General features: G+C 29.6%; 3 protein-coding genes across 6 annotated transcripts in view; all 3 read left to right on the plus strand.

Annotated features, from left to right (window-relative positions):
* The first annotated feature begins 3,965 nt into the window (after positions 1-3,965).
* LOC8275962 lies at positions 3,966-8,518 on the plus strand. The gene is made up of 4 exons (XM_002531967.4): positions 3,966-5,492; positions 5,605-6,921; positions 7,756-7,870; positions 8,037-8,518. The coding sequence occupies exons 1-4, from the start codon at positions 4,815-4,817 to the stop codon at positions 8,270-8,272; spliced, it is 2,346 nt and encodes a 781-aa protein (XP_002532013.1). The 5' UTR covers positions 3,966-4,814; the 3' UTR covers positions 8,273-8,518.
* An 18,933-nt stretch (positions 8,519-27,451) lies between these two features.
* Positions 27,452-32,189, plus strand: LOC8275965 (neutral/alkaline invertase 3, chloroplastic). Of its 4 annotated transcripts, none has more exons than XM_002531965.4 (7): positions 27,456-27,749; positions 28,414-29,166; positions 29,305-29,470; positions 29,564-29,775; positions 30,502-30,995; positions 31,085-31,133; positions 31,514-32,189. In XM_002531965.4, exons 2-7 carry the CDS (start codon positions 28,423-28,425, stop codon positions 31,838-31,840), a joined length of 1,992 nt encoding a protein of 663 aa, XP_002532011.1. In that variant the 5' UTR covers positions 27,456-27,749; positions 28,414-28,422; the 3' UTR covers positions 31,841-32,189. The 4 variants fall into 4 exon arrangements, with proteins under 4 accessions (XP_025015359.1, XP_002532011.1, XP_015582602.1 ...); XM_015727116.3 differs by having other exon boundaries at positions 27,457-27,749; positions 28,311-29,166; XM_015727117.3 differs by having other exon boundaries at positions 27,457-27,749; positions 28,327-29,166.
* Positions 32,190-69,440: 37,251 nt separating this feature from the next.
* The window catches only part of LOC8284788 (serine/threonine-protein kinase D6PK), a 3,834-nt gene continuing 1,185 nt past the window's right edge, over positions 69,441-72,089 (plus strand). Inside the window, exon 1 of the mRNA XM_002533825.4 lies at positions 69,441-70,368. Coding sequence (XP_002533871.3) covers positions 69,614-70,368 — 755 coding nt within the window. The 5' untranslated portion in view covers positions 69,441-69,613. The remainder of the gene's footprint in view (positions 70,369-72,089) is intronic.

Consider the following 72,089-nt stretch of genomic DNA (forward strand, 5'->3'; position numbering starts at 1 on the left):
TCTAAAAAGACTGGCTGATGACATAAGTTATATCATAAGAAATCAAAATGTATCCATATGGGCTTTTGCTAAATGAATGAAATTGTCTTGAATTATTATGAAACATGTGTATGTATGTTTGTCATTTTACACACTAACCGAAAGAAAAACAAAACTAAAAGTTCCAAGCAAAATAAATAAAATCTGAAAAGAAGCATAATTTTATTACTTCTTCACATAATGTGCATCTGCATCTTTAGATAGAGCATCTAGTCCTTAAATCGAGCAAGGCTAAGGGAAATCAATACCTGAAGCATCCAAATTTGTAAAAAGAGGTAAATAAAAGAAAAATAATAAAAAGAAAAAGAACAAAAAAACTAAGTTGAAAATCCGAAAGGGCGACTTACGAAAAATAAAGTATGCTAAGTTGAAAATCCAAAAAGGCTACTTAGATAAAAGTTAAGATAAAAGCATGCTAAGTTGAAAATCCAAAAGGGCGGCTTAGGCAAAAATTAAGGCAAAAGAAAAGTTAAAAGAAAAGTGATTTGGCTGCATGGTCTCGTGATGTAATTTTTAGCGCACAAGCTCATGTAAAGACAGAAATACAAGAAATGAGAAATAAGGGCAATCCAACCTTCAGGTTTTAGAATAAAAAGTCTGTACAAAGGTGATAAGCATAGTTTTACACATATTTGCTTGCATATTATTGCGTATGTTCTTAGCAATTATTGTGCTTTTATTCCCAGATCACCTGTATTTTATGTTCTTTTGCATTTCAGGAACATTTATAAGACCATCATCGGTGTTTAAGCAATTATAGATCAATACGTGCGGAAACGGACGAGAATTCATCAAGATCGGACAAGAACCCGCATTGCACACATTGAGCACGGCCTGAGTCAAGGCCGTGCTGACCATCACGGCCTGGACTCTAGCCGTGACCAACCATCGAAACTTGGTCTTCAAAACAATGGTTTGAGCACGGTTTCCGTAGCCACCACGGCCTCCAGCACGGCCCGTGGTGGCCAGCACGGGGAGCAACACGGTCATGGTGAAACCCTAGTTGGTGAGATCCACAGTTTCAGCACGGCATGGACTCCGGCCGTGCTGAGTTAAATATATAAGAAAAATGATTTTTTCTTAGAAAAGGGGGGAAGAGAGGAAAAGAGTGACATAGAGCCCTGGAGGCTGGTTCGGTTTCTGTACAGTATTGAGTGCAAGAGAGAGTTGCAGTGAGTAAGAATCCCGGAATTGCAAGGTTCCGAGTGCAAAACAGTAGTGGAGCAATTCAAGAGGCAGTTTGGGAGATTAATCAAAGTGTAGATCCAGATTTGAAGCTGTTCATCCAATTCGAGAGAAAATGGTGTACATATTTTATTTTCATTATTCTTTCATTGTAATTGATTTCCTAGATTGTTTTAAACATGAACATGTTTAGCTAGACTGATTTAATCCATTGGGATTTCTTTACTATGTTGTCTTGATATTATATTGTTGGATTGTTTGAGTTGGTTTTGTATTCTTCTTGTTTTCAGTATTAATAAGATTATGCATTATTCATGAGACGTTGTGAATTGTGATGTTTAGATTGCTTTATGAGATTGAGAAATCCGTTTGGCAATTGGAATTTTGAGTAACAAGAACTGGTTAATAATCGCTTAGAGATAAGGATAATTAACTAGCCGGATTAAGAATTAATAAAGCTTAATAGAGGCGGATTAAAGCTTAATGCTAATTTAAGAATCAATCGTTAGGAAGAGATTCCAACTTTAGGTTATTAGGTTTAGGAATTCGGTTATCTCGAGAGAGAAACCGAATTCGGTTAAGAATTCGTCCACGGGTAGCATAATTAGACTCACCGATCCTTTATCTTTTGTTCGGTTGTCAATTAGTTTAGATTCCTTTTGGGTTTGTCTTCTTGTCTTGATTATTTCATTTATCAATTACTCCTGCATCTCCCTCAGAACTTAGCTTGTAGTTAATAGTTAGTTTAGAATTTATTCATCATCCATTTTAGGTTAATATAACAAAGAACAAAGGAGTAACTCTGGGCTTTCACTTTTCCGAGGAATACGACCTTGATACTCGCCATTAGTGCTAGACTGCATCGATAGGTACACTGCCTTAGATGTAGATTGCATAAAGAGCCCATCAAAAGGTTTCAGATTTGACATTCAATCAGAAAAAAGAAAAAGTACAAGCAAAAGGAATTTAGAAACTGGAGTTCCCTCCCGAACTATCCATCTCATCATCTGATTCAACATCCATTCCTTGGGTCTATAAGACTAATAGCTGGAGGGTCAGGGTATCAATCTATCATTGTTGAGCATCAAGTTGACGTTGTTGGTCGTTTAGCTGCCCCTGCAGTTTCTCATGGTCCCTCTAATGAAAATTCAAAAGGAGAATTAGTTTAGCATATTTTACGCATTTCATGCATACATTACGCATTTTATAATTTATAATTTGTTTTGGTTCTTACCCACCAATCCTTGCCAAAGACAAAGAACTGTCTCTTTGCAGCCTTAACCAGTCGATGTATGTGCTCAAACTAGTCTCTCTGAACCTGTATTTATATATATATTACTAACCTTTTTCAAGAAAGCTAAAAGATCAAAACACAGAAGGAAAAAAATAATTTATACTCCTTTGAGTAATATTTATGAGAAAGATAAATAGCTTTAAAATTTATTAATTCATTTATTATTAATTTTAAAAACTAATTTTCTATATCTTAAAAAATAATGATTCCCATTTCCTCATCCAAGGAGTAATTTAAGCCAAGAAATAAATTCCAAATTATATTAGCCTAAAAAATATTAAAAACTGACAAAATTGAGCTAATATAATAAGTTTAGGGGCTGAATTGATATTATTTTCTTAAAATTATTTCAAATTGTTATTAAGTATAGGGATAAGGTACAAATTAGATCCTCAACTATAGGCTAAGGACTACATGAAACCTTATTGTCTTTTTTGTTCCCATGGGAAACTTCTTTCAAAAATGAAACATATAAGCCCTTATATCTAACACCGTTAGTTTTGCCATCAAGTCAATATATTGTAAGCATATGTGGCATGTGGGCTATTTTTCTTGACAAAATATTTCTATATTATTTAAATAATCAAAATATATAAAAATTATATAAAAGGTAAATCCAGTCTAATATAATTTGTTTCTCTATCATTCCATTCTTCATTTTCTTCATATCAATTTTTTCATCATTTTTTTATATATTCTTACACACCATAATCACTTATTATTTTCTCACTAATTCTATTAAAAAATATATTTTTTTCTAATTTTTTTATTCTTTTAATCTTTTTTCTTTATATGTGCTTCTATTTTGGATGAAAGGATGTAACCTCTTTTTTCTTTTTTAATTTGTTTATTTTTAAAGGAAATGAAAAAAGAAAAAAAAAAGAGATGAAATGGATAGAAGTTGTTTACTAAAATATTCAGTAGTATAATTGCTGCCCAATTATTATTTTTATAAATAAAACAGAAAGTGGGTCCCACTCATCCAAATTAGTGTCAATATTAGCATAAAAAATGTAGGCCCAATCACTCATGTCAGCCAAACTAACATCGGTTTGTGGTGGACGTGACGGAAGGGTTTAAATGTATTGTTTTTGAAAATAAAGCTCCTATTGGGGACAAAAAGAACATCAAGGGCTCAGTTGGCCCACTAGTTATAGTTCAGGGGTCTGGCTAGCCCTTTTCCCTTAACTATATTACCCCATTAATTTCCTTTTTTACCCCTCTTCACGATGTACAACTGCAGAAGAAAGAATTACCCTTTCTCAGTTTAGTCGCAGTTTTACCGGAGAAATTCTTGCCGATTTTTACCTACAATTCCCAAAAGATCCCTAAATATCAAAACTTTTTTCCAATTTCCCGTCACATCAAGAAGCCCATTTTAGTAATTTGGTTAAACCGCGAAACCAAAAATATCGCCTCACATTAAAGAAAAGATCATTCCTCTTTCCCTCTTACACACACATCGAGAAACAAAAAGGAAAGAAAATAAGAGAGCGCCAAAACATTTTCTTGGTCTTTGGAGCCATATTATAAAAAAACCCGAACCGAATAGAACCACCCATGTTATTCGGATCGTACGAATCAATCAACACCATCCATTTCACAGTTCAACGGCTGTGATGAGTCGGCGTAGTGGTTACCTTATTTTCTTCTTCAGAGTGGTTTTAATCATAAACCCTAGCCCCCATGATAAAGATAGATAGATGATAGCTTCACTCTCTTTCTCTCTCAGTCACTCTCTGCAACAAAAACAACAACAGCAAGATTTACGTGAATCGCCTTTAACTCTCTCACTCGGGTCTTCTCTCTTTCTCTCTCTTATCTCCTTGAGAGAGAAAAAAGAAAAACAAACAAACAAAAAGGATATGAACCCTTTCTTTCTCTCTTCGTAAAGAGTTAGTTTTATATATCCAGATCTTAGTTTTCTAGATTTCTCTCTCTTTATGGTTTTTGGTTTCTGGGTTTTTATGGGCTTTATCGTAAGCTTGACTGTTTCTTTTTATTGTTGTATGGGTCTGAATCATCCGAGTCGTGTAACGGTTCTTTCTCTATAACTCGGTGAGTCTCTGTTTTAGATCTAAACACATGGCGTGTTCTTGAGCGATTCTTCTGTTTCCTGAACGATTCTTGTGTATTAAACGCGGGGTTATCGGTATTAAACTCGTTGACCCGGTGTTATTATTGAGTGATACATATTGTTGAGTTCACTCGGAGTGTAACTCGGAGACTCAGTGAGTCGAGGAGCGGTAAGAAGATCGAGTCAAGAATCGGTTTGAGCAGTAACCGAACGGCAATAATGCCGTCGGTGGGGATGCGTCGTAGCACTAGGGTGTTTGGGGTGGTAAAAGGGGTTGATGGGGCCCGGGTTTTGCGGTCCGGGCGAAGACTCTTGATAGGAGCAGGTGAGAACAAGTTCAAGAGAGCTAATGATGGAGATGAGTGGTTACACACTATGATCAAGAATCATCATCATAACCATAACAATAGCCCTATAATGAAGTGCAACAAGGAAAATGGATGGACCCAAACGCAAACCCATGTTTCCAAATTAAAGAAAGAAAGGCCTAGTCCCGTTGCTCTTGGTGTTGGTGCTGGTGCTGGGAATGAAGTGGCAAAGAAAGTGAATGATAGTGGAAACAAGATGTGGGGTATTGTGTATAGTAGAAAAAGGAGGAGAATGTCTGGTATCGACAAGCTAGAAATTTTGGGCCGCAATAAGAAGTTTGGGATTCAGTTTTCACGCAGGCAGAGGAGGAGGGTGTTGAAGGATAATGAAGTCGAATCTTTTGAGCCTGCACTTCTTGGTATCATTGTTGATGGTTCTTGTAGTAGTAGTGGATTAGCTGCTTCTTTTTTGCATTTGGTTTTGGGTTATATTAGGAGGACTAATTTAAGTATTGCTGAGCTTGTGCCTTTCTTGTTGTCCGAGTCTGTTAAATGTGCCTTCGCTTCCGATGGGCTTCGTTTTTTGCAGGTACTTGCTGATATTTTTCTTGTACTTTTTGTGCTTTTTGTGTAGCATGTATAAATTCAACTTTTGCTAAGATGATTACTTTTGTTTTATTCCCTTTTTTCCCCACTTTCAGGACACCACTGCTAATAGAAATGGAATTTGCAAGATTTTTGGGGGCATGAGTACTGTGCCTATATTTTCTTTGGATTTTTCTGCAGTTCCTTTCTGTTTTCTGTGTATGCATCTTAGGTTGGCTTTTAGAGTTAAGTGTCTGTCTTTTGAACCTGTAAATAACTCACTGGATGAGGACTCATCTCAAGAAGTAATTAGTGAAAGTGAAGAAGACCATTCGTGTGGCCTTGTGAGGACTGACACTTTTTTATTAACTGATAATTCTGGGGGTAAGGTTTCCTTGCATCCGTCTCTGATAGCCTCCAAATTAGCTGGTCGGCACAGTCAGTACAGAAATGTCTTAAACTCCCGTGGTATCCAAAAGAGGAGGAGTGCGTTTAGGAGGAGAAGAGCTAGAAATCCTTCGGGTGTTGGCATACACAAAGCAAATGGGGCTTTAGTTTCTGATTTAATTAGCAGTAGGAAAAATGGCATCCCTTTTTCTACTGTAGTGTCCAAGGACAAGCTTAGGAGATCACTCCGGCTTACCCCTGCTGCAAACCTCAAGGAGGTAAATCCTACTGCAGTTCAAACCAGTCGTGTCATGGACTCATCAAGCTGCTCTGCAAATCTCCTAGTTATTGAATCAGATAGATGTTACAGGATGGTAGGAGCCACTGTCGCATTAGAAATCTCTGATCTAAAGGAGTGGGTTCTTGTAGTCAAGAAGGATGGGTTGACCAGATGCACACACTTGGCACAAAAGAGCATGCGACCCTGTTCTTCCAATCGAATCACTCATGATGTAATATGGACTGGGGATGATAGTTGGAAACTAGAGTTTCCTAATCGACAGGACTGGCTAATTTTCAAGGATCTTTACAAGGAATGTTACGATCGCAATGTGCCTGCTCCTATTTCTAAAGCTATCCCTGTTCCTGGGGTGCGTGAAGTTTTAGGATATGAAGATAGCAGCAGTTTGCCCTTTTCTAGACAGGACGCATACATTTCTTTTAACAATGATGAGGTAGTTAGAGCTTTAACAAAAAGAACTGCAAATTATGATATGGATTGTGAAGATGAGGAATGGCTGAAGAAGTTCAATAGTGAATTCTTTGTTGAATCTGAAGAACAAGAACATCTTTCAGAGGAGAAGTTTGAGTTAATGATTGATACTTTGGAGAGGGCTTTTTATAGCAGTCCAGATGATTTTGTTGATGGGAGAGCAGCTGTAAATTTTTGTATAGACTTGGGTAGGAGGGAAGTAGTTGAAGCTGTCTATGGTTATTGGATGAAAAAACAGAAGCAGAGACGATCGGCGCTGCTTAGGGTTTTTCAGGTAAAAGTTTCTTTATGTCTCAAATATCTGATGTATTGGCTACATTTCCATATCTTTCTTGGTTACTATAATGTGCTGGAGCTTTTTACAATCTCTCTATGTTGATATTCAGTTGTATCAAGGCGTTTTTCCAATTATATTATTGTAGATGATCATAGAGTGCAGATTTTGTCTTCATTTGAGTTGAGCAAAAAAAAAATCATGTAGATCTCAATAATTGTATGTAGAAATCACACGCATGTGTTTTAGTTCATTATTCTCCAACTTCTCCCTTTTCTGTCACTGTTTCCTTCTTGATTTTTGTTGTTGGTTAATCATATTTTAGCCACTTGCAGCAATTGCCTATTTTATGCTATGGGTTCTCTTTGTGATTACCTGAATTTTTCTGCACTATTTTTGTTTCTAGCAGGAGTATAATATTTGGTGAAATTTTGTCAATCCATTGGATTATTATGGGGAAACAGGATCAATCAAACATTGAAAAACAGAAAGAAATATAGAATCATGCTAACATTTTGATGCCCTCTTACCATGTTTTTCACGAATCCCACTTGCTAGTTGGGATAAAAGCTTAAAATCATCTGGTTACCATTAAAATTCAGTTGGATGATGCAAGATATATTTGTGCGAGTCAAAATTGTTTCACCCAGTGTCTCCTGCATTTCGTTTTACTTATACACCAGTGGTATGTGGACCACAAACTGTTCATTTTACTTGTATGCTGTGTAGCAATATTGTCTCTGAGATTCTGGGATATAGAATTTCTATGCATCATGCTATCCAGATTGTGCACTTCATGTGAAGCTTTACATTATCCCTCATTCTTTCTAACAGTTGCATCAAGGAAAGAAAGCTTCACTAATTCCGAAACCTGGTCTACGTAAGAGAAGGTCATTTAAGCGACAGGCCAGCCAATTTGGAAGAGGCAAGAAACCTAGCCTTCTGCAAGGTAACTTCTTTTAAATGCTTTTAGAATTCTCAGATTCTTTTCTCGTTAGTCTTGTCTAGTCCGAGTCTTGATTCTCCTGAGCCTTGTTTGCTGATTTTGTCTGCTTTGTGGTTATTCATCCTATTTTACTTTTCTAGACTGTATCTCATGTTCTATCACTCTACAGCAATGGCTGCAGAACACGATGCTTTGGAAGAACAGAATGCCATGCGTAATTTAGAAGCTGCTAAAGCTTCAGCAAAGAGTTCGGTGGAATCAGCTATTCTGAAACGGCGTCGAGCGCAGATGCTTATGGAGAATGCTGATTTGGCAGTTTACAAAGCTGCAATGGCACTAAGAATTGCTGAAGCTGCACGGACACCCAATTCAACAGTGACTGCTGAGATACAGTTCTTGGATTGAAGGGTGCAGGAATATGTGATGGTTCTGTAAAAAGCCAATCAATATTAGCAGAAGCATTACCAGAAAATTTTTTGGCTCTCTTTTGAAGCTCTGGAGAAGAACCTTTTACAGAAAGTATTGTAATTTTGTATAGATTTTTGATTGAATGTAAATTCTGTATTATTATAACCTCACACCAAATGGCTGATTTCCTTGCTGGAAAAAAAAAGTGAAAATTATAGTAAACTTTTTTTGCCTTGCCTGGTACATGCTGATTTCTTTGAGATGTGTTGATTATTGGGCATTTGCGGCAAACCCAAAGCGATGTATGTTTGTAACTTCCAGCTGGTATATTATATCGTACATCATCTTCAGGTTGATTGTGAGACTTCAGTTGGCAATATTCAAAGCAGATACCAGAGATTGAGTGTGAGGAGGATGTTAGCTCGTAAAAATCACTGTCTTCGTGACTCCCGAGATAATTATTTTTCATTTTTATGTTTTCTTTTACTTTTTAATTTTAAAAAATAAATTACTTTTATAGAAGATTTTAGAATTTGTAACATATATTCACTTTATAAAAAATATAAATAGTGAATTTATATTATTATTATATTTTTTATTGAAGATTTTTATGAAAATGTTTAATTTTAATTTCTTAATTTTTTTTATTGTGATATTATTACATATGAAGATGTACACAATTATTTTTATGAATGAAAAATATGAAAAATATTATTTAAAAAGAAATTTCTTACAATAAATTTCTTTTATTTTTATATTTTTAGTTATTATTAAATTAAAATTTGATAAATTTCATTAAACTATTTAACTACTCATCTTCTTTATAAATTATATTGTATTACTTTTTCCATTATAAAATAAATATCATTTTAATTAAATTTTTTTTATTTCAAATTCTGTGTTATTTTAAGCAACTAATGGAGTATTAATTACTTTTTTTTTAATTTTATCTTTCTTTATTGTGAGAAAATGTATTAATGAAGTAGAAAAAACTTAAACAAAGTGAAAAAGAATTTTATAAAAATTTCGTGTATTTTAATGAATTAATATTTACTCAGATAAAATTATTTTTTATTATAATTGAGACAATTTAATATATTTTTTAATTCTTGCGTGTTAATTTTAAGAAAATTTATTTAGGGACATAAAAAGTATTTTTATATTGTCAAATTGAAACTTTATAAGTTTCATTTTAATTGAAATTTTAACATTATATGTTTAATTAATTAAATATTTTTATAATTTTACTTTTTATTGATTGGGTCCACTGATATTTGGTTTCGATGACTTTGATTTTTTTGGTTTTTGTACTCACCTTTAGTTATATGGGATAGGCTTTTCAAAAGCTATTATAATTAGAAATTTTTCTTGAAAAATTATGTAATAAGTAAAAAAATCGTTGATTTAAAAGATAATCAATGATGAACTGAAATTTTAGTAAGAACAAAGGCAGATAAAGAAAGAAAAATGGCAAACACCAATAAATTTTTTCTTATTAATGCTAAAACTGATTTCAAAATTTTGAGATTTCAAATTTAAATAATACTATATAAAAGGAAAGGACATTTAATAGATAATAATATATAATCATTTTTAGAATAATGATGAATATAAATTTATAAATAAACATAGCTTTGAAAGAAAAATAAAAAAAATATAGGCTAACTAAAAAAATTGTAATTACATTGATAATATAGGCTATAATTTTTAAAATTAAAAAATGAGTAAGGAAAAAAGAATATAAGAAAAAAATGTAAATATTTTTTGTGTTATTTACTTTTTAATAAATAGTTACATCATTTTTTTTGAAAAAATGTTCTGTTTCTTTAATAATTTATTGGTGTTTTAAAGAAAACAGATAGTTTTGCCAAGGAAAAAATGTATTTCTATAAACTCATTTAGTTTGAAGTAAAAATGTTATTAAGACCTTTTAAAAAAAAGAATCTTTTATAAATAATCCAAGAAAATTTATGAAAAGATTCACTAGTGGGTATTAATATCCAATTTACTCAACCCAAATAAATAAAAGTAATTTTCCTATTACCCTTTTACAAATTATTTAGTTCTTATACATTATCCATTTATTATTCATACCCATATAATAAGATTGGATTAGGATGAAGGGTAAGGGTGGAATTTGCCTTGTTATCTTTGTAGGTAAAGAACCACTCATTGAAGTTGTTGCAACAACGATACATGTAATGTTTTTAAATTGTGAGTGGGGCATAAATGAAGATGTGAGGAAAACCCATTGGAAGTCTTGGGTCAAGCTTTGTGAAAATAAATTTGGGATAAGACTTGGCTTTCATAGCCTAGAAATAGTTTAAGTTGGCACTGTTGGCTAAACAAATGCGGAAGATAATTTACCCAGCCTCTAATTTTGTTAGTTCGCATGTCAAAGAGCAAGGACAAGGGTTGGAATCCCCTTATGGGGATGGAAAAGCTTGCTCAAAGGGTGACAAATAATTCAAACAGCCTAAAAATATATAAATACAAACTCAAAGAAAATATTTTAGGCTGGCCAGTGGTTGCCCCTCATGAATCGAAAAAGGCTAATTCTTCCACTAATGTATCACACTTTTTTTTTTGCTTTTTTTGAAACAAGTCATCATATTTTGATCTTAGCTAAATATACAAATAAAAACTCAACTTTGTCTTAATATGAATCAGATTAAACTTCTATATACGCATCTTCAATTAAAAGAAAATAAATCAGTAATCACAAGGATGAAAATGTATAAAAATTGAATACTCTAGGATATACTGCAACCAAATAAAGTGACATCCAGATGTGATCTTTGCAACTAAAAGAGAAGGAAATAAGAAAAGAATCTTCAAATAACTCAGCTCCTTCAAAGGTTATACCGCTTGATTGAAGCTCTAATATATGTATCTAACTCTAATTCTAAAGACTATAATCAATTTTTTACATTAATAGGATCTGTATGGTTTGAGGTTAGAAATGAGAATAGAAATAATAATAATAATTATTTTATATTATTTGTTGTCTCACTTATACTCTCAACTTAACCTTCAACAATATATTTATATTCAAGCACAAAGTGCTAAATAAACCAGATTTGATTCAATTATAATTTTACTAGAGTTTTACATTAAGAGTCTCACCCATATTCAAGTAATGAAACCATGGTCTTACGAATCTTTCACTTTTTTGATGTTATGGTTCATTATGGAACAATAAAACAATAAGATCATGAATTGTTTACATAGTTTATTCTAATCCTAATAGGACAAAGATAATCACAGAATATATATAAAGGCTTTCTATGAGACTAGCATGTACATAATTTTGATACAATTCAATTTTTTTAATTACTGAGTTTTTTTATTGATTCTTTATAAGAGTGAGCGGTTGGACAACACTGCTTGATAATTTCCTACAACCTTGCTAAAACTTTTATGATTGAGTTAATGAAAATATCATTGTTGATAGCTGAATATTTGCTGACTGATTATCAACTGGTACTGTCTGCAAAAGGCTTGAATAGTACTCAAGTCTCCTTAACTAAATTCTACGTTGAGTGAGAATTAAGAAAATTTGAACCTTATAAAATTCAATATTATCTCTTTCTTTTAAAGGCCTTTTATTATAAAGAGTAAAACCTTAAGACCATGAACTAAAAAATAAACAACATCTCTATAGCTGATTACGATTCAATCTATAGATTGGTTCATTATCAGTCTTAAAATAATAAGTGTCTCTTTTTTACAAGTTCAAGGTCACTTTCTTTATAAAAATATCAATTTTTTTATAAAATTATTATTTAATTTTTCTTAGAAAATGTCAATTTTTTAATGAAATCATATTTAATTTTCCTTGTTGTAATAACTTTTTATTATTATTTATCAAGTATTATTGGAACGAAGAATTCAGAACGCTTAAATCCTTAAATCATAATCCTTTTCTTTTTTTGAAATCAAATAGAACTTTATTAAAATAACAGATCAACAAGCATTAAATAAGAAATAAAATAGAGGATCAACCATCCAAGACATGGCATCTTGTTATGCATAATTTTACACATGTTTTTTAATTGAATTTAAAAAGTTTTTGAATAAATAGTTAGTATTAATTAGGAACAGTTTAGGCTTAATTAGGAGTTTATTTAAGTTATACTATTATTCTAGTATTTTATTTACTTTTGGTTTATTTTGGAATTTATATTTGATTTTAATAAGTATTTTCTTTTTTATAGAAAAGATGAGACGAGCATGAAAAGCTATATCACATCTTCTAACACGGCTGTGCTTGTGCCCGTATTACACATTGAAAAAAGGATCAGGAAGTATAACTTGATACGGTCGTGCTAGAAGCTGTGTCTACTACTAGATTCTGAAGAATATGACACACAGAAATTACACGGGCGTGCTCCAAACTATGCTTGCTTCTACCCATTTCAAAGAAGTTATGAAAGTTTAGCATGACATTACACATGGGCGTGTGTTAAGCCGTGCCATAAAGCGAAAAACTTGACATGGCTGTGTGCCAAGCCGTGTCGAATAAAAAAGAGTTTTCCTTCATAAGAAACTCAGAAATTTAGGGCAAATAGAATTTTCTTTGAGTCTTGGCTATAAAAGGATGGACAAGTAGCTATTTTAAAATAACAACCATCATAAATACAAAGCTTTTGAAGAGTCATTCAAGGAGATCAAGAAGATTTATACAAAAATTCAAGAGTTTGAATTATCTTCTTTTTTTTCTTCTTTGATTTCTTTAATGATGTTTATGTATATTCCCGCAATCATGCACAACTAAACTCTTTTTATAGTTTGGATTTGCATAGCTAGTCTATTACTTGTTTGAATTTTTATTTTTTTTCAATGAATTAATTTTAGTCAATTTTATGAGTTGCTTTTACTTGTTCTTGTATTTGATTTTAAGCCTGATTAAATACATGTATTTAGGTAAATTAGAAAAAATGAAGGTTGAATGATTTATCAGTTCATAGGCTTGTAAAATATAGGAACCTCGATCACGAAAGTAGATGAATCTTTCGGAGAGTAATAAATTGCTAAGGAACTCAATGAGCCGTAGTTAATTGACGTGACCATGAAAATAAACTATAATTGACTTTGGTATTCTTAGATGAGCTCGAAAGAGACTCTAAGTAATTTGAGTGATTTACTCTTAACTAAAGTTAATGATTAGAATTATGAAAAGATCCTGTGATCCGAGTAATAGCTAGTGAAATAAATTCAGACTCTAATTTTTAATTATTAGATTTTAAAAGAAATTATTTTAGCTTTAATTTTTTTTTTCTTATTAGTGATTTATTCATATTACAATTATTCAATTTTGTTAGATTATGGAAATATAATTAGGGCTGGTATTTGGTATCAATCTCCTTGTGGGCATGATACTCATATTCACTCTTTACTACTTGTTGCGATTCGTGAACTTCGGAATTTTCCTAACACATCTTAGATAAAAGCACTAGCTCTAGCAAGACAATGAGACACTTGGTTCATGGAACGCCGTACAAAAGACTTCTGAGTACTATCAATGTCATAAAGAAAAGCTTTACAATTATCTAACACAAGACTAAATTCAAAATCATCTTGAGACCTTGTTGAAGAGCTTAGAACACTAAAAGAGCATTAGTCTCAACAATAACAGATCGCCAATTGTTCCTTTTCATCCAGTTGAGAGCCTTTCTTAGACTATAGCCTCAACAACCAGCATATCAACCAACCTTACTATAGAAAGAGCATGAGCAACAACAAAGCTCATGTTCTAACCCTTAACAACCATTCTAAATCCCGTTCTACTTGATGAAGAGAACATAGCATCATCTGTGTTGACTTTCAAGTGACCAGATGAAGGCTTATTCCAGCATATCAATCCATGACCAAAATTATAGACAATAGCAGCAACATGAAGATGTTGTCTGTGTTGAGCATATGACCAATTATAAAGACTAAAGCTCGCAAAGCTTGCAACCTGATTAGCCAAAAAAGGCTTAACTTTTCAAATCATATCATCGCGTGCTCTTCAAATTGCCCAACAAACACACATCACCAAATCACAATCCTCTAACTCTAAATGCTGCAAGAACATGTCACACCAATCATAGAAGCGATTACCAGTAAAGGTAGGAAAGACAATACTAGAAAGACACCAACAGTCAGAAGCAAAGTGGCAATGGACTAAGACATGAAGAACTGATTCATCAATATTATTACACAAGGAGCAAAAAGGATTAACATCCATCCTACAGCTATGAAGCATATCCATAGTAGGAAGAGAAATAGTAGTAGCCCTCCAAACCATATTTCTGAACTTTTGGAGGAACCTTAACCTTCCAGAATTTATTCCAACATGAGGTCCTACCCACACTATAACACTCAACAAAATCCTTTCTCCTCGCTATAGCAGCTCCAAACATAATAAATGCCTTTACGATCAAATATTTAGAAGCATCTATAAATAACATACCTAGCACGTAAAGGAACCCGCTGAATTAATTCTTGAACTCTTGGGTTAAATAAATCAAAAATTAAATTTCCATCCCAACAATTTGCACCAATCACCATAAGTTGATTAATAAGTGTATTTCCATACCTTCTAAAGCAGGTGTAGTAATATAAGGGTTAACATCATCCAACCAAGGATCTCTAAAAACATGAATGGAATCTCTCTTACCAATATGAAAACGACAACCATCCTTAACAATAGACTCGAAGCAAAGACACTTACCTAAATATAGGAGGGATTATTACCAAGAGAAGCTTCAATGAAATTGACTTTAGGAAAATACCGAGCCTTGAGCAATCGAGAAACAAGAGAATAAGGTTTAACAATGAATCTAGCCTTATTTTTCTTAATAAGGCGATATTAACATCATGTAATTTCTTACATCTCATCCCTCCCATATTCTTAGGAATACACAAAACCTCCCAGCTCTTCCAAGCTATACCCTTATGACTACCACTTTTCATACCTTACCAATACGAATTTAACATTCTTTCCATATCAGCACATAAGTCCAAAGGGAGAAGAAAAACTGACATTCTATAATTATAAGGGAGAAGGTGCATTTTTGCCCTTAACGTTTATAGTTAGGAGGAAGGACATTTGCCCCTAAACTATTTTTGGGTGCAAATAAGCCATTGACGTTTTCAAAATCTGTAATTAAACCCTTTAGCTAACAGAAAGATTAAACGGTGTTAGATGTTGAGTCTAATACTCATTCTGATTTTAGGTGAGTCAACTCAGTCTCTTGCAAAATAAATGAAGAGAGAAATTAAAAGATGCAAACTGAGAACAAAAGATAATATTGATGACAGAAAGTTTAAGCCACCATTGCTTAAAGGAACCACACTTATTGAGCTTGAATTGAACTCATTTCTTTTCATTACTGTTAAAAACGGGAGATTTTGAGTTATTTTGGCTTTTGCTTTTTTTTTTTTTTCTTCTGCATCTGCCTTGATTATAGAGATCCGATTATGATGAGTTTTGACGAGAGAAGAGGATAATTTGCTTCAACTATTTTCATATTATACTAGTGTACAGTGAAAATTGTGGATAAACATTGAATGAAGGAATAATGGGAAAAAAGTAGTCCCACTCACAGGGAAAGATCAATGGAAAGAAAATTTTAATTTTTAACTTTCAAAATATTATTCTAGGAAGGAATGGAAAGAGACAAAAGTCCATCTCTTTGAAAAAGAACGGAATGACTTTTTTTCCTTAATTATTGACATGGTTAAAGTAACTATATTCAATTTCATCATAAAAAAGAAAGAAAGGACTATATATAATTTCAGCGGCGATAAGTCCAGTACGAAACAATTCAGTTCATATATGTTTGTAAGTGTGTGTGTGTATATATGTTTGTATCAGCCTTCTTGACATTATTAAGCTGATATAATTTGAGAGCTACAGAGAATGGAGGAGAGGGAGTGACGATAGTGATGGTATTGGTTGATGGAAGAGAGTGGATGAATTTGAGAGAATGAACATAAGAAAAAAAAAAAAAAAACAGAATTAGTAGAGGGAGAAGGAAAAGTTTGAAAAGGAGATTGCAGTAGTGGTGAAGGTAGAAGTAAAAACTGATTGAATATTGAAATGGGTAGTTTGGCTTTTAGGAGAGGGTTTGAATTGCAGATATTTATAAAGATTGATTGAGTTGAGTCGCCTAAAATGAGGATAAATTAGAGAATTAGACTCAATATTTAATACTGTTTAACTTTTTTTGTTAAATGAGGGTTGGGATTACTGATTTTAGAAACTTCGATGGTTTATTTACGCTAAAAAATAGTTTAGAGATAGATGTGCTCACAGTTATAAACATTAAAGATAAAAATGCATCTTTTCCCTATTTATAAAAAGTATATGCAAAAATTAAGTCTCCAAGATACTCCTAAAAAATAAATTGATGCAATTTTTTAATGAAAACAAAATAAGAAAAGGACAAGATACAATAATAAATTCTAAGAATATTTCTAAAATATTTTTTATATATATGAAACTCTTTATATTTTAAATAGTCATTTAATAAAATAAGACTCTAATATTATTTTTTTAAATATAAAACAAAAAAATTGATTTAATTCTATACATTCAAAAAACTAAATTTCACTCTTTACTTCAAATTTAATAAATACGATACAAGTATTTTCCTTTTTTTAGTTAGGAATGCCATGCAAGTATTTATGTAGTTGGTTATTGATGTTTACAATTATTTTATTGCTAGATCTTAAAACATTAGAAATATTAATACCTATAAAATAAAAATAAAATAAAAAGACTATTAAATTTAAATAAAATTATTTATTTTTATGTTTAAATATTATTTAAAAATTATTATAAAAAGAATGTTGTTTAAATCTGTTCGTTATGCTTTAAATATCATATTTTTATAAAACATATTAATATTTATATATTTTTTCTCTTGGTCCTAGATTTGATTAATTAAATATTGAGAAGCATAGCAGTTTTTTTAGTTGTTAGCTACAGCACGACACCGACAGGTTATGGTCGATGGCTGAAATTTTGTTGACAACGACTGGTAAGCCTTTTGCCACGTGTCTCACTGTGTTTCTGAGTCTTTTCTTATTGACTAGTTGCTGGTGTTTTAGATTTCTCATCGTCACGGAACTTTCTTTTGGTAGTACCGTTCATTATCCACACAAAACTGATTATTATTATTATTATTTATTAATATTATTATCATTATTAATAGTAGGGCGGAGCATAGATCTCGGTGATTCCCGCCCGAATCGAATAACCGTATTGAAAAATATCATAACTAAGATAACCAAAATTTTTTATAATTGAATTGAATTGATGTGAATTTTTTCCTATTACGATATAGTACTAGTTCTTTAGTAAAACCGTGACCGATCCGTCTTGCATCGATCCGGACCGGATCGTAGAACCGAATTTTTACATATATTTATTAATAATTATTTATATTATATAAATAATACTTATTAAAAATTATTATAATATTATAAAATACTTTATACTCTATAAAAAAATTATTTTATATTATCATTTTATATAATTCAAGTAAGTATTATCGAAATAAAAAATACTATATATTAAAATAACTATAATATTATAATATACTTATACTATATAATATATATATATATATATATATATATATATATATATATATATATATATATATCATATAGTATACTCATACTGATATACATATTCTAACACTAAATTTATAATTTATTATCTACTAATTTAACCCTAATATCTTTTTTTATCACATACTACAAATATACACCTAAAAATTTAAACAAACCGTCTTCCTCTACACCACCGCACCTCCCATTTTGCAATTCATAAAGACAAAATCCCTAAGGCAAATTTCTGAATGGAAAATCAAAAGTAAGAAGGAAGAAATTTGTTCGCGTAGACGTCTTCCTCTTTAGAACACACCACCACATCTCTCAATTTTCAATTCAGAAAGACGAAATCCCTAAGGTAAATTTCTAGACAGAAAATCAAAAGAAAGAAAGAAGAAATTGGCTTGCCTAGACATTTTCTTCTTTAGCGCCACGCATAATTGGCTCGCAAAAATGCAGAAGCAAGAATTGGCTCGTGTAGACATCTTCCTCTTTAGCGCTCTCTCTTCCCATAATTGTGTCATCGTTGTTTAGTCCCGAATATTTTTTTTATTTTTTATTTTTTATTTTTATTTTTGATGGGCAGATTGTTGGCTGCAACTGTGAAAAATATTTTATTTTAATGATTGTCATCTGTAAAATATTTTTATGCTAGCAGTAACATATATTTTAATGGTTTGTATTTGAACATTGAATGATTTGTTATACTTGCAAGTGACTGAATTGCAAAATAGGTTGTTAAGAATGTGATTGCAATTTTAATTCAGATTTTCATACTACTTTCTTTAGGTTGGTAATCATATTTTCTCTAAATGTGTTTGATTAAAAATGAGATTAAAGTTATATTTTTTTAAATTTTTAGAACCGAAAATAGCACCAAACCGAACTGTATTTAATCGTAAAAATTGGTACAATACGGTACGGATTCTCTTATGTTTAGTACGGTACTGGTACCTTCAATTTTAAAAGAATCGATATTTGGTATGGTACCGGTGATTTATAGATAATTGAATTGGACCGATACATGCTCAGTCCTAATTAGTAGGATGAGACATTCTGAATCAATTATTTTATTAAATATTAAAATTAATTTATATTAAAAATAAAATTTTACTGTATCTAATAAAAATTAATTTAAATAAATTTAATATTTAATTATTAATTTATAGATCAATTCAAAGTTTACAATTTATTAGTTTATCATACGAAGGACTTTAAAAACTAATTTGCTCCTTGAAATTGTCAATGAAATCTAGTTCACCTAAAATTAACTTTTGTCCTATTTACCTTTGATCTTTTCAGTTTAGCTGATTAGCCCTCCAATTTAACGAGATTACTAGCCTGTAATACATGCATTTACAAACACATTATAATACATTTTTCTACTTTTAGTAGTTTTTTCTTTTCTTCTTTCAATTTCTTTAGCATATTTTCTAATAATATTTCATAATAAAAAATTTACTTACTTCAAACAACTCATCAATTTAAGGTTTAAACTTAAAGAAATCAATTACTATACCCAAACTGTTTGCAAATCAAGTTAGATAAGCTTAAAAATATAAGACTCAATTAGATTAAAATATCACATGCATGATTAATTTATATAAATTAAACAATTTTTGTATGTAAGGATGACTAAGAATATATTGTTTGACATAAATAGAAATAGAGCGAGAGGCACTTTGTGTGCCACCATGTCGAAGCTAATGGTGGTGGTCACGTGTGCTCATACCCTCTGGTTTTAGCCATATTTGATAGTATAGGATAACTAACTAGGTCAAATTACTGAGCCTTTTACCAAAAAAACTATTGATTAGTATTACACATCAGTAGGAATGGTTAAGACCCTATGACTAAGCGCTTATACTTGAGGTACTAGCAAAGGTCGGCTTAAACCCCTAAATGGCTCGGAAGGCTAAAAAAATAATATAAAATCTTATCATGAAGTCAGCAAAACATAGACTAGCCATGTGTCTCTATCCCTTAGGCGGTTATAACAAAATTGCTGAGGTAGAAACACGTTTTTCCATTTTTAAGTCATCACGTCCGACGGTTAGATATATATACTCCTATAATGTTTCATAATCTAAGTTTTTCAAGAAACCAATATGCTACTATGCCAAAATCAGCTCATATCACTAAATTGACCATCAAAGAGCCATTCTAGATGTAAGGTCTAATGGCCCAATGACCCTTTCTTTCGATGATTTGACAGGGAACTGATAAGAACATCTAACAAGCTCTAGACGAGTCTATCAATATTGAATGCTAGAAGCCAAATATTCACCTGGCTCTGCCCATTACCCTACATTGTGTCTTGAGTTGTCCCACCAGTCATTTTGGGTAGTTAAGGAATGCTCGTCATGGACGTCGGATGCCATAAGTTCACCTTGCTCCGCCCATTACCTTCCATCATGAATTCACTATTTCACCAGTCATTGCAGGGAGCTAAAGGATGCTCATCATGCTGTATTATTTATTTCCTCATTTGGCATTAGGATCGTTGAAGATAAGAGATCAAGACTATACCCAAGCTTTTCCTCTCCTCACTTCTTTCTCTTTATTTTTCTCTATTGATGTTGTCGTCGTTTCTCACCTTAATAGAAAAAATTATATGTTTTGTAAATAATATTTATTTGGAGAAAAATGATTGAGAAGAAAATAAAAATAAAGGACAAAAAGAGTATAAGGAGTAAGAAGAAAATGAAAACAATAAAGAGAGAATAAAAATAATTTTTAAATAACCAATTTATGTATGTTAATACTTTTTACGATTTAAAATTTAGGTGTGAGTTACACGTGCTGATTTTTGTTAAAATTTTAGTCTAATTGGCCAAATCAGAAAAACCAGAAGGTAAATAGGCCGAAAAAAATAATTTTAGAGTGAATTGAACTTCGTTAACAAACTCAATGGGGAAATTGGGCTTTAAACCTATGAAGCAGTTAGCACTTATGCCATGTTTGGTTCACAAAATAGACAAGGAATAGAATAGTTATTCTTTACTTCTTTTATCAAATAGTTATTTCTTAATTTGGTTCACATTTTTTAGGACAGAATAGTAATTTCATAAAATAATAATTTTATTATTTTTATGGAATACTTATTACATCAAAATTTAAAAAATATGTATTTTTTTATGTGTAGAATTGAATATTTTTACTCTTATCCTCATAAAAATTAATGGTCTTCTCTTATTCGAAAAAATGAAAAGCTCCTCCTCACTCTTCTCGACTATCGTTGGCTACTGTCAATCATCAGCTCCTTTCAACTGCTAGCGGGCTACTTTTGATTGCCAATCTTCTAGTCTCCTCTCAACATCTTTGTGGCTCAATGGTGATGATCTATTATAACTAACAAAATAGCTCTTAGGTAATTCAATTTTGATTATTTTTTTTATATATTTTGATTTTTCTTTAATTTGCATTCCCTCTTTCTTTTGTTACTCCATCTCCTAATTTTTTTTTGAATTTTTTTTTTGGGCATTTGCTAACATTTTTCTTAGTTATTGGGAGGGATTTGTTTGTTCTTGGATCACTCTATATTTGTAGATCATCTTGTATTTTTGGTGAATCATATTTAAAATGTTCCCTTTAGGATTTTTGAGTATGATTCAAGTAAAATTTGCATAATATTTTGACATATCATGTAACACCCGGAATTTTTATATATTTAATAATGAGTTTTTATTTAAGTTAATTTTAGCTTCATTATTATTGGGTTTAATTTGAAATGATTTAATGAAAAATTTAATATTAATCAAATAAATGAGTTATTTTCTATACCCAATTAGTTTGAAATTTTAAGAAATTATTCAAGTAAATTATTTGAGAAATGATTATATTTTGGTTATTCAAAATTTTCCCAAATGCATATTTATATAAGTAAAATTATATATTGAAAAATTTTGGAAGAAATTATAAAGGATGTTTATAAAAGAATTTTGAGAAAATTGGTATTATAATTGATTAGTAGTATTAAATTTTAAGTTGGAAATTGATTATTTAATTTAATTGTGTGTTAGGACTAAATTGGAAATTTATTTAGGAACAAGGATTAAAAGTATAATTTTATTTTTATGGGGTTTTAATGGAAATTTGTGAGCTTGGTATTTTTGTAAATAAATATGTCGGTCAGGGGTATTTATGTAATTATGTATTTTCAATAATTTGGATTTGGCCCAAATTAAATAGTTAGGGGCTTAATTGAAAGGCTAAAAAGAAGTTTGGGGGTCAAATTGAAATTCTGCGGGATGAAATTGTAAGTAATTAAGAAAGTTGAGGGACCAAATTGTAGTAAGGAAAAGTTCGGGGGCCTAATGTCGATATTGAAAGGAATGGAAGTCGAGGAAGAAGAAGAGAGGAAGAGAGATGTCGGGGGAGAAAGAGGTAGCGGAGGAAGGAGGCTACGGGCCGTCTGTCCGGCCAGCGGCACCAGCAGAGCTCGCGAGGAGGAAAATGGTCGAAGCTTCCGGCGTCGGTGGTCATGATCTTGGTGCCGATCGACTCCTCTCGACCTCGGCTTTGTTTTGGTGGCGGCGGTGTCGACAGGTGGCCGGAATCGGAAGATCCGGTGGAGAGAGAAAATGGTGGCGGCCGTTTTTGGGTTTTTCCGGCGGAGGATGGACGATCGGAGGGCGTATCCCGACTCTCCTCGGCTCAAGCTTCGCGATGGCACCGGTTTGGTGGCGATCGGGCTTCGTTTCCGAATCGACGGTCGAGATTGTCTGTAAATCACTCAGGATGATCGGGTGTTAGATCGGAAAATCGGAAGCAGGGATCATCTTCAGCGCGTCGTTGTGAGTTCGATGGTGTGTTCGGATCGTCGATCGGACTCCGGCGGCCGGAGGCGAGTCGACCGAGCGATCGAGCGTCTCGGTAATTATCTTTGGCCCGTTAATTTTGGAATTCTTGGTTTAATTGTGTCTATTGGATTATATTGAGTATTTGATAATTTTTGTGAATAAAAAATAATTGTCTGTCAGTTGCCTGCCTTGTGTTTTGTGCTGTGTGGCGGAGTCGAGAAATAGTGAAGTTTGGGGACCCGACTCCCGTTGTTTAAATTGTTGGATATTTGGAGTGTTTTTCTGGCAGGTCCTGGACCCGTTTTTACGGGGGGTAATGTTCGTGTTGTAAGGGAGGTTCTGCCGGATTTTCGGTAGAATTCTCTTGAGTCGAGATTCTTAGACAGTCAGTCCTAGGAATCTAGACCTAGGATCTATTGTAATTGTTTCATCGTTTTGATAAATTGTTCTCCGTGACTAGATTGTCGATTGGCTCGCTCCTACCGAGGCACCGGAGAGCTAGGAGGTCGCCAAACCCTGTGAGTTAAAGTCATTTAATCTTTACTGCTAGTCCGATTTTAATATACTATTTAGAATTTGTGCTTAATATGATTATTAGTATCGCAAAATAAATGATTTCACTTGATTATTAATATTTGAAATAATATAAATATTATTATTAGTATGTTATAATAAGACAAACGTTATTATTTTTCCCTCACAAATTGCACGTTGTTTTACCTTAAATCTTTAATCTTTATTTCCGAGTATGTGTTGGTTGAGTTCATCGGATAATGATATTTATTATATGTGATGATTGCGTATTGGGAAATGTGGCTTGTAGAACATGCCGCCTGATGGGTTACATCAGGACCGCGTGCGCACCGGTAATGATTATGGACATAAGGTTGTTATGGATTTGTTTGCCCTGATCGAGCATTGCTCTGAGTTGATTGATTAGGAGGTAAGGTCCCTGGTCGAGCATTGCTCTCGTCGGCTTATTTGGATACTTAAGTGACCAGACTGGAGGTAAGGTCCCTGGTCGAGCATTGCTCTCGGGGCGCCAGTCTTATTGGATTAAGAGAGCCGAATGGCTACTAGATTTCTTATTTGGATACTTAAGTGACCAGACTAGAGGTAAGGTCCCTGGTCGAGCATTGCTCTCGGGGCGCCAGTCTTATTGGATTAAGAGAGCCGAATGGCTACTAGATTTTGGGGTTTAGGGTTCTACCGAGCCACTCGTCCCGTAAAAGTAAAAATATATTTTTATTAATTTATTATGGTATGATTATAATATGGATTGTATTTACGTGCATGGTTGATATTTTGATTCGAATGATTAATATTTTATGTGAAGGAAATAGTAGGGTATGATTATAGTATGGTTTGATATACTGATTTGAATAATCTATGTTTTTTTGAGAAGAAGCAATAGTCTCTAGATTATTTGATTTTAACTCACTCTCGACCCGATCTCCATTTCATCGTTTTTCGATTCGTGGTTAGTCCTCTCGCGACTCTTATTCAGTAACCCGACTCCTTCATCATCGGGTGATGTATTTGAATTGGTATGTAAATTGGTAAATTTTAGATTCTCCGCAGTAGTAATAGTAAATGTATCAGTTGTAAATTTTCTGAGTTTTAGGTCTCGCCTATTTCTTCTAGAAGACCGAAGTATTTTTGTAAAGTGTAACTATTAAGATAAATTGTGGCTTTAATAATATTAATTTGAGATGAGATTTGTTTAAGTCAGTGAGTGTCAGGCTTACTACGGGTTTCGGTGGCCTTACGCCTACCCATTCCCTAGTGCCGGTCACGGGCCCATGGGTGGGGTCGTGACATATCAATTATAGGTACATTTGTATTTTGCTGATCTTATAATTTTATCTTTTTATTTTCAAACATTTGCTTTTATTTGTTATGGCTGTTATTTATGAGTGTAAGTTCCATAGTCATTTTACTAGTAAGACCCTTAAATTGGCAGTTTCGTCACTCTAAATTATCATTTAATGATAGATTTGACATTTGAAATAAAAAATAATTAAAAAATAAATATATGAAGATGGATCTTAGGACAAGAAAGAAGTAGAAATCCTATTGAAAAGGTTGAATGTGTTCTTATAAGCAAAAGTATAGGAAGTAAGTTAACAATCCAATATAAGGCTGAAAAATTATTTGAAGTATTGAATGAGATTGAAGGATTGATAATGAATGTGATATTTATTACATTGAGAAAAATTTTAAAAAATCCTAATCAAATGTTGATTTTTTCAGCCTTCAAGTAAGTATAGACTTCGGAGGATAAAAGATTGTCTCATAAGTAATTGAAATCTTTCTTTCTACGAGACTCTTCTTCATAGATTGTTGAACATGTTGAATTGATAACTAATAGTTGTATTATAATTTATGATGATTATTTTAGCTTTAGTTTTGAGATATTAATTCAAATATGACATTACTATTTTGAGATTTTAGAATAGTGTTATTAATTATACATATTTTTTAAAATATTTTTATTCAATTTTATAACAATATTAGATATTCTAATACAAGTAGATTAATTATATATCATACTATATGCTAGATGTTGGTATGTTAGAATTGTTACCTTTTTTTATTTAGAAAAATATAGTTAATAAGTGGTTAAATTTATGTATTTAATATTTTAAATATTTTTTAATAATATTATATATTTATTTTTTTAAGTTAAATTTATTAAATTATATAATAATTTAATTTTGCTAATAATATTAGTTACACGGATACTAAAGTCATTGATGTTTAAACTGCTTATTCTACATAATATGCTAATGAACTAAACAATGGAATATAAATTGTGGAATAGTCTATTCATTAATAATATATATTCTATTTCATGAGCCATTTTAATATAATAAAAAAATAAAAAATCAGATTTAAATATTAAAACTAAATTTTAGAGAATAAATAGTATTTAAATCTTATTATTATTGTTATTATTGTTATTATTTAAACCTAATTTATCTGTATACTACTGAAGAAGTATGTAATAATATTTTAATTTTATCTTTTAATTGAAATTATTTTGATTTAAGCTTATTACATATATCAATTTTTATATTCACATATTTGACTAACTTTGCTTAAAAGATTTTATTTTTTCCTATTCCTTTGCATCTATCTGGTCATGAACACTCTTTATCTTAAAACAAAATCAGGTTTAAAATTATTTGATTTAATAAATTTATGTTTTTAATTCTTAAAAATTGATTTTAGTTTTTTTTGGAAAAATATAAATTGATTTTGTTAGATTGTGGAGAAAAAGACTGATTTATTTGTTTCTAAAATATATTTTAAAATATATATTGAGCGAATGAATACAAATCAAGAATTTATTTGAGAGAGTTGAAATAAAAAAGATAAGTTTATAAAAAGAAAAACATGTTGCTTCCACCACCAAAATGTCCATCAATCATACTCAATAAGTAATCATTTATCCTATGGTTGGAATAGAAGATACTCGTTTACTTCTTGTACAATAATAATAATAATAATAATAATAATAATTAATAATAATAATTAATAATAATAATAATATTAATAATTAATAATCAAATTAATTATTTTATGCATCTACGACAGGTCAATTGTCTTGCATCATTTTTTGGTTTAAATTATACATATATAAATAATTGCCGAATTTATAGTTAATTTGAAATAATTTTCTAAATTTGAAATATTATGTTAAATAGAATGTTAGATAGGTTGAATGTCCGCTGCTTCCTGTTCATATAAAAATGACAGTTAAATATAAGACAAAATCAGTATTAAATCCATGAAATTTGTTATGAATCAAAAGAAAAGTCCATGAAATCTTTTACTTTATTCAATCTCCGAATATTATTTATTTAATTAAATTTTAAATTTTTATTTTTATTTAGACTGAAAGTTATATATATATATATTATATATATATATATTTTATATTTATTTATTTTATTGAGTTATTATACTTAAATGACTATTCAATTTTTAATTTATATAATAAAATATAAAAATTTAATAAAATAAAATAAAATTATAAAAATCTAAAAAATAAAATTAGAAAGTTGAAAAAGATATGTATTTTATTTAACTTAATTATTGTACTAATTTTTAGATAAAAGAAAAAAAAATTCTTTTAAAAATATCAGTGAAACAATATAAAGAAAATATTATCTACATTTGTACTCTGAATAAAAATATGTTTTGAAATGAATAATAATTAAAATCATATAGATTTACTTTATAATAATTAAATGAATCATTATATATATATATATATTACAATGAATAATTTAGATTATTAATAATGTGATAATAGTGATGGATCTTTTTTAACTGTTATATTTGTGTAAGAATTTATTATTGGTTAGATGATATAATTTTTTTGTATGTTACTTTATTTAAATTTTACAAAGGTTATCCAATCCAGAAAAAATAACATATAATTTATTCTATAAAAATATTTAATTTTTATTATATTATAATATTTAATTTTTATTATTATTTTATTTAGAGTTCTATTTTTATAAAAGCTTATCCTTTTTTAATTAATATTATCTACTATTTTTATTAAATTAATGAAAATATTCAGAAATTTATTCATTCCTCTTTTTGCATTTATATTTGTTATAATAAATAAATATTCTATGACATGATTACAATTAATTAAAAATAGATATCATATTAATATTAAGAAATGAAATGGCTGCTTTATAACTTTTCTGTTTATTTTAAGAAGAAAAAAAAATCAAACAGAGATAAAGGACAAATGTAGAATAGAATATTCATTTGTGGTTTCTCGTTCATCCTCGAGTATACACAAACAAAGAGAAGAAAAAGGAAAAGAAATATCTACAAACTGAAAATCTAATTAAAAAAAGAAAATGTAAACAATCTTTTAAGCTGTGACGGCGATTGTTGGTTTATTTATTTGTATTTTTTTTCCAAGACGAAGAGAGACATAATATATTTACGTTAATTTATCCAAAATTATAGCTTACGTCTCTTCATCAACAGAATTCCCATTGCTACCGACCCAATTTTTTTAAATTTGATTTCAGGTGAGTCTTTTCTGGGTTTTGATTTTTACTATGTTTCTTTGACAGAATGATTTGTCTTACCCCATTTCAATTCTGTGGTTCTTTTATTGGCTGAATGATTGATTGCTGATTGATGTGTTCATATATTTTTGAGTTTTGTTTTAGTGCGTTCTTGATGTTGTATGAGAAAATGGTCTTGAATGGATTGTGAATAGTTTTGGTTGCTGAGAAAATGGTATAATTAAATTAAAGAACCATGTTTAGTTTCTGAGAAAACGTGATGCGAAAGGAGGAGGAATGTAATATTGTTTTTGTTTTTGTTCTTTTTTCTTTAATCGTATTTCTTTTTCTGGGTTCTAAAATAATGTGAAATTAGGAGGTTTATTAGGCTTAATCTACTTTAAATTTTAGGTTCTTGGTAGTAATAAGATCCTAGGATTTCTATTCTAAGTTTCTTCATTTACTTTTTGGTTTTTTTAGTTCCTAAGTAGAACTTACTGCTATGTAGAGTTTCTGATCCTGGTATCTTTCTGATTTATTCGATGCTCCTTCTAATGATTTATTTGTTGGAACTAATTGAAGGCATATAAATATTTAGGTGACGTCAGTTGAAAGAGAGTAGTTTTTGGAAGCACTTTGTTTAAAGGGATTTTGAAATTGGTGCTGTTTTGATTTACTTGATAAGGTTTTGCTGATGGGAACTTCCGAGGCAGTTCTGCAAGTTCTTTCTGCTGGTCCTTGCATTTTCACTTCTGATCCATGTGCTAGCAATTTAGATTTGAAATTTGCTTCCAAGTTCCACATAAAGTCCTCGAAGAAAAGGGCCTTGAGGCATAAGCAAGTGTTAAACTGTTCAAGTTTCCTACAGCATCACATAGGAATCCTTGGACTTAAGGGGACAAGGGACCATGGTCTGCTTGGGAGTGCAGCAGTTGACAGATTGCAGTTCCCGAGTTGCAAATGCCATCCGGCAGAAAGCGTTAGTGGTGTAACTGCAGAAGATGGAAAGGGGACATGGTATGTTGATAATGCAAGGGCGTTAAGCCTTAATGATGTTGTAAATACACCGAATGTATTGGAATTTGGGGGAGTTGAGCAATTGAGACAAGAAAAGCAAGATATCACGTCTAATGGGGCACTACAACAGGAAAGGGAGAGTTTGTCAACTGATGGTGCAGTAGGAATAGGTAGAGATACCTCTCACAAGGTTACCATAGATTCCATTGAAGATGAAGCTTGGGACCTACTGCGCAGTTCTGTGGTTCATTATTGTGGCAGTCCCATTGGAACTATTGCTGCCAATGATCCCACAAGTTCCAATGTATTGAATTATGATCAGGTCTTCATTAGAGACTTTATACCTTCTGGTATTGCTTTTCTTTTGAAGGGAGAGTATGATATAGTTCGGAACTTTATACTTCATACTCTTCAATTGCAGGTAATTTGATTGTTGATAGTGCCAACTATTTATAGTTTGAAATATTCATTTTCATATTTTTTGTGTATTTTCTTTCACTTGTGATTTCAGGTAATAGATTGATGATTATCACTCTTCATATGATTCTTTATATTGCAGAGTTGGGAGAAAACAATGGACTGTCACAGTCCTGGTCAGGGACTGATGCCTGCTAGTTTTAAGGTGCGTACAGTTCCTCTGGATGGTGATGACTCTACAACTGAAGAGATATTGGACCCTGACTTTGGAGAGGCAGCAATTGGTCGTGTAGCACCCGTTGATTCTGGTAAAATATTCAGGTCAAGAAATTTTTTTAATAAGGAATTATTTACTGTTTTCTCTGCTGAACCTTTTTCTTCTGCTATCATGTCAACTTTAGGATTATGGTGGATTATCTTATTACGCGCATACGGAAAATCTTCTGGTGATCTCTCAGTTCAGGAGAGGATTGATGTGCAGACTGGAATCAAGATGATTCTGAGGCTATGTCTTGCTGATGGTTTTGACATGTTTCCTACATTGTTGGTGACAGATGGTTCTTGCATGATAGATCGCCGTATGGGAATTCATGGCCACCCTCTAGAAATCCAGGTAAATTGGAAACTCGACTTCAGCATTGAACTGTGTGCTCAATCCATGCAGTATAGTTCAATCACCAATGTGAATTTTGAATGTCTCCTTTTTTCTTTTTCTTTTCAAATGACTAGACAAATATATTTAATTAATATTGCAGTGAGATACATATTGGGCCTAACGAAGGAGGTTGAAATCCTTAAGGAGAAACACTAGCTTTGTTGGTCTTCCTTTGGTCTCTGGACTCTGGTTTCACATTTTTACTATATGATGCACATTTGTGGGATGACCTTAAAAAAGCACCAGTTATTTACTTATTTTTATTTTTTATTCCTTCATTGTACTCTGTCCCTTGTGATCATCCAAGCATAGTTCAAGTGATCCTAAGTTAAAACGGACTTGATTTAAGTGCTCCCTGAAATGGATAGACATTAAAGGAGTGTTAAACCAAAACTAAATGATTGTATAGGGAGAGCATTTTCCATGTTTGGTTACCTTTTCTTTGCACAAGTGGAAGATGGTTTTGGAAAAAAAAGTCATAAAATAAACCATAGAACACAACTGATTGGCAGTAAATAAAGTCAAATGCATTTCTAGCATATAATTCTGCCAGCATGTCTTTAACATAAAATAGGATACTGACTGCTGCAGTATCTTTTTTAAGATTCATGAGCACGTTAATGTTGAGAAACAGTTTTTCTTTTGCTAATATGATTACCTGATGTGTGGTATCTGTTCTTGTAGGCACTTTTTTATTCGGCATTGCTTTCTGCACGAGAAATGCTTGCTCCTGAAGATGGATCAGCTGATCTTGTCAGAGCTTTGAACAATCGTCTAGTTGCTCTGTCGTTCCACATCAGAGAGTATTATTGGATTGATTTAAGAAAACTAAATGAGATTTACCGTTACAAAACTGAAGAATACTCTTATGATGCAGTCAATAAATTCAATATTTATCCAGATCAAATTTCTCCTTGGTTGGTGGAATGGATGCCCAACCAAGGGGGCTACCTCATTGGGAACTTGCAACCAGCTCATATGGATTTCAGATTCTTCTCTCTTGGAAACTTATGGTCTGTTGTAAGTGGTCTTGCAACAAAAGATCAGTCCCATGCCATTTTGGATCTCATTGAAGCCAAGTGGACCGATTTGGTAGCAGAAATGCCATTTAAGATATGTTATCCAGCTCTTGAAGGTCAGGAGTGGCAGATTATCACAGGCAGTGATCCTAAGAACACGTAATATTGCTTCTTTAGTTATTTCTTTTTTGTTGATTTATTTCCCTTAATTTTGCTTTCTATATAATGGTTCATTTTTCTTGATGCAGACCTTGGTCATACCACAATGGAGGTTCTTGGCCAACCCTGCTTTGGCAGGTGAGTTTATAGCAGGATGGTTTGTTAATTTTTTTTCCAGCTGATAGATATCTTCAAGAGAACAATAGATTAAGTGTTAGTACTTGTAAGGAGATGATTAAAAGCAACACCATTAGTGGTTTGAGTTGCAGCACATGCCTTGGAAGTAGTTAAGGATGCATTTTTGTTATCTATGATATTTGTCCGCCTGTGTGGTTGTTCCTCCCTAGTACTTATCCAGTTAGATGCTTATTAACATTATGTGCTCTTTTCATCCACAAACTGCATAGAGATCTTCATGGTTATATTCATAAACATGCTGTTTGATGTTGGCTGAATCCTGTCAGTATTGGTTACTAGAAGTTACAAACAAATGCTAACATTTAGTTTGCTGCTTTCAGCTGACAGTGGCATGCATAAAGATGAATAGACCAGAAATTGCTGCCAAGGCTGTTGAAGTTGCTGAAAGAAACATATCACGGGACAAGTGGCCCGAATATTATGACACCAAAAGAGGAAGATTCATTGGAAAACAAGCCCACCTGTTCCAAACATGGTCTATTGCTGGATATCTTGTGGCAAAGATTTTACTTGCAGACCCATCCGCAGCTAAGATTCTTACGACTGAAGAGGATCCTGAGCTTGTGAATGCCTTCTCTTGCATGATCAGTGCCAATCCAAGAAGAAAGCGTGGACGAAAGGATTTGAAACAAACCTACATAGTATGAATTTCTCAGTTGTGCGGGTAAAAGTTGGGTAAATATTCTCATGATTAGTAATTTAATTACCTAGGTATCTATTGGCTATTACAGTCATCATCATAAACTGACTTATGAACTGTAACATAATTATTTACTTTTCTTCCTATTCATTTGGGTGGATAAGCTGAAATCTCATCACCACCATATTCATGGATCATACGGTCTCCGATTACGCATGTAAAGATCTTGTATACTGAAAATGGGGATATAGGGGTAGCATAAAACATATTTTATTATAGTTGGATTATGGTGACTCTTCAACATTTCAAACATCAATACCGGATAATAATTAATTACACGACCCTTTTCTAGAGAATTTGTCGCCAGACTGATGGATCAGATGTGTTATTTTCAAGTTGATTACATGTTTATACTCTATATTTTCTTCGTACTGATCAGATTGTGATTTCATGAAGAACCGTGCTTGTTTTTAGATGCTCAGAACTGCAATGTCAATCAATGTATAAAGTTTCTCAAATTATCTTTCCTGAAGTTAACTGTAACCATATTCTGTTGATGATATTTCCATTTATCTTTTGTTGCCCTGAGCTTCACAAAGGGGAGTATTAGTTACCCAGTTGGATTTGTATTGTGGAAAGATCTCCCTCAAACCAATTTCTGGAGACAGTTAGTTATAGACAGCTATTGGTTCTAGAACTTGTAAAGTCCCAGGGAGACGACAGGCGGCCTAAATTTGGAGAATTGCATTCAGTGTTAGCTGGAATTTTCTTACAAATTTTTTTATTCAACTGTTTTCTGGAGAGCTGCAATTCAGCAGAGGACTAGTATGTGGACAGAATGTTCTTCAGTTAATAGAATTCCTCGTATTTGCAGCTAGGCTGCAATCAAATTTAGCCGAGCCGCCGAGTCCAATTTTGGTCATTTTAACCGTGATTTGTTTATTATCAAGTTGAATTCAAACTCGAGTTTATTTGTTTGTTAGTTACAAGTCTTAGCGAGTTTAGCTGAGACTAAACAATATGTAATATAAAATTTATGACATATTTTTCAAAAATTTATAATGTTATTCTAGAAAATAAGTTCCATTAGATACTCTACATTTATAATAAATAAAAATATAAGGATTATAAATTAAACTAGCTATCACGGACTATTATTTTTTATTATAAATCCTTTTTAATTCAAAAGATTTAGAATTGTACTTGTTTTGTTTTTAGAAAACAAATTTAAGCAATAAAAGATTAAATTCATATAATAAAATTTACTGTATAACATAATTATTAATATTAAGACCAAATCTATTATATTATAATTTTTCCCTTTTCTTATTTTTCAAGTATTAGTTAATAAAAATTACATTTATAAATTAATAATAAAAATATAATTGTTATGTTATTTTTTTTAGAATGAGATTGATTCTTTAATTCAATAAGTAACTTATCAGTTAATATATTAATTATATTTGTATAAATTATTATTAACTTGTAAATGAGCCAAATGTCTTATAAGCTCTAAGGGGTTCGACTCAGTAAAAATTTCGTTTGAAATTATTTGTTAAGTTAACTGAGCTCGATATATATATATATATATATATATATATATATAAAAGTTTGAAAGGAAGAAGGATTGATAAATTACCAAAAGACCCTTATGATTAGTGTCCAACAAATTCTAGAAGTTCAACTCTATTGAGATTTTCAATCATTAAATATAACTAGTCATTTATCCGTACATTGTATAATTGTTGTTATTATTTTGATTATAAAATTAAACTTATGAATAAAATTTAGTAAAAACTTTTTAAATTTAAATATTTTATTTAATATTTTAAAAACAATAAATTATTTAATTTTTAAATGTCTTTATTTTTTAAATTTTAAGTTTTTATCAGTGCAAATATAAATATTAAAAATATAAAAATTATTTATTAATTAATTTTGGTATATATAAATTAGTACTATCGATGTAATTGATATTACTATTTTTTAGGATTAGAAATTACTATAAAGTAAAAGTTAAATTTATCAGTAAATATAATATTAAAATATATAGTTTAGAATGTGATTTTCTAGAATTATTATCTAATTAGAAAATTAATTTATTAATTAATATAATACTAAAATATAATTAATATATTAACTTTTTAAGATAAAATTAGAATCATTATCTAATTAGAAAATTAATTTATTAATTAATATAATATTAAAATATAATTAATGATACTATTTTTTAAGATTAGAAATAATGATCAATTAGAAATATATCTTATTAATTAATAAATTAATAAAAAAATATAAATTCTACGCATAAATTTAAATTTCATGTGTTGAAAATAAATATATATATAAAAAAATTTTATGTGTCTAAATATAAGTACCAGCATCAAATAACTTTCAATCTCAATATATATATATATATATATATATATATATAATTCATCTTATTCATGGTGCAAACTTGAACTAATCATAATTTCATCCAAAATTATTCTTATAAGAAGTTAACTGTCATTTCAATTTTTGTAATCATATTAACTACTTAGGATTATTATTAAAAATTAAGAAAGAGAAAAGGATATCAGCAAGCATTGATTCTTATTTTAATTTAATATAATATTAATTTTATGTTTTTACTTAAAATTTAGAAATCTGGTTAAAATATTAAAAATATAATTAGATGGGTTAGAATTAGAATTAAATTTAATTAAAATATGATTCATATCGTGAATACATAAACTTATTTTATAAAATTAAATTACAGTTTAAATAAATATTATATAAATTACTACACAATAAATGTTTATTTTTATTTTAAATTTAGTAATTATTATATTTTCTAGATCTAATTAGAAATTAAATGCTTAACTTTACGCTTTTTAACAATTTTAATTGTATAAAAATTTAAAATAAATACATTCTTTTAATTTATTCTCAAAAATACTCGCCGGTAATTTTTAAAATTTTATAATAAAAAAAATAATGTAGGAAGTCGATTATGCTTATTAAAAGAATAATAATTATAAATCAATAAAAATAATTTATCCTAAACTTAAGAATATAACTATTAAAAATCTCATATACGAGTATTATTTCACATATTTTATATCTAAATGCAATAATGTTTTATTAACTCACTAATTTTTATTTTAGTAAACATAAATGACTTGTCACGTCATTTTTTTTATTGTAATATTTTAAAATTTATTACTGAAAAATATTTTTAAAAATAAATTAAAAATATAGATATTATTTTAAAATTTTAAAGTAATTAGATAAAATTATTAAAAGATATAAAATTCAGAATTTAATTAATAATTAGCTTTATTTTCTATTATATGGATAATAACAAATCTAACTATTAATATTTAAATATAACACATGACAAAAAAATCTAGTATATATATATATATATATATATATATATATATATGTTGCAATATAATAAAATTGAAAACACTATAAACACTCGGCAAGGAATTAATTGCAAACATAACAATTTACTTGCCTCTCCTTTGCTTGCGCAGAACTAGCTCTCGAAAACGGCGTCGCATTCCATGTCTGTTTTTATCCATTCACACGCGTAGCCATACTGCTCCACCCAAACATGATTTACAATTCTGGCCACAATGCTAAAATCACTGAACATGAAAAATGCCGCGTTTGGAGGCCTTTCCAGCTTCCCACACATTGCGTCAGAATAGTGTGGGGCCAAGGATTGTCTATCTATCACTATTCACTAACATACAAATCACCTTACACCATGTTTACTAGTAATGCAATGTAACGTAGCAAATTAAAAAATAAAATTAAGAAATAATAGAATATAATATATTTATTATTTTATGTTTAATTATAATAAGAAGATATATATATAATATAATATGATAATAATTTTATTTATAATAATTGATTTATAAATAAAATATTAAAATAAATTATTTAAAAATAATATTAAAATTACCAATTTTTATAAATATTATCGGTAAAAAATACAGGGACTGTACTAGATAAATGATGATAATTGTAATGATTAGATTATTTAAATTATATTAATAAAAAAAATAAATATAGATATATTATATATTATATTAAATCAAATTAATGATAATTGATTATATGATATTTTATTATTATGTTACATTAAAAAAATAATAAACAAAGTAATAAAGCATTATAGTTATAATAGAAGCCAAATTGGATGGTTTGATTAGACAACAAAAGCCTAAACAATATTGTATATTATTTTTGTAATGTGATTTTAACCAAAAAAATTATTGGACCTACTTACTGCAAGAATTTTCATTTATTTTTTCTTACCAATTACTTATTATCAGTGTATTAATTATTGGTATCCTACTAATATCTCAGTATTTAATAATACATATTTACTTTACAAATCAATATGCTCAAATCATGGTAATGATTAAGTATTACTTAGCCTAAGATTTATTCTTTTAATCAAACTTAGTTTAAAATTAAAAATAGGGTAAAATTTAAAATATTATTACGTAATTTAGTGTTTCTACATATAAAAATTAAAAGCAATATCTTTTATTAAATGAGTACCTTATATTCTTTTAGCACTTTTCAATTGAATACCATGAGTACCAATAAATGCTTCATGACAGTGATAATTATAAACTCACTTGATTATGTAATGTAATGGATTTATTTATTTATTTTTTATTTTATTTTAAATGTGACAGATTAATTTAGTTATTTAATAATTAGGTCGCAAAATACGAAGATGAGCTAACTCTAATAATTTAGTTATTTATAAAAGAAAGTAATACTGACCTATATTTAATTTGTTATTTATTAATAATGTACATAAACTTCACTATTCTTTGTGTTTTTCTTGATACTCTCAATACTAAGTAATTAGTACATTAAGTAATTTAATTAAATAAAATCATGTTGCTTCCAAAAAAGAAATTGTTCATGTTCATTCAAAACATTCATATGTTAATATCTTTTATTATTTGAGTTTAATTTTTTATTTTTAAAACATTTGGCCCCAGTCTTCTTAGAATCTTTATCTATTTAAAATTTAATTTGGTTTTCTTACCCTTTGTGGGTTAATATTAGCTTACTAAAATAATTACTCCACTCTATATGCATTAGTCTATTCTTTTTAATAAATATTTAATTATTTTTTTCTAGATGTTATATGTTTGGTGAACATATTCATGTAATGACCATCTCTTCTGGACAAATCTTATGGTGTGCAATGTATTTTTATAACAATTTTGTATTTTAAAAATGATATGAACAATGCATTAATAAATAATATCGTGCTCATTAATATGGTAATTTTGCTATATTTCCTTATTCATCAATTATGCTTGAAAATATATAATAATAAAATTTGAATTTAAACCGGCATCTTTTTAGTATAATAATAATAATATAGTTTTTATTATATAATAATAAATAATAATAATAAAAATAATTATAACAATATGAAATGCTTAACAAACTTGATCTTGAACTTTTTTTATTATATAATTATTTTAACAAGCTGAATTAAATTTAACTCATTGAACACAATAAATGATTTATTTATATACCAAATTCGAGCTATTCGTGAGTTTATAATTTCTAAAAGAGACGAGCTCAAATTTGAATATAAAAACTCAAACTTTTACCAAATTAAATCGAATTCGAACTCAAACTCGTTAAAATTCAGCTCTATTTTGATTTAGTTACAACCCTAATTAAAAGAAAATAATACATATAAAAACTACACATGAACAATTATATATATAAGAAGTATTAATACATGACAAATTTTTTGTAGAATTCAGCTTTATATATACATATATAATTATTAATATTATTCTTTTTATGAGCTAGTTCACGAACTCTTATTTTTGAGTATCCTATAAGAAGCATGGTTGATTTACAATCCTAATTGCAGCTGCAACAATTATTATTTCCTCATGATGACTTTTAACTTCTTTAAGAAGCTCAGTTTACCCTGTTCCCTTAATCACTAAAATTGAATAGATTTGACTTGATGATCCGCATAGGGCTCCATTGCTTTATCTCTCAGGATGATAAAAATAAAAATAAAAATAAAGATAATGATATAAATAAATAGTAAGAGTTAATAAATAATAATTTAAATAAAAATGACATATTTAAAGGTATAATCCAACATTTTTAATCTGGGTTTTTCATTTCTAGTGAGAATATATATATTTGTATTTTATTTTATTTTATTTTTTAAAAAAGGAAAGAAAGAAAAGTTATAGATTGTCTGAAACTCATTGTTCTGAATAAAGTAGTAAAAAAAAAAAAAAAAAAAGAAAAGAAGAAGAAAAGGCACCCATAGTTACAAGCTCATTATATTGTCAACCACGTCTAAAAGTTTTAGATGTTGAAGAAGCTCCTGCATTTGCATGCTTCTGCTATCATAATATTTCACTTTTTTTTTAAGGCAATAATATAAGAACAGACATTGAATTGACTTCCCATAATGAGCTGAATGATTATGATGATCAAGCTATGCTTTTCTAATTCTATACATTATTCAATTTAACAGGAATGTCCCCAGTGCAATTTTTAAACAGAAAAGAAAGAATGAGTCCATATTTACATTGTATTATTATGATCAGGATGTTACCCGGTAGGGCTGCCAATTTTTGATACTACCAAAGTTAAACATGTCATGATACGTACCTAAATTTGGATCATAAACACGTAAATATGTCCACACCACAAAAAAATAAATTTAAATTTAAATGGATTAATATGTTTAATCTGTGAATGACTGAAATAAATTCAATTATTTAATGGGTTAATTGGATATGAATAAATATGTTTAAATATATCTGTTACATATATTTATGTAAGTAATTTTAGCATTTATAAATATTTAATTCTGTTTTAAAATAATAATTTTATATTTGAATCATTTTATATTTTAAAATATATATAATATTTAATCTTTTATTTAAAGTATATTTCTTAAAAATTAATTTATTAAACAGATAATTATATGGTCCGACTCTCCGACTCTTATAAATCTAATTAACAAATACATTTATATTTGATTTTAATATTTTGACATAAATAATCAAATGGATCATATTTGGACTAACTATTTTTATATTATACATATATTTTAATACGATAAAGGATACGAAATGCCAGATTTAATATTGGGTAAAAGAGCATAACTTGTCAAAATGTAAGTTCAAATTTTGTATTTTGGCAAACGGTGGAAACCTTGCAAGTTTCAGAGGATAAAGTGAAAGAATGATTCTGATACCAATTTAACAGAGTCAAATAAAAGAAAGGCCTGTTTAGCAGCATTCCATCGATATGTAAATGCGTCCAAACAAGTGAGAAATTGTTAAAAAAAGAAAAGAAAAGAAAAAGGAAAAAGACATTTTTAAATCCCAAATTCATTAGAGATTAAATTAATCTGCAGAAAACCCAGTTGTATGACGTGTTAAATAAAGTATGCTAAAAGTACTTGTTTGTCTTGCACATCTAAAGTAGTAAGTAAAAATATACTTAAGAAATTAAAGGTTTGGCATTATTATATGGAATAAGCCATTTTGCCCTTTTTAATAATGAAAATGACCCATCATAATCATGTTTAGGTTGACTGAGTGCCTCCTATTATTAGATTTCTTCTCTTATATTTATTCATTTGTTTTGAAGAAGGTAAACATTACTAAAGAATATTAAAAAAATGTAATTAGGGGGCTGGTGGCAGTGTGTGATAGGGTTAAAATCTCACCAGTAATAATTCCTTCCTTTGATATTGTAAAAAATAATTTAGTTACAAGCAAAAAAGAAAATGCTTCATGAGTTTTCTTATTCTCATCAAATTTACACAAAAATGCTTCTTTTCAGTTATTTAATTTTAATTGTAATTGTAATTTAATCATTTTATCAGTAAGAAATTGAAATGTTATATATATATATATATATATATATATATATCTTTTAATCACTATTTTTTTATTAGTTATTTTTGTCACATGTCGATTTTTTATTTAAAAATAACTAAAGTGAAATAAAAATAAAATTGAATGACTCAAACAAAATAAATTAAATTTTATGATTAAAACTAAATATAAAATTCAACAAGCATTTATATCATTATTCCAAATTAAAATAAATAATATGCTTGATTGCAATTATAGTTGTATTCATTACTGCTTGAGTAATTAATTAAAGTTAATGAGATTTTGTCTCTTCTCTAAATAGAAAGGGAAAAGAAAGCATTTCTCGTTGACTAATGGGAGCCTGATTTAATTTAAATTCACCTTGTGTAGCCTTTTATTCACTATGATTAATGTATAGGGAGTTTTTATTACTTGTTGGGCACTGATTTGATAGCCATTTGTACAGCTAAGTTAGGTTCTTGATAAAATTAAATAAATTAATAAAATATCGAGCTTATTAGTATCAGAATCTTATACTGTTTCGACAGATTTTGTCATCATCAATTTTATTAATTATAAAATAATTTTAATATTGTAAAATAAAAAATAATATAAAAATAGTACAAAAGATGATAATTTATATGTAATATCTCATTAATTGTAACATTTATTTATAAATATAAAAAGTTATATAGATAGAATTTTATTTGTATAAAAAAAATTTAACTATAAAAATAATAATAATAGACACAAATATTGTGCAAATATCTTGATATTATTATAACACTCTTTTTTAGGTGTTTATTAAAAATAATTTACTTTGTCAAAATCTTACTAAAAGAACTCTATAGAAAAAAATTTAGTATAGAAAAAGTACATTATTTATGTAAAAATTTACGTTAAAACACTATTAAGGGGAAAACGAGTATATTGCATGAAGATTTTTTCCTCATGAAAACATAATTTCTAATTAATATTTCTTAGTCGGCGCAATACCAAATTTTTTTACTAATCTTAAATATTGTTCTAAAGAGCGCTTTTATAAACAAATTTACCAGATTGTCAATAGATCGAATTTGATAAACATTTAAAACTCCTTGCTTTTGAACCTCATGTGTGACAAAGAACTTTGGTGAAGTTTGTTTAGTTCATCTCCTTTATTATATCATCATTTGAATTATGAAATACAAATAATATTATCTTCATATAGCACACTGTTGGACTTCTTTTATCAAATGTGATATCACTTGTTTCCTTGATATGTTGGATCATAGATTTCAATCATATGCATTTTCTACTAGCCGCATGAATTGCAATATTGTAGGATGATTAAATGATGTGACAGTTAGAGTTTGCTTAGTAGGATGCCAAGATATAGCAGTACCACTATATGTGAATAAGTAAGTTGTTTATAGTCAAGCTTTACGCGAACTAGATAAATATCCAACATCTGAATATCCAATTAATCTTAACTTCAGGCCTTTTTGATATAATATATCTATATCTGATGTACCGTGTAAATAACAGAATACTTATTTCACACAATTTTAATGTCTTCGAATCGGTGAGAAACTAGTAAATTCACAGAGAATGCTATATCCGATATTGTACAATTAGTAAGATATATTAATGCTATAATAGTATTAAGATATGATACTTCTCGATCAAGTATTTCTTTACTGTCTTCTCGAAGACGAAAATGGCTTCTTTTTTTCTTTTTTTTAATCTAGATGTCTAACAATCATGGAAGAACTCATTGGTTGATATTTATCTATTTTAAAATGTTCTAATATCTTTTTAATATAGGTTGACCGATAAACAAAAATTCCTCCAAGTATATGCTCGATCTGCAAGCTGAGATAATTTTTTTTTGTTTTAAATATTTTATTTCAAATTCATCTTTTAGATTAGTTACTATTTATCTCAACTCTTCAAGATTCCCAATGATGTTTAAATCATCAACATAAATCGCAATTATAGCAAAATCGAAATTTATTTTTTTAATGAAAATATATGAACAAATTAAATTGTTAGTATATCCTTCCTTCAAAACATATTCACTAAGGAGATTATATCATATTTTTCCATATTGTTTTAATCCATACACAGATCTTTGTAGCTTAATTGAATATATCTCTAGAAGTTTTGAGCTACATGCTTCAGGCATTTTTAGTCTTTCAAGAACTTTCATATAAATGTTGTTATCAAGTGTTCCATATAAATAAGCTATAACAACATCCATAAGATGCATATGAAGCCATTTTAAACTTGTTGGGCTAATTAAAAATCTAAATGTAATTGCATCCACAACTAGGGATAAGTTTCTTTATATCCATGCCAGATCTTTGCAAGAATCCTTGAGCTACATGTCATGTTTTATATCTCATAATTTTATTTCTCTCGTTACATTTATGTACAAGAACCTATTTATTATCTACCGACTTAAGGTGTTAGAACATTGGGCCCAAAGACTTAGCATTTTTCTAATGAGTTTAATTATGCATAGATTGCATCTTTCTATTTAGGCCAATTGTTTCTTTATCGACACTCAATATCAGACTTAGGTTCAATGTCCTCACTTTCTTTTGCAATATCAATTGCTATCCCATATTCAAGTACATTACTGACAATTTTGTAACCTTGATCCTATCTCTTTTATGAAATGACATAGTTGATTGAGATCTCATAATTTTCATCTATTTCAGGTATTTGAATCTCTTCTGGGGTTACTTGTTCATCTATGTCTTTTGTTATAGCATTTTAGAAGCATAAATAGTTGTTTATTTTATTCTTTTTTCTTTCTTGAATTTTTATCCTTAGAGCCGAGTGGCCTACCATGCTTTTGATGTGTCATTGACTCACTATAATATTAACATATTGTCCTATTGAAATATCAATTCTTATTAGAGCAATTTTAATTAGTATATGAAATTTAGTAACTCTTTTTGGTTCATAAAAAACATTTGGTAATTGGTTTGCTATATTTTGCAAATGAATAATCGGGTAAATAGCCCCGCTGGTACAAAAACTATGCCTTATGTCTCCAATTGGTACCAAAGGTTTGATTTTTTTTCCTTTTTAGTACCACAACACTGATTTTCATTACATAGCAAGATATTGATTAGGGATCTGGTCAACTTTTGCTTAGTTGGAGGGCGGAGCTCCACATTACTAGTTGTGTAGTTAGACACGTCACTCATTAGTCAGTCTTTCCTTCCACCCAAGCATTGGGTCCCACATCTCCAAATATATCCCCAACTATAATAAAACCCCAATTCCAACAGTTAAAATCTCTAAATTATTTTTACTACACACTCTTTTTACCTCACAAAAGTTTAACTTTTGTTGAAGCTCATGAAAGACGGAGAACTTAGTAATGTTTGCAACATCCTTATTAATACTGAAGAGTTTGCATTTGGAGAAGAGGTATCGCATTGTAGATGTGAAATCCCAACAAAGTTTTACGTTTCAAGGACCATAAGGAATCCAGGTCAAAAATTCTAAGAATGCGCTCATCAAGTAAGTAATCATTTAGTTTTTTCTTCTTTTTTCTATGGTTACTGATGAGTAATCAATGTTGAATAAGCTTAAGTGTTAGGTGATGAGTGATTTTTGTGTTTGTTTAAGTGGTATGATAAATGGCTGAATGATAGGACTTTGTTAATGCTTAGCGAGCTGAGGAAGTTAAATGCCAATTTAGAAGCTTTTGAATCTCAAAGTAAGGAAGAAGCTGTTGTAGCTTTGAACATGGAACATAAGATGGAAATGGTCATACTACAAATGAAATTTAAGAAATCAATGATGAAATTAGCAGCCATAAAATGTAGTAGAAATCCGTATAAGATAGGATTTTATACTTTGGTTGGAGTGATTGTGTGTAAGATGTATGTGGGTTAAAAAAATAGTGCTAACTATTTTTATAGTTTGGTTATGTTATGGGTATCAATGCAAATAGTAAGTTGACATAACTTATTTTGATATATATTGTTATTTTGATAGTTAAGTATTATATTAAACATTAAGTATTTATTCATGAAGTTTCTATTAAGACATACAATTGTGTTATGCAATGTAGTATTATATGGAATGTGATATTAATCTGTTGAGAAAAATAGTAAAGGAAGAGAAAGCAAAAATTGGCGTGTAATGAACACTACATAAAATCTACACCGCGACTACCAAAAATAATTTTTGGTCATTAATTAAATATGGTGTTTACATACAAAATAGTGTTGTGTTAGATTCATGTGCACTATTTTATTAAACACTGCAAAAAATATGACAACAACATATGTCCAAGACATAATACTGTCTATTCGAAAGCTTGACCCTGCAATCATAGTTAAGGAGAGGAAAAAAATAAAAATAACAATATTTAATAGTGGTAATTACATCAAAAGGCCCACATATGTGGAATCCCATAAAATCCTGTGCAAATCGCATGATCAAATCTAAGAATTTTAGGTCTTCTTCCCTATTTTTAGTGCAGAGTTTTCTCCAAAACCAGGAGGCATCCAAACATTCTTCTTATTAGAAGCACTGGCATCAAGCTTTTATTTACCTTTCTCTGCATCAGTTGGACTCCTCTTTGTACCAGTATCAGTATAGGCTTATGTAGTTGGGTTTTAGCTTGTCTAAGAGGCTTGAACTGCTGCTTTCCCTTAGGTTGCTTTCCAACATCTTGATGATTACCCTTATCTTGAGGAGTGGGTTATGAAATTGTGGTAGATGCAGTTTGTGATTGAACAAATCTAAACATAGCAGGCAGCTCATTAAGGAGATCATTGATGCCCTTGGTTTTAATGACCAATATGCTCTCTGGAGATGCAGGAGTACCTAGGATCCTCTCTGTTCAACTATCTCTATAATCATCCAAGCTCATTAAATGACTAGGTATTCCTACATCAACTATATTTAATTAACTTAGTCTTGATGTATTATTTCGTAACTATAAAATGTCATATATGTATAAATAAGATCCAATTACTCTAAACATTAACTAAAAAGATGTAATTAATCATTATTTAAATAGATATGTGCACTAGGTATAATAGGTGATAAGGTTGCAAAAGTGGAAGATGTTCCCCTTGGCTCATCATTAAGCACCTCTTTAAGTTCAGCTGTATCAACCCTATCATTTGCATCCACATTGACATTTTTAGTAGTCTCCGCATTTGAAGTCACCTTTCTTTTGACTTGTTAATTTACTTAGACCATAAGTATAAGCAATTGTAAATTGTTTAAAAGCAAACGTCAGAAAACTCACAAGAAGCATCTATCTTCTTTGTTGAGCAAGTTGCTTTGTTCTTCTAGGTTGAAAAGTTTATTTTTTGCCAAGTCCATGATATCTTTTATTGTGACTTTTAGTACCACACACTATGCATGTCATGACAACCCCCTTTTTGATTACTTTTCCATTCTTAATCAATGCTGCCATTTCACCCTTTTTGGTTACTTTTTTCATTCTTAATCATTGTTGCCATTTCATCTTCTTCTAGCCTTATTCCAGTTTGTTTCCTATCCTTTTTAGGTTTAATAGGTATTAGTGGTGGTAGAACCAGTAGGGCTGTAGCCTTAGGCCAAAATTCGTTGCTAATTATTAGTAAAGTCAGGTGTTAAGTCTATACGAAGGTTCACACTTTATAACAATCAACCAAATAAGATTCAGAGTTTTCATTCATGTACTATAGAGCACAAATGCATGTTAATTCTCATCTATATAAGTACAATTTATTTCCTTTTTGTCAACAATAAATTTTCCCTTAGCCCCTACTACTTGAAACCTATCTCCTCCTGATCATTTTGTTCTGTACATCCAATAAAATTCCTTCCCTTTCTCTAACTTTTCTATGATTTCATGACAATAAGAACTAGCTATCTTGCTCATTGCATCTCTTTTTCCTATAGATCCTCTTTTTAATCTTGGCTCTGATTATTTCATTCATTGTGATAACTCCCTTTGTCCTAACATCAAGTATAAAACTATTAAAACATCCACTTAAGTTGTTTAGCAATATATCATAGCTAGCAATTCTACCAAAGTGAGATATAGTTTAATGGTTTGGAGGTATGCCATTCAAGTAGTTAGGAGCCTATTTATTTTCACTTGCTAGTTTATCCATTATCCTTTAAGTACTAAACTATTGAATTGTTTCTTGAAATTTCTCTTAATATGTCTTACACAAAACCTATACTAAGAGTTAGGGAACAATCCTTCAATAGCAAGTATACGGCCTTGTATGTAATCACTTATAAAACACATAATCTATATCAACTAATACTAATAATTATAAAATGCTCCAATATTAATTGTTCATTATTGCAAAAATAAATTAAGAGACATATGGCTTCTGCTTGTCACTCATAAGACCTATGAATGACTATTGTTGAGTACTAAATCTTTTGCAAGCAGCACCAAGTACCACTTCCAATTCTACTTATTCTCTATTTTAGCCATAGCCCAAGCCACAACATATATGCAATCATTTGCATCAATGGTAGTGGCTGCTAGCAATTATCCCCCAAAAGCACCCTTGAGCCAACTACTATCAAGTGACATCGAAGGCCTGCATTCCTTGAAACCTTCTTTTAATTCTTTGAAACAAATTTACATTCCTTTAAATACAACTTCATCCAAGTCTAATACAACTATTGAACCTGGATTACTTCTAAACAATTCTAAATTGTAGTCATGCAACCTTGAAAGTTGCTCTTTCTCATCCCTATCTATATACTTCAATGCAATATTCTCAGCTCTGCATGCTTTATATTTAGAAACCTCAACTTGAAGATCTCTCTTAATAATGTAATTATCCCTTCAATAGCCCATGTTGGATCAACTCTAGACCTTTTAATATATGTCATAGTTATCCACTTGCTATTAACATGCCTATTATATTGCTCTTCCTTGTACAAGTATGCTTAAAATTGGCAGACTTAATCTGGACAATAGTTTTGTCAATGTTGTTTAGGTATGACCATATATAAAACCCACAAAAAATCCTTCCCTTCTTACATTTGGCCTTGCACTTCTGTTTAGTATTAGGTCTATAAATAATTTTGGTTGTACTCTTGATAGAAGCTTGCTTCACAACTTCTTTGGATTTCTTGAAAGAGGTAAAAACCATACCAATCTTTAAGTTAGGAATATCCATATTTATTTTTTCATTAGAAACAAGCCACTTTTTGCTAACTAAATTAACATCATTGTCATCATTTGATGATGATAGATAGACAAGCTTATCTGATGGCAAATAGTGTGTCTTATTTGAGTATGTGTCTCCAATATGAGCATTGTGGTCATTGTTGTTGGCCCTTGTTGAATTTGTTTTATTGCTCTTCAATTCCTTGTCAATAGACGAATAAATATATGGTCACCATCTTCATCATCTTCCTTTAAAGTATAATATGAATCCACAAAGTCTGAATCCTCTCTATCATCAACATTATCCCCCTCACTACTCTCTACATCAGTCTCTTCATTTTGCTTTTTCCCTTCCTCATCAAGTTCACTATCTTACTCAATATCAAAAATCACATTATTTGGTTAGTTCTCATTTTGTTCAACCTCATCTACCTTGATATATATATGCATAACCTTACTTTCATAAAAAAACATAGGCATTTCTACTGTATATTCATCAGCTGCAAATTCCCCAATCCATCACTGTGATTATTCTTAGAATGCTTCCAAAATACTTCTCATCAACTACTAGCCCTAGCTTCTTTGCCATTCTATTAATTTCTAATTTAGAAATCTTTTTTGAGGAATAGAAGTCAATCCAATCCACATCATTAAGCCTAACTTTTCCACTACTGTTTACCGTAAAAGTATGCCACTGTATTCTGAAATATTCATCGTCAAGTACACATAAAGCAAAAAACAAACAAACAATGCACATTACTTATAATAATCATAAAACAAGCTTATTTATTTTATAAAGTGCAGTAAAACCCCCTTTTCAATTTTAACAATTAAAGCCCTAATTCATATACAACAAAAGCCTACTCAATTAGAACCACCTTGCAAAAACAGAGTTATACAAACCTCAAAAAAATAACATAACTTCTATTTCATATCCAAATATCAACTTGAATAAAAAAATTATAGCTTTTTTCAAACACTTATTGTATTCAGCATGTTTTTCATCTTCGTTCCTCAAACAACAATCTAGTGTCATTCTCCTTGCTTACCTTTACAGTTAGAAACAAAGAGTTTGCAACAACCTTTAATCGTAATAGCAATTGTGGCTATTTGAGAAGTAAAGATTAGCAATAGAGAGATTTTATAAAAAAATAGTAGTTGAGGTAAAAACCTTTAGTATCTAACTTAGCTAGGGTTAAATGAGCTAATGGCAACGATTAGTGATATGTAACCCACGAGCTTATGTGTAAAGTAAGTATGACTTATGCTTGATTCAACATTTTACAACTGGTGATGTGGAGCTTTGCCCTCCAGCTAAGCAAAAATTTATCGTATCCTTAATAGTTACCTTGCTCTATAACAAAAATCAATGTTATGGTACTGAAAATAAATAAAAAATTAAACTTTCGTACCAATTGAAAAAATAGGCCATAGTTTTAGTACCAGCGGGGCTATTTACCCTGAATAATCATTTGAACTTCTAATTCACATTATCTTGAATAAGGATTAGGATGATTTAATGATGTTTTATTCTAAATTTTTTTTTGCTTATCTCTCCCCCTAATTTAGAAAATAAAATCTCATTAAAATGAAAATTATTAAATCACGTAGTAAAGACATCCTGTGAGTGCGGCTTTTTGGGACTAGCCCAAGCGATGCTCGACCTCATCATTGTGTCAAGGAACTATTTTTTATACTAGGCCTATTTCAAAATGAGCCATTCGTTTGAGGGTTCTAAGGGTTACAAAAGGCCTTAAGACCATTTAGAGGAGTCACCACCTGAAAAGATCAAGACTTGTGTGGGAGAGAGGATGATGAATTTGTATCTCTTCTAGAGAGCCTAAGATTCTCCTCCCTAAAATTAGAGATTTTAGCTTCAGAAATTTAGGTACAAATAGGAAAGGTTCACGAAAGAACCCTTATTCGCCTAGGTTATGATGCCTAGCCTCCACTAGAGTAGATGAGCCTTTGCCTAGCTTAATAATATTATTTTAATCTGACCACCCTATGTTCCTTTTAGTTCATCAACTTTTTGTTTTATCTTTTAGCATATGAGGTGAGCAAGAGACTAGCCCAAGGGGGAGGTACTTTGTTACATTGACTATCCCTAGGAGGGAAGTATGTTGGTACTTTACTAGTCCTAGATGAAGGGCACTTTGGTGCCTTAGGTTTTATTTTTGCATGCTATGGTATTCAAAACATCTTGCAATATTTATTAATCCTATTCTAAGTCTTAAACTCATTTTAGTCTTAGCATTTGAAGTGAACACAAGTGTTGATGCGAGAAGCTTATATTATAAGCTTATTTTATACAAGCATGTGGGGTGATCACAATAATAACTAAGTCAATTTTATCATTTATTTCATGTGAGATGTAATCCTAATGCTTAAAAATAAATAATCAAAGGAGGTGAGGAGAATAGAAGATTCATAAAGGGATTAAGGATAATCAAAGAAATTAAGAGGCCTAAACAAATATTGACTTTAAGAGCCTTAACACAAATTAACAATTAAAAATAATCCTAAGTTGGGTCTATTGAACCCTCAAACAGTGCCCCTCAAAAATAAATATTAATCCTACAATTAGGGTTAGCACAATAATTTAAAATAAAATGAATGAAATATAACATATCAAGCAAAATAATATGCAAACAAGCGACATAATTAAAATAAAAAATTTAACACAAATAAAATTAGGATATATTATACCTAATTAATAATAGAAATTAAATGAATAATAAAATATGTAAAATAAATTAAAATTAATTTATGGTCTTATCACAGGAGTGAGCTCGCGCGAGGTTAGGCTCCTCAAGACTTACAAGAGCTAAACGACATCATTTTGATGCTCAGCTCTCTGTTTGGACAGAATGGGCTGAACTAGTGTGGGTATAGGGTCCACTTGCGCGAGGTTAGTTCCTTAAAGTGACAGTAAATAAAAATGACGTTGCTTCAGTCAAAATGCATCCTAGGGTTCTTATGGCTTTTGAACTAGTGCGTGTGGAGGCTGACCCCACGCAGGCTTAATGGTTTAAAACTTGGGACGCCCTAAATGACATAGTCTCAAGCATTGGCGTATTGTCTTAGGCTTGAGCCTCCCTAGTCTAACAAGCCCGGGTTGGCCCCATGCGAGCTTAGTAACTCAAGTCTAGGATACAGCCAAAAGAACATTATAAAAGTCGAAGCGCAAATAAAAAACAAATAAAACGACACTAGTTAGAAGGGTCAGGACTGAGCCTACTCGTGTTCAACATACCCAGAAGTAAAAAATTGTCACATTTATACAAAAATCATAAAACTAATAAAAATATTGATGCAATAATGATGGAAATGAGATGGAGAAGAGATGTTTCCCTCAAGTAGCTACCTTTTTCACTTTGGATAAAAAAACTCTAATGGATTTGGAGAAAATAAAGATTTATTTTTCTGTTTAAAAAACCTTTAAAAAACCACTCAAACTAAAGATAAAGGATAAGTTTTGTTTGTTTCCTCTTGACTTGAAGCAAGTGGAAAGAAGCGATTGACTTGGTTTTTGTTGTTTTCTCTTTTCTTTTTCTTTTTTCTTTTCAAAAGTCTCCTCCCTAATAATAAATTTTCTAACCTTTGATTATGTGAAGGGTTCAATTTATAGGGAACTTTTGAGTCTTAGAAATTGGACAATTTATTTTTTTCCAGCACTTTTTTGTTCGTTGGATGAACGACATATCACTAAATTAGGTTTCTGCCCAAACTTAGCCAGGGCTGGCTCATGCTGAGCCCCATGCTGAGCGAGCATTAGCTAGCCTGAACCTGCATGGAGTCAGCTTGGATGCGCGCCGGCCTAGGCTCAAGCCCCATACTTCCTAGTTTGTGTGAACTTAATGCAGGGTCTAGGTGGGCCTGCACGCGCTCAGCCTGGGCCTATAGGTGCGCATGCCAAGGACCAGACTTATTTGACCGTTAAGTTTGATATTTTGTTAATTTGAGCGGTTCTTTGAGGTTTTTAAAATGGAAGTAATCATTTTCTCCCTTTTGACCATTAGCTAGTTAAGTAGTCTCATCATTGGGCTTTATAGAATCCTAGATTCTAGATTTCTATAATAACATATCCCCTGTTAATGGTTTAAGATATGTATTCATATAAAAAGATTCATATCCAATGTATATTTCTAATCTCTTATAAAAGTTATTATGCGTAAAATTGCATGCCTCTAAGCAATGATTGGGAGGTTTATTTTCATAAACAATGGTCTAACTATTAATTAGAAATATTTAATAAAAGATTCTGCTAGACCATTTGGAGTACATGAGCATGAGCTAAAATATATTCAATAATTATTCCAATTGACATGCAATAATTATTAAATTCACTAGCATCATCAAGATAAATTGTCTTAATAGCATATTCTGAAAATTGTTCTCTTAATCGAATTATTTGAGCAAGTAGTTTAAAAAATGTCAAATTTTTAGTTGATAATAAATATAATATAATCGTCTTGTTGATACTTCTATTAACACTAAAAAATATTTAATGGTTCACATAGTGGATGAATTGTACATGTTCTAGAAATTAAGTGATTTATTTTAGAATCTTGCTTGGTGAAAGTCAAACAATAAACTTTTCTTGAGATCAAGCCGAATATGAAAATTCATTAGATTGAAGAATCTTTTGGTTCTTCATTAGATGACCATATAAACTCTTAATAGTTTTTCAAATCAATTTTAATGTAGGATGACATAATCAATCATGCCAAATAAGAAAAGTATTTGGATAAGTAAACTTTTGATTTAATATTATTTTTGTTTCAATGGTATAGATATATGTCTGATATAAACCGTAAGAGAAAATAGTTAATTTTTCTAATACACATTCTTGTCTATTACGAGCATTGTAATATAGGGAATTTAATATTTCTATATTTGTAGTCTTAATATAATATCTATTTCGTCGAATATCTTTAAGACTCAATAAGGTTTTTACAAAATTTTGAGGACATCTTTAATAAAGAAATACTCTTCCAAGTAGTAATATATTTACTTTTCTGAAGCATTTAATTATTCTTTTACTACTAGATTTTGTATTAACATATATCTTTAGACATTTATATTACCACTGCGGTCAAATGATCAATTTTTTTTTTCAAGATTCTCAAAGAAATATGACATATCTAAATGTATAAGATCAATAAAGTTTTTATCAAAATTACATCATTTTCTATCAAATTTGTCTCTATATTTTAGCTTTTCTTCTTCAAGAACTCTTGATAGAGATTAATAACATACTTTGGTGTATGATATGTATGAGATTAATGTCTTTTCATGCCATATCGATAACATTGATTTTGTGAATTTTGCATTGTTCTATTATTCTCTTCACGATTTTTTCACTTTTAGTAAAAAGATGCATTATTATTTCTACCATAACAATATTATTTTTCTGATTTTATACCTTGGCCACAACACAATTATTTTTCCATCATCTTCATCATCCATTGCCCAACATTATTATATGTTATCTTATTCACTTATAATAGAGCAGAACCGGTTAGTCGAGTTTTATGATTTTTCAAAAAGAGGTCAATATTTTGCTTAGCAAAAAGAAAATATAAAATTAATTCAGAATATTTCTTAAAATATTTTTTTCAATATTGCTATTGTAGGAGCATATTCGATGCATGAAAAGTAATAAATGTCTTCTCTAAAATCATGGTAAGTAATATCCTCTCCACATAATTTTAATTTATAACTAATTCTAAAAACTGCAGAATTATATTTACTTACAGTTTTTAAGTCTAGCAATCGCAATTACATCCATTCATAACGAGCCTTGGAAGGATGAGCAATTGATGATGGTTATATCTTTCTTTTACATGTTTCTGAAAAACTAATGGATCTTTTACTATAAAATATTCAAGTTTCAATCCTTCATGAAGATGATGATGAAGAAAAATTATCACCTTGGCATAATTTTATTAAGATTCTTGATTTCCATCTTTGATTTTATTTTCAAGACTCACAACATCCAGATGTATTTTGGCATCTAATATCCACGATAAGTGATTCTTGCCCGTGATGTCAAGTGCCACAAGTTCGAATTTTGTCAAATTCGACATTATCTATACAAAATTAAATAATATTTCAATTAGTATTAGTCTTTTAGAGACTAATATATTTAGTTCTTCATGAACATAAGTATTAATTTTTTGATAAATTAGAATACTAAATCTCAAGATACTTATTTTTTTAGAAACTGAGGGTCAAAATTCTTCAAAAATTTATATCTTAGTTATTTATTTAATTAGATCTTTAAAAGCTAAAACTAATAGTAGTTCTTTAAGATTATAGGTTCTTCATTACTTAAAATAGAATAACCACTTAAAATAATGAAACAGATTATATTTATTGAGAAGTGCAAAATCATTTGGATATGATCCTCATTATACATCTTGATCAATTGGATTATTTTTTTTGTGTATTCCAATATGAAACTTTTGTAGATTTGTTTCTAGATATTCCATTATCATGTTTTCCAAGCGAAAGAGTTCCTTTAAATCTATGGACTTTTCTAGAATACTTTTTTCTTGAATATCATTTAAAAACGTTTCGAATTTACTAGTATTACATCAACGACCCAAGATTTCAAACTGTTATTAAATAAAAAAGAGATCCAATATGGCAGAAAAACTATAGCTGTAAGGTATAAAAGGAGATCACTAATTATATTATTTTTCATTTACTCTATCAATGTTCATAACAATATAAATGAAACTTCAATAACTCCATTGATCTATAAGAGAGCATATAAATAGTCCTTGAATATTTATAGTTGGAAGGGTAAAAATTAATTTCTTATTATTTAGTGAACAGACTGCAAAATAACACAGATGGATCGTAGTTATAATAGGACTCTATTATTTATATGATACAATTTTATCATAGTCAAAATAATATTCTATCATCCGTCTCAAGCAAAGTATGGTGCAATGCCACACACAACTAGCAACGTCATTATATTTAATCGAACAGTGGACAAACTCTTTATAAATATATTTGCTAGTTGAATATCGCTAGGATTAACTCTTTTATAATGTAAAAATTTATTTCAAATATTTGGTTCGAGCACTGTTTACTGGATTCTAAGCTAAGTAAATAGTTGAAACATTAGCATAATGAACCTTAATATATAAACTTTTGCATGATGCTATTATAGACGAGGTTATAACCATATTTATGAGTGAATTATAAGCAAACAAGGTAGCAAGAAGAAAAGAAAATAAAGAAGATACAAAAGGATCTTTGTAATACTTGTGTTCCTTTTATTGAACTTTAGACTGATAATTTATAATTGTCTTAGAACGGAAGATTTAATAGACAGTATTATAATCTAGGAATAGATTACAATCAGCTCACCTAGCACATCTGCACACTAATAAAACAACATAGAAAACATGCTAAAGACTAGTTCTAAAAAGCTTATTAAATGGAACAATAATAACAAATTATTGATGGCAAAGTCACTAATACTGATGATTAACTAACTAAGTTTTGTAGGGTTCAAGCAAGATCCACATATAATTTCTTCCCCTTAAAGATCCGTCTATGCAAGGAGAGAATTAGGGAAGGACTCAGTAAAACACCATTTATTTTCCTAGGTTGCATCTTCTCTTGGAGCTCCTTTCCATTTGACTAAAATTTTAGATTTTAAATAATATTTTTCCTTTTTGAACAACTCATTGGTCAAGTATAACTTTCGGTTATGGAATAATATTAGAATTAACTAATATTGGTGGAAGTTAACTTGAAGTCGGAGTGCGTAAAGACCTAAATGTTCTCATAGCATGCTAACATGGAACACATTATGAATTTGAGAATTTAGAGGAAAAGCCGATATGCTGCTATACCCACTTTTTTAAAAATGTAATAAGGATAAAAAGATGTGGAGCCGGCTTTATAGAAGCATGAAAGGCTACCAAAGTTTGAGGGTATGGTTAGAGGTTAAGATACATATAGTTGCTAATATTAAAGGAGACTTTTTGTTGTTTTTTATTTGCTTAACATTTTGTTTATTGACTATCCATTGAGAGGTTGTGAAGGAGCTCACTAGAAATAGTGCCACGATCATGGAGGTACTCAACAACTGCTTGAATGCGAGAACTTCAAATATGATAGTCGAATACCATAAACAACTTCAAATTAGGTCATTTTAATGGAGGAATGGATAGATGTATTATAGTTGAATTTAACCTAAAGGATCTATCCGAGCCATTTTCAAGATTAGTCACTTACAAAATATTGCATATACTAATCCACAGTACAGTTCACTGCCTCTGTTTGGCTGTTAATCTAGGTGTGGTAGCTTGAAGTCATGCAAAGCATAGTTTCTTATAATTGGAATAATGTTTGCCAAAAAGAACATATAAACACCTTATATTGGCCATTAATGACGAATGTTGGAATGCTATGGAGACGAACTATAATGGTTATGAATGCTTTAGCAACTGCAATCGCATTTTATGGATTTTTAAAGAAATAAAATGGACAAATTTGGTTAAGTGATCAACAATTACCATAATGATAGTATGACTAAATGATAGCAGTAGTCCTTTAATAAAATCGAATGACACCTCACTCTATGTCTGAGTGGGAATGGGTAATGGCTGTAATAATCTGGATAGTTTCATGAACTCGAATTTTTACCATCGACAAGTGTTGTATTGCTATAGAAATTTCTTTATTGCCTAACACAAGTTAGGCCATTAGAAAATGAGCTTCACATAAGAAAGATTTTTAAGGAACCTAAGATATCTGCCAATTGGTGAGGAATGGAAATCTATAATAATCTGTTAGATTGAGGTTGAAGTGGGATACAAGTGGATTTTGTCATTTTTGAGCTAAGCCCTATCTTATTATGCTAATATGGTGGTTGTGTGTCAAGGGTTTTGTTATACCTCTACCTATAATTTTGGTCACAAATCTGCACATGCACAAAAATAGATGTGAATTTTAATTCAACCATATGGAAAAAGATAGTCATCATATTAGTTTTTAGGTCCACACTTGTACTAGATTTTATAATGATATCTAATAATCTTTGAAAGCCATTGAATGTGTGTTGAAGTGTTATTCATTACTTAAGAAACTACTTAAGGCTTTTTGATTGGTGCGACCATAAATGGTTTACCAAGGCTAACCATTTTTTTTCTCTTAGGTGGACAATAGTAAGGTTGATCCTTCCATAACTTCACTAGAGAGTGTTATTGACTAGTTATCTTGAGAAAGAACTACTTTGCCTTTCGATCCTACTAACATCACATTCAATCACAAATTCTTGAGAAAAATTGGAAGGCATAGGGCTTGTGATGATGTTAGCACTTCCTTTAACCTGTTAAAAGTTTATCTAGCTACCTCACTTTACTTGTTGAAGTTGGTAGGTGATCTTTCCTTGGATAAAAGTGCTACAATGGTTGTTATACAATCAAAATGGTGGATAATTTTACAGTAATAGCGTGCTAATCCAAGAAACCATTATACTCTTCTTGTTATGGTTAAAGTTGGCTATTTAAGAATAGCTTGTATTTTTGTTGGTTCTATAGACACTCTTAGTTCTAAAATGATATAACCTAAATAGTCCATTTCAGAAACACCCCTACACTTTGTTTCTTTCAAAAACAATTGGTTAGTCTTTAAGATAGTGAGAATAATATGAAGATGTGAAAGATGATCATCCTACATCTATGAGTACACTAGGATGTCATTAAGGAAGACCAACATGAACTTTCTGAGATAAAGGCAGAAGAGTTTGCTCCATGAAGCTCTTCAAAAAGATTATCAATTACTAGAATTAGATATTTTTCTTTGATCATTATATGGTTCAAAGCTTGGTAATCAATATAAAATTGCTAATCACCATCTGCCTTCTTGACCAGTAAGATAAGTGATGAGCATGGTTTATTATTTGGCCTTACCAATCCTGATTGAAATAATCTTCTCACCATCTTCTCTATTTCTTTTTGGTAATATGGGTAGTTTTATGGTCTAATGCTTACTATAATGGAATATGGTGTGCCTAGACTTATTACGGGTAAGCTACTTGGTGATTCAAAGATTTCATAAAAATTCGGTTAAAATGTATGATATGTCAAATTGGTAGGGATTTAGTTAGAAAATAGTGGAAGAGAATAAGATGTAGAATAGGAATCCAATACTTTAGAGACAATTAATTTCCTTATTATATAAGGTTTCTAGAGTAGCCTACATAATACCTTAGAACGTGTATGATTCTCCTCCAATTTTGTAAGTCATGGCCAACTTCTTATAGTTCATCTATGTTGGCCCAATGGTCTCGAACCATTATATGCCTAAAACCAATTAACAAATTGCTATAAGAAACACATGAAAGTTATCGACATACCTTAGATGTGGATGGTGAGTGCTTGGCCTATCTAGTTTAGGTTGGCTATCTTGATCTAAAACCTTTTATTTTGAAAAATGAGCAATACATATTTAGTGATTTTAGGTTGATCAATGAAATTATGAGTGATGTCATTGTCTATAAGTATAGTCCTAGTTTTGTTTCTTAGTTTGCCTAGTACATAAATTGTTTGTAGGTTACTAGTTCCATAAATAATGTGGAAAGAAATATCGTGCACTACTTTTTAGCTCTCAAATTCTGTTTCAGCTACTTCATCCTTGTCAAAGCTTGACTAATTGAAATATTTTATAATGAACAATTGTGCACGTCGACATTAATGATTTGAGGTAAACTTCTTTTCACAATAGTAATATAATCGTGAATAACTGTGGACGTCGACATTAATGATTTGAGGTAAGCTTCTTTTCACAATAGTAATATAATTGTTTCCCTCGACATTATATTACCTATGTATTGGTGAGTCATTACAAGGTGGTTGGATTAGCATTTGTGTCAGCACCCATTTTTCGGATTTAGATATCGAGAGAATTATGAAAAATCTAATGATGAAAGGACGGGCAAATCACAGTTAGGGTTGAGAATGATTGAACCAAAATTGCATTTCTAGAATCAATTTAGACCTAATTGGCAGAAAAAATTTAAGTTTAAGCAACGAAACGACAATTTTTACAAGTTCAGGAACTAAACCATAAAAAATCTTGGAACTTTTTGCCCCTTAAGCCAATTGGCATTGCGTACAGCCAAATCAGCTGTACATAGAGCCAATAACTTAGTATAGAGTCGAATCGGCTCTACACAGTCCCGATTGGATAATTTTCCAAATTCGATGCCGTTTTACGCGTATTTTGACTTAAAAATTCCAAAATTGATAAAAAAGAGGCTTCTAGAAGATATTTAGTGATAATTGTTAGGATTTTAAGGATTATATTTTAAAAGATTTGAATTTATTCATTTACTGGATATTAATCTAAACTTAAAAGATTAAAACATCTGATAAAGGAAAATAATCGATTCTTAAAATATTATTGCTATAAATAGAATAGGACATCCTAGATCTAGGGGGAGCTACTAGTTATTAGCTACATTTACTAATTACTACATTCATTTATTAAATAGAGAGTTTTAGGTAATTAAGAGAGGAGAGTCACTAAAGAAAGAACAAAAATTAGGAAAGTCTTTTGTGAACGACATAAGATTTGTTTTCACTAGAAACACTCAATCAAGCCCAAGCAGCACTGGACTGCCATCCGATCTTATATTCCACCATCTCATCATCTCCATAGAATTGAAGATGAGCACTCTATGGTCACAACCTGAGCCAAATCCAACAACATTACTTATTTCCCATTTTTATTAGTTCTTTAATTTTGTGATTTTAGAAACATTGATTAGGATGATGATATATGCTAGATTTTGAATATGATAATATACTCTATATTGGATTTTTAATCAAATGATTTAAATGATTAAGTTAATATGTTTGATTTATGTTTGTTTATATAATTATGTGTTGGCATTTATTTTCAAAGGTTACATGATCAAATCTAGAATCTACCATGTGAAGTTTTTGTTTCTTGTCAATTTATCCTTTCTCATGTTTGCATCATTTTTATGTATTATGGTATAGTTTAATTCTTTTTATGTCCTGTAATTCATATTTTTGTCTTTTGTGCATGTTAAATTGGCTTTTGGGTGAGGGGATCGAAGAAAAATGCAAAACCGACCACGACCAAGCCTTAGAGCCAATTGCTAAAAAATCAGACTTTTGGGTGAAGAAAAAAGCATGTGATCCTTGAACATATGGAGCCCAAGCATTTCTAACAACATTCCATCTACACTAATTTTGCCCTAGTTTTGGATTTTATGTAATTTTTGGCAATTTTTATACACTATAACTTATTTCATGCGTTTTTCTTTTTATTCTTAGTTATAGAAGGGTTGTAATAGCTAGATTTAATTTCTTGCACTTTAATTTTTATTTTATTTTGGATATATGCCAAATATTTGTTATATGTTTGTTTAATTAAAACTAGACATATAGACATCAAACTTTAAAATTTGACCTAGTATAAAAATTATAGTCCATTAGGTTAAAGGATGGTAAATTGGACCTAAACTAAAATCCTAATAGACTCAGTGAGTTTTTATAATTAACTAATGGATCACATTAGAATAAAATTATCTAATTGGGCCTAAATATAAAAAGTAGTCCATTTAAGTTTTAAAGGTTGGTAATTAAGTGCATAACTTAAAATTGTACTAGACTAGATGAGCCTTTGTATGTAATTTGGATAGCTAATTATGTTAATCATTAAAATAGGAACTGGGCTTAATAAAATTGGCTAGACTTATATGGACCTCACATACTGTAATGATTTGTTGTAGAGAATATAATTATCATGTTTATAGGGAATAGCCCGTTAAACAATAAAATTAAAAATAAAGATACACAAATCAAGAAGTTGGTTTCTCAATCCATCTCTAGATGTGGCAAAGCTTCCTTATGAAATTTAGAAAAGCTACTCAATTAGTAAAAGTGTCCTGGTGAATTACCCGGGTGGTGACTCTAAAATCTTTGCGTTAGTCTCTATGATTAGTTAGCGTGTTCCTTTCAAATTGCATAGCTTTACAGTGTTGTAATCACTAAAGACACTTGGGTACGCACCTAAAACCGTCGCCCACACTTTCCACTTGGATTTTCATAGTGGACAGGTGGAGGGCTTCTTAATCTAGTGATTGAGTTAAAATTTATCCTTAGTGCCGGTAATGGTGTTTGGGAGTGCCTTAGCTCAATTGGCCGCTTTTGTGGTTGATTTTTCTCTTCAACCAACCATGTAACTCATGGAGCATCAACTAATATTTTGGATTGTTTGATTTTTATATCTTGAGAACATCGTCTCAAAGCCTTAGAATAAAATAACTAACAAGAAATGCCTTAGGTAGGCTATCAATTTGGTGATAAAGTTTTTCAAGGACCTCTTAGTAGGTTGCCACGATGAAAGTTTATTAAAGATGAATTAAAGCTTTAGAAGGATCTTCATAATATGTTGGCTCGAAAGGAAGGAGGCCCTTTTTGGTGAACCCGTCCTAAATCTATAGCCTACTAAATCCCATAAATTATTGGTGCAATTATAATGGGTTCTAAATAGAAGGAGACTAGCTAGACATATTGGTTAGTACTGATATTCTGAAACTTAAAGTACTATTATGCCTTATAAATCCAACCATTTGAGTGTTCCCCGTTGTATTTTGGGAAGTGTAGCTTGTGGTGGTGATGGTGTTCATTTGGAGTACAGGGTCTCATAGTGTTTATGGAATGAGAGGTGTCTCCTGGGGAAAATGGGTTGATTTTGGGTTTCGTGATTGGGTTAGTATGGGAGACTCGTAAGGCTTGTATGTCAATTACCACTAAATGTAAGTCATCATTGATATAATGGAAATTAGATTCATGTCGAGCCAAAACTTCATTAACCTCATTGCGAAATTCATGGTTAACTTTTTCGCAAGTGTCCACTGTCAGCACAAGCTTTGATACCAATTGTTAACAAGAAGCAAGAAAATACAAAAGGATTTCTATAATGGTTCTTGTCTTTTTATTAACTAGAAATTGACTATTTATAATAGTCTTACAATTGGGAATTAAACAAATAATGTTATAATCTAGGTAAGAACTAATACTAGCTCACCTAACATATTTGCACACTAATAAAACAAACGAAACAAGTATGCTAATTAAACACTAGTTCTAACTAGCTTATTAAATGTACCACTAATAACAAATTATTGATGACTAAGTGACTAGTACTATGACCAAGTGATTGAGTCCAACGGGATGCAAGCAAGGTCCATGAATCACACATTTCCAATACCACCATATCTTTAGCACTACTTTAATAAGAAACAATTGGTCGTTTCATTGACAATCAAGATACCAAATTTTGTATTTGAGGAACATATACTAACCAGTATTAGAGTTTCTAATATTAGAATAATCAACACAATCTGTTTATCATAAGCCACTATAGGAAATAATTATACCAATGTTCATTTAACTTTACACTAAGTTTTATTTTGGTCATATATCTTTTTTTTTGTTTTGTTTCATTATAGTTATTTAACTTTAAGTTGGGTAGTATATTAGTCACTTATTTGCAATTGGTTTAATTCGCTAAAATGATAACATGTTTAAAACATCCAATGTTAGACTAATACATGTTTTAAAAAATTAACAAGTCATTATCCTAGTCATCAAACTATTTAACCAAACTATTAACTTAATCAAAAACTAAACTCAACTTTAAATTTTAGAAATTCGCTAGGCTTTGATAATAATCGTGGCTGTTGTTTTGTTTTCTTCCCATCTTCTATTATTTTTTATTTATTGTTACAGTAATTTTCTCATTTTTCAGCTTAATTAATCTATATTAATTACCATTTTGTATTTATTTTTATTAAGATATTTCCAAAGTAAAAAATATAATAATAATAACAATAAACGAGAAAAAAATAAAGTGAAAAACGAAAAAGGAAAGAGTGTCCAACCACCGAATTAGTAATATTTTTGCACTTGTTTGTATTTAAGCTATTATCTCTTTTCTATTTCTTACATGTCGACATGTCTATTTGAGGATGTGCGGTCAGTTTCTATTTGGTGTAAGAACTTCATATTAAATAAGTGTCTAACCACCAAATTAATTAAATCTAAATGTTAAGTACAAAATAACGAATATGTAGAACTTACATTATACGAGTACATTTTCTTCTAGTTGTCTACAACTCCAGTTCATTAAAATCGCTTTTTAAGAATGGAATTCAATTCTTCGCTTCAAAGCTTCAAAATTAGGAATTTTATTTTATAGCATTAGAGATTCAATTCTTTTTTTTTTTTTGATGAATAAACAACTATATTTTAGACAAGTGACCAATTTGTTACTCAACTTAAAATTAAATGACTGTAATGAAATAAAAAAAAAAGTTATCTGACCAAAATGAAACTTATTGTAAGTTAAGTGATCACTAGTATAATTATCCCGCCACTATAGTGTCCAATATACTTTAGGTTCTTTCAATATACCTTAGTATTTGCTGATCGATTACCAATTAGATACTTTAGGTTCGTACATATGTTAACAAATAATATTAACAATAAAACTCAAGTTTAGACTTATGAAAGTTAGATATCATAAACCTCAAACAATCCTCCTTAGGATAATTAAACAACATATCTTCTTGCACTACAGTATTGTGCCTAAACATAAAAGTAGAGACTAATTTAGCATCAATCAAATTTGTATGTTTTGATAACTATGTAGCATGCTTTTTTTATTTAAGAAAAAAAAAAACTCTTAATATGTCTTTCAACTTTTATATTGAGAAATTAGTCTAAATCTCCTAAATCTCTCACAACAAAGTCATTCTTCAAAATACCAATTAGGCGTTGAAGTAATAAAAAAGAACTAGAAGCAATCAAGATAATACCTTCTACATTTAAAAGTTTTATAAACCTAGGCTACAATATCTCAAATATTATTTTAAAAGTAGGTTTCACAATCAATCAGGATAATTAAAATAAAGATAAATTTCTACACCGAAAGCAGGTTTTAATCGATGGATAATGTAATTACGGAGATGAACAACTCAGCCACTCTAGAAAAATGAATCTGAACCTAGAATCTTCATTGCACAGAAAAACTAGTGTATTCAAAAGATTACCATTTACAAAATTTGAATACTCATATAAGGTCTTTGAATGAATATAGATAGTTGTATTAATTTTTGATGGAAAGTTCATTTCTTTTAGAATGAACATAAGTTTGGCTTATATAGCCAACCAGAAATCATAATCTAATAACTAGAAAAAGAAACAAAGTTAATTATTCTAATTTTGTATGCAGTTTAGTGACAAAAGTCGTCGTTTCACTAAAACAATGTAACAATGGGATACTTTTGTTGTTGTCCATGAGTGAAATGGTAGCATATGCTGCCATTTCATTGAAAGAGGATGTGTTCTATCACAATGCATCAATAAAATTGTAAAGTTTATTTATAAATATATAGTGATGGACTACCAATTATCGCTCTATTAGTGATAAATGCATCCGTCGCTAACTGATAAATACATATATTGAAGTTGGTGATGGTTACGGTTGTCGCTCACTAAGAATATATATCTTTGGTCACTAAACTCAAAGAACAAGTTGTATAACGATGAACAAGGCGAGAAGATTTGGCAGCAATTCCTTCCAAATTTGGCAACAAATCTAACTGACGTCGCTAAGTATCAATAATTAGCAAAAATGAAATAATTAGGCAATTCATCTCCAATTCATCATTGTTTCACCGCTAAATTATCTACCACTAATTTCTATTACTATTCTATAGTTTTCTTATAATGTTCTTAAATAAGACGATATTTTATTCTCTAACTAATATATTATCTACTAATAAACTAAAACAGAAATATTATCAATAAAATTATCGAATTTATAAAGTAAACTACTTTAAAGAAAATAACTATATAATAATTTATTTTTCAATGTCAACATATACCAAAACCAAAGATAACTTGAGTTACTGTAATGAAACTCAATTGTTTTTCTTTTAAATAGTAAACCTATATATAGAACCAAACTCTTGGAGCTTGACGTTACCCATATAATGTGGATCAATAAAGCCTTGGAGTTCAGCCAAGTAAGTTAAATGACATATATATCTGAAAAATAAAAAGCAATATAAACAAATAACCACATCTTGAAACTATTAAAGGGTGGTTTGGTTGGTTAAAGAATAGGATATGAATCAAATGAAAGTGAGTGATTCTTATAGTTGGTGTTTGACACTTGTAATACAATACTCTTTGTTTTTTTTTTTTTTTTTTGAAAAGATAGAGATATTCGATTAATGATAATTAACAAGCACATCTTGAAATAAAGATAAAAATAAATATCAAATATCAAAAGATACATGTAAAAAATTTACTACTAATAAATCATTAATTGTGTTGACGGGGCGGTATAGATTGCCATTCTATGAAAAATACGCTCCACTAGGTGGTACTAGTGATAGTTACAATTTTCGCTCACTAAGGACATACATCTTTCGTCACTAAACTAAAGAACAAAGTGTATAACAATGAACAAGTCGAGAAGATTTGATAGCAATTCCTTCCAAATTTTAGCAACGGGTCTAACTAACGTTGCTAAGTTATCGCTAATTAGCAAAAATGAAATAATTAGGCAATCCATCTCCAATTCATCGTTGTTTCACTACTAAATTATCTGCCACTAATTTCTATTATTATTCTATATTTCTGTTATAGTGTTCTTAAATAAGAAGATATTTTGTTCTCTAACTAATGTATTATCTACTAGTAAACTAAAAAAGAAATATTATCAATAAAATTATCAAATTTATAAAGTAAACTATTTTAAAGAAAATAACTTTATACTAATTTATTTTTCAGTGTCAACATATACCAAAACTAAAAATAACTTGACTTACTATAATGAAACTCAATTATTATTTTTTAAATAGTAAACCTATATATGGAGCCAAACTCTTGGAGCTTGACCTTACCCATATAATATGAATCAACAAAGTCTTGGAGTTTAACCAATAAATTAAATGACATATTTATCCGAAAAATAAAAAGCAATACAAATAAGTAACCACATCTTGAAACCATTAAAGGGTGGTTTGGTTGGTTAAAGAATATGATATGAATGAAATGGAAGTGAGTGATTCTTATAGTTGGTGTTTGACACTTGCAATACAATACTCTTTTCTTATGTTGAGAAGATAGGGATATTCCATTAATAATGATTAACAAGCACATCTTAAAATAAAATATAAAAATAAATATCAAATGTCGAAAGATACATGTAACAAAATTTACTACTAATAGATAATTAATCGTGTTGATGGGGCAGTATAGATTGCCATTCTGTGAGAAATATGCTTCACTAAGTGGTACTAAGTCGCGTATTAATTTTAAAAGTATTGTTTGTCGAGCTCAAATGTTTAACTATCGGATTGAATCTCTTTATTTTTAAAATCACTTCCATAAAGGGGGAATCTTACAACTATATCACAATTCATTTATAGAAGAACTTAATATTCTCATAATGAAATACCATAAATTCTCAAGAAAATAAATTGATATTTATTTATTAAAATTAACTAATATAAAATAAGAAGTAAAAGAAAGACTTTGTTGATCTAAAAGTAATCGGCAATGAGTCAAAAAATAAAACTTTAATGAATAATAAGAAAATGAGATAGAAAAACGAGAGGCGGCTAGGATACCATTACGACACCCCTTAACCATAAAGGTTATTAATGGAATATAAATAATTCATACTTAGTATAGTGAAAGATTTTATTAGTGGTTGCAAGTTTATTTTCTCAAAATAATGATAAAAAATAGTCACTAAACTTTGCATTTAATTTTGTTTGGTCATAAAATTTCAATTTATTTTATTTCAATCATTCAACTTTAATTGTGTTTCAATTTAGTAAGTTTACAGATGAAAGATTGACATGTAATAAAAATAACCAATAAATAAGAAGTGACTAAAAGAGAGAAACGTAAAATGTCAAGTTCTTATTAACAAAATGATTAAATTGTAATTAAAATTAAAATTAAAAAATAAATAAATTGAAACAATTTAAAGTTTTGTAAGTAAAATAAAACTCAATGTAAAATTCAGAGATTATTTATTTTATTATTTCTTGTTTTCTCCTTAATTTATTTATCACTCAATATCCTTCTCCATTAAACTATCTCTAAATTTTATTTATGTACTATTTAAGAGATAACTTCTAAATTTATAAAGATACATCTTTTGAATTCATTCAATAAACTAGTGAAAATGCATATAAAATTTATTTAAACATCACCAAATTTTGATTATAGGAAAAAAAAATTTCTTTACACAAATACTTCTTTTTTCAGCATATATTATATTATTACCTTATAAAAAAGAGCTTAAAAAATGCACTCTTTTAAGTATAAATTAGTAAAAATACGTTCATTTTTGTAAACTAAAGGTCACATCAACATATGATATCTAATAAAATAATTAAAATCTAACTCATCATTATGGTCCAATGGCTAATGTATAACTAGAATAAGCTAATAAATAATTAAATAAACACTTTACATACTCTTTTGTATTAGTACTTCTTTTTAATATTTTATTTTTTAAAAACATCACGTCAAGAAGTAAGTGCACTAGTAACTTTTTATTTTTTTCTTTTTTAACTGATTGCTTATAATGGTGAAGTTGTAATTTTTTTGAAAATAATATTATCTTAATTGATACAATAAAATTCAAACCACTTTAGTTTGCACTTTACTCCAAAATTGAAGATTTAGCCTAATATGGCGAACTTTTTGATGCTTTTAGATGAGAATGGTGGTATGCATATATTTAATATTTTCTCTATATGATTTTATAAGTAATACAATTAAAATTTAATATTTTAGAAAAAATTAAAATAAGTTTAGATAATTTTTGAAATTATTTTAACTTCCAAATTAATTAAAAATACTTAATTTGTTAATATTTTATAATAATTTTAGTTTGATGAGATTATCTTTAAATGGTTATAACAGTATTTTTAGTAAAAAAAATAAATAAGACTATAATTTAATAAGTGGTACTAGGTTTCTCTTAAAAAGGAGAAATTTTTAAATCACTCAAGTAATTATGGAGTACCATCAAGTCAAAATATATCTTTTGATATTAAATCTATAAGAAATAACAAAAATATTGGCAAAGATATGTACACATATCTTAATGCGTTATTTTCGATTAATTATAAAATTAATTATAATATTTTATAATTCTACTATAGCCACTTATTCACTTTTTTAAGATACATCTTTTTCATATTTAAGATATATTTTTCTTATTTGCTATTCACACAAATAATTCATTATTTATCTGAAAATTAACCAAATATCAACCATACTCATCCTAAAATCAACAAAACATCAACGAAAATCAAGAATCAGTTCATGATTTCACTATTCTTTTTCTTAGCATAAATTATCATAATATAAATATTCTTAGTCATGTCTGTTTGCTAATTTCATGACAAGCCAACCTTCAAAGTATCTAGAATCAGTTAATGACTTCACTATTCTTTTTCTTCTTTAATCATTTTCTACATCAACAAAATAAATAAATAAATCATAATTAAGCATAAAATAAAATAAATCTAAATATCGAAATATAATTTTTTAATAAAAAGATTTAATTTCTAATATAAGTAACATTTCAAGAAAAAGAATTAAAGATACTTCTCCATATATCCAAAAATTAACAAAAAATAAATAAATACATAAGCATAAATTGGCATAAAAGAATCATGACAGAATCATAAATATAGCTCAAAAATTAAAAGACTTCAACATACATATATATATATATATATATATATATATATATATATATATATATATGTTGAAAGACGTTGAACTTCTTATAAATTTGGGAAGAATTAATCTTCATAGGTCCGAAAATCAACCGGACATCAACTATACCTATTTCAAAATCAACTAAACATCAACCAAATATCAACAAAAATTATTCAGTTATAAAAAAATTTAAAATAAACAGAAATCAACGAGAAAATATTTAAAAAAATTTAAGTAAATAAAAAAAATTTAAAATGACTAAAGAATAATAAAAAATAATAATCACATCAAACATATATATTGGTTACAAGAAGAATGTGCATAATATATCATTTATAATAAAATAATTATTTTACTCCATAATATTTTGTTCTCTTAACCTTTTATTTGTAGGTATTATAGCTTGAATTTTTCAAAGATAAAAAAGATCAAAATATTATATATAATAATCTTAATAAATATATATTAAAAAATAAAATAAACAAAAATATATATATCACAATCAAAAATATTTTTCTTATTGCTTTGTGATTTTTATTTATATAAAAAATTAAAACATATTCCATTTTTATAAGTCAGAAAATTAATAACAAAAGAATCAAGTGTAAGATCGAACAAAAATGAATCTAAAATGATTAGAAGATTCAAATTATTTTATTCACTCTAAGAAAAAAGATAAAAATTTTGAAGCCAAACTAAGTAAAGTTATAATGTTTGTTGATATTTATGTTATATGCTATTTTTTTTAGTTTTTATTTTTAAAATTTAAAATTTTATTTAAGAAAATAAACTGAGAAATTAGAAAAAAAATAACTATATTTGAATATTATTATGTTATCTTGTAAAACTAATTAGACATATTCTTTTTGGAATTGATTAATTTTACTCATATTATTATCTTTTTATAAATTTAAATATTTTGTAATTCTTTTTAACACTGTTATATATATGCACATTTTATACATTTTGAAGAATAAAGGAAGACAAAAGAAAAAGGATAAAAAAATAATTTAGAGTATTAAATAAAAACGTAGTTCGAAATAGGAATAATTACAAAATTTGAATGAAGAGTTTGTATTTTTATTTTACATCTTTATAATTGATTTTGCAATAGCCACTAGTAACTTGTATTTATTAGACTTATCCTGCAATTGCAAAAGCGTAAAAAAGTTAAAAATATAAAAAATGTAAGAAAATAAAATAAGAGGTATTTTTGCAATTATTTCTAAAAAAACATGCTGGGGTAATTTTCTAAAAAAAAAAAGACCTAATAAAACTGTAATGATTTCAATTATAGCACATGTACTGGCAAAAAAGAGGGAAAAACAAAACTTTAAATTCTTGGTCATATACTAGTGAATTTTAAGGGGTATATAATCATATATGTGTAACTAATTTCTTAATAAAATACCATCATTTTAGAAGTAAACCTCATCAAACTGGAAAAAAGAAAGAAAAAAAACATCCTCTGATGCGTTAGATTTATTACTGTTGATAAAAGAAAAAGCAATCTAACATTATTACTAGCATAATGTAAATACATTTCCCAAGCTAGGAAGACTTTCTTGCCAAATGGTATCATAGTAACAAAGAATGCAAAAGCTAGTACTAAAATTTTAATTCTTGACTGGATTGTATCAAAATGACAAGGGATTGATCTATTTGAAAGCAAAGTTAGAGATATTCTATTCACAAGTTTTAAAAAGACAGAAGAAGAAAGAACAATAGTATCTTAGATTTATACCATAATAGCTACTTCAAAAATTCAAAGGGATGAATTAATAATCACATGTATATTATAATTATGAAATTTAAAAAATTATTAAAATTATCTCTAAAGCAAAAATGGAATCCAGCTATTGGGCCCTTATGGACCCATTTCTCCCTAAAGAAGACACATGCCCCAACCCCATGTTGCCGGCCCCTATCCTCCTCCTCCTCTCTTTCCCTTCAAAAACCTCTCTCTCTCTCTCTCTCTCTCTCCTCACTCTCACTCTCATTCCCATTCCCAACTCTTTCTTTGGCCTCCACCACCCTTCTCCGCCTCCACCTCCGCCACCATGTCAACCATGGACCCATCTTCGGATGATCTTGCTGATGAACTTGACAATCTCAGTATCACCTCCACCACTACTAATGCCACCACCACCACCACCACTACCACAACTACAACTGCTCAAGAAACTGAGCATAGTACAAGTTCTGGGTCCGAAGCCACCTGGACAACCTCAAACCATGCAACCACCTTCTCCAAATCTCACCACCCGCCACCGTGCGATTCATGTTGGCACGCAATCCTACGTTCTAACTGCGAGAACTCAACCCTAACCCTAGCTGATCTCCGCTTCGTCCACCGGCTAGGAAGTGGTGACATAGGGAGTGTATATCTTGTAGAGCTTAAAGAGGGCAATGGGTGTCTTTTCGCTGCCAAAGTTATGGACAAGAAAGAAATGGCTAGTAGAAATAAAGATAGCAGGGCAAGGATTGAAAGAGAAATATTGGAAATTTTGGATCATCCTTTTTTACCGACCTTATATGCCACCTTAGACTCCTCTAGATGGTCATGTTTGTTAACAGAGTTTTGTCCCGGCGGTGACCTCCATGTTCTCCGGCAGCGACAACCCGACAAACGTTTCAACGAAGCTGCCGTCCGGTATATACACCAACATTCATTTTATATTTTATTTATATATATATACTTGTAAAACTAAATTATTTTTTGCACATGGTATTAGAATTTTAAATCTAATAACTTTATTTGTTTATTTATTCAGTTAATGATATTTAAACTTTAATACTCACTTCCAGCATCAGCATCATCAGATTAGTAATTGAAAATTCTTATATAATTTAGAAATATATATTAAATTAATAAGTAATTATATATATTCATTAATTTTAAATAATTAAATATAAATAAATATTTAATATTAAAATATAAAATATTCACACATAGCTCATACTCTTAGTTTATTGTAGTGCATAGGAAGAATTACTCTTAAGAAGTTTATTTGTATCATCATTTATGATAAAATAAGTTTGATGATCATACTAAAGCTAAATTTAGGAAAGATAAATGAAAAATGAATCAAGGGAATGCATGATGTGTAATTATAAGTGGGGTTAAGTTTACCATTTGTTTAGGGATGTTCATTGCATGTAGGGTCCAAAAGTGAGATAATCTTCGAATTCTCCATATCTTTATTAGGGTACAGTCATTGATTATTTGTAGTAGGTCCAATGGTACTTTTGGTGCATATTTCTCGTGCACCATACATCATAATAATAGAACATGGCTTTTCTTTTTCACATTTATAGTAATAAATTGAGGTAACGAGATGAAGTTGACAATTGGGTATGCCTCAAATTGATGGAATGGAAGTTCTTGTTATAAATTATGATTTTTGTTAGAATTCCCATATTATGCCTCAAATTGATGGAATGGAAGTTCTTGTTATAAATTATGACTTTTGTTAGAATTCCCATATTAAGTATGATTTAATGGTTTGTTTACGTAAATTATGTCCATTGATTGATGACTTAGTCCTCAAACTAAGCATTGAAATAATATAATTTTAGGAAGTTTCAAGAATCATAGTGATATATTATACTCCTTTCTTTTCGAGTTCCTTCTCCGTTTTTAGGCACAATTATTTTTAACTTTTCCTTTTTTCCGTTTTGAGTTTTGCTGTTTCTTCGAAATTTCTATTTTGTCATTATTGTGGTAGGAGCCTTCTTCTTTTCCAAATTTGGCCCTACCAGCCAACAACAATCCGAATACCAACCAATTCTATGGAAAAGAAAAAGATGTGTAATTATTTTATTCGAATTAGTGCTTAATTAATGGATGCTTATAACTAATTCTTTAGTTAGATCATGTTTCATAGCGAACTATCTCATATTAATTATTTAAAGAAAAGACATTAGTTAGAATATAATCCATAATGGATCATCTCATATCAATATGATTTTGTCATTTGAATTTACTGTAATTCACATATTTCCATATCTTTTAAAATTAATAATTAAATCGTTTTATAAACTCTAATACATACTTTATATAGTTATTTTAAACCTTTTTTTTAATATTTGTTTATATCACTTGGGATTTCTTTTGCTTAAATTCTTTCTTTCTACCAAACAAACATAATCACTGAGTCTTCTAATCTATGACCTCTTGCTCCTTTCTTAATATATGGTTTCACATTCTTTCCTAAAAGAAATAAAATTATTGCAGGTCATGGAAAAATTGAAATGTAGGACAGAATAAAGTTTTAAGATTATGGACCCTTTTTTTTAAGTAGATAAGAAAAATAGAATTTGATTATCTAATCAAATGCATTAAGCCACAAATTGATTAACCATCTATAATTG

The sequence above is a fragment of the Ricinus communis genome, chromosome 6 (assembly GCF_019578655.1).
Source record: "Ricinus communis isolate WT05 ecotype wild-type chromosome 6, ASM1957865v1, whole genome shotgun sequence".
In the NCBI taxonomy this organism is placed as follows: Eukaryota; Viridiplantae; Streptophyta; class Magnoliopsida; order Malpighiales; family Euphorbiaceae; genus Ricinus; species Ricinus communis.

What these genes read in the sequence shown, in the direction of transcription:
- LOC8275965 (XM_002531965.4), top strand. Translation starts at nt 28,423, where the DNA reads ATGGGAACTTCCGAGGCAGTTCTGCAAGTTCTTTCTGCTGGTCCTTGC. An exon ending in GCCACCCTCTAGAAATCCAG is followed by an intron (nt 29,776 to 30,501) that starts GTAAATTGGAAA and finishes CTGTTCTTGTAG; the next exon opens with GCACTTTTTTATTCGGCATT. An exon ending in GGCCAACCCTGCTTTGGCAG is followed by an intron (nt 31,134 to 31,513) that starts GTGAGTTTATAG and finishes TGCTGCTTTCAG; the next exon opens with CTGACAGTGGCATGCATAAA.
- LOC8275962 (XM_002531967.4), top strand. Translation starts at nt 4,815, where the DNA reads ATGCCGTCGGTGGGGATGCGTCGTAGCACTAGGGTGTTTGGGGTGGTA. An exon ending in CGCTGCTTAGGGTTTTTCAG is followed by an intron (nt 6,922 to 7,755) that starts GTAAAAGTTTCT and finishes TCTTTCTAACAG; the next exon opens with TTGCATCAAGGAAAGAAAGC. An exon ending in GAAACCTAGCCTTCTGCAAG is followed by an intron (nt 7,871 to 8,036) that starts GTAACTTCTTTT and finishes ATCACTCTACAG; the next exon opens with CAATGGCTGCAGAACACGAT.